This window comes from Meleagris gallopavo, chromosome 1 (assembly GCF_905368555.1).
Source record: "Meleagris gallopavo chromosome 1, MGAL_WU_HG_1.1, whole genome shotgun sequence".
In the NCBI taxonomy this organism is placed as follows: Eukaryota; Metazoa; Chordata; class Aves; order Galliformes; family Phasianidae; genus Meleagris; species Meleagris gallopavo.
Window position 1 is genome coordinate 81968157 of NC_139404.1, and position 69671 is coordinate 82037827.

General features: G+C 43.2%; 5 protein-coding genes and 1 long non-coding RNA gene across 10 annotated transcripts; 3 read left to right on the forward strand and 3 right to left on the reverse strand.

The window, feature by feature from the left end:
- Positions 1 to 10135: 10135 nt before the first annotated feature.
- LOC100538662 (protein spire homolog 1-like) lies at positions 10136 to 26761 on the reverse strand. Its single transcript, XM_085237837.1, has 16 exons — positions 26404 to 26761; positions 25878 to 25909; positions 25258 to 25422; positions 24398 to 24523; positions 24054 to 24119; positions 21303 to 21464; positions 19196 to 19264; positions 18544 to 18673; positions 18030 to 18091; positions 16695 to 16770; positions 15998 to 16149; positions 15137 to 15268; positions 13764 to 13828; positions 13080 to 13107; positions 12570 to 12712; positions 10136 to 11507 (listed from the first exon to the last, which is right to left on the reverse strand). Exons 1-16 carry the CDS (start codon positions 26648 to 26650, stop codon positions 11321 to 11323), a joined length of 1842 nt encoding a protein of 613 aa, XP_085093963.1. The 5' UTR covers positions 26651 to 26761; the 3' UTR covers positions 10136 to 11320.
- Positions 26762 to 27651: 890 nt separating this feature from the next.
- RMP64 (ribonuclease MRP subunit p64) lies at positions 27652 to 34355 on the forward strand. 4 transcript variants are annotated; one of them, XM_085237845.1, is made up of 9 exons: positions 27652 to 27917; positions 28107 to 28261; positions 29698 to 29774; positions 29886 to 30017; positions 30350 to 30439; positions 31318 to 31676; positions 32319 to 32380; positions 32729 to 32979; positions 33427 to 34355. In XM_085237845.1, exons 1-9 carry the CDS (start codon positions 27788 to 27790, stop codon positions 33803 to 33805), a joined length of 1635 nt encoding a protein of 544 aa, XP_085093971.1. In that variant the 5' UTR covers positions 27652 to 27787; the 3' UTR covers positions 33806 to 34355. The 4 variants fall into 4 exon arrangements, with proteins under 4 accessions (XP_085093971.1, XP_085093979.1, XP_085093987.1 ...); XM_085237853.1 differs by having other exon boundaries at positions 27654 to 27917; positions 30362 to 30439; XM_085237869.1 differs by having other exon boundaries at positions 27656 to 27956.
- On the reverse strand, positions 33314 to 37231 carry TAF13 (TATA-box binding protein associated factor 13). 2 transcript variants are annotated; one of them, XR_014886866.1, is made up of 5 exons: positions 37077 to 37231; positions 36884 to 36962; positions 36502 to 36599; positions 35102 to 35407; positions 33314 to 33683 (listed from the first exon to the last, which is right to left on the reverse strand). XR_014886866.1 is itself a non-coding variant. In XM_010719558.4 (4 exons), exons 1-4 carry the CDS (start codon positions 37101 to 37103, stop codon positions 35237 to 35239), a joined length of 375 nt encoding a protein of 124 aa, XP_010717860.1. In that variant the 5' UTR covers positions 37104 to 37231; the 3' UTR covers positions 34789 to 35236. The 2 variants fall into 2 exon arrangements, 1 of the variants encoding a protein (XP_010717860.1); XM_010719558.4 differs by lacking the exon at positions 33314 to 33683 and having other exon boundaries at positions 34789 to 35407.
- Positions 37105 to 39015, forward strand: LOC146545464 (uncharacterized). The gene is made up of 3 exons (XR_014886869.1): positions 37105 to 37339; positions 37824 to 37913; positions 38363 to 39015. It is a non-coding gene; the product is annotated as an uncharacterized LOC146545464 (long non-coding RNA).
- Positions 39016 to 39230: 215 nt separating this feature from the next.
- On the reverse strand, positions 39231 to 43297 carry GTPBP8 (GTP binding protein 8). The gene is made up of 7 exons (XM_003202746.4): positions 42989 to 43297; positions 42723 to 42821; positions 42197 to 42327; positions 41741 to 41840; positions 41175 to 41293; positions 40797 to 40923; positions 39231 to 40220 (listed from the first exon to the last, which is right to left on the reverse strand). Exons 1-6 carry the CDS (start codon positions 43295 to 43297, stop codon positions 40839 to 40841), a joined length of 843 nt encoding a protein of 280 aa, XP_003202794.3. The 3' UTR covers positions 39231 to 40220; positions 40797 to 40838.
- Positions 43298 to 47299: 4002 nt separating this feature from the next.
- On the forward strand, positions 47300 to 50297 carry LOC100538972 (cell surface glycoprotein CD200 receptor 1-B). Its single transcript, XM_031556140.2, has 4 exons — positions 47300 to 47574; positions 48591 to 48899; positions 49486 to 49734; positions 50083 to 50297. Exons 1-4 carry the CDS (start codon positions 47439 to 47441, stop codon positions 50295 to 50297), a joined length of 909 nt encoding a protein of 302 aa, XP_031412000.2. The 5' UTR covers positions 47300 to 47438.
- The last annotated feature ends 19374 nt before the right edge of the window (positions 50298 to 69671 follow it).

A 69671-nucleotide genomic window follows, 5' to 3' on the forward strand; every position in this document is an offset into this window, starting at 1 on the left:
GGACCTCAAAAGATCATGGAGTCCAGCCTCCATACCCTACAATAGATCACACAGGTAGACATCTAGCTGAGCCTTGAATATCTCCATAGAAGGAGATGTCACATCCTCTCTGGGCAACCTGTTCCAGTGCTCCATCACCATAAAGTAATTCTTCTGCATGTTAATACGGAACTTTTGTGTTCAAGGTTTTGGATGCTACTCTTTGTCCTATTGCAGTGCACCACTGAGAAATATCGATTTGCCTCCTACCTTTCTTTAGATATTTATAAACATTTATCAGATCCCCTCTCAGTCTTCTTTTCTTCAGGCTGGGCAGACCCAGGTTACTTAGTCTTTCCTCATACAGAAGATACTCCAGGCCCTTTATCATCTTTTTGGCCCTCTGCTGTACTTCTTCCAGGAGATCCCTGTCTTTTTTGAACTGGGGACCCCAGAACTGGACAAAGTATTCTAAATGTTGCCTCACCAGGGCAAAGTAGAGGGAGAGGATCACCTCCCTTGACCTGCTGGTCATACTCTTCTTAATGCACCCCCCCTTCTTGGCCACAAGGACACAATGCTGACTCATGGCCAACCTGTTGTTCACCAGGACCCTGAGGTGCTTCCACGCAGAGCTCCTCTCCAGCAGGTCAGCCCCTAATGCATGCAGTTATTCCTCCCCAGGTGCAAGACTCTACACTTGCTCTTGTTACACCTCATCAGGTTCCTCCCTGCTCAACTCTCCAGTCTGTCCAGGAGAAAGAGTGAATGGCAGCACAGCCTTCCAGTGTGTCAGCCAATCCTTCCAGCTTTGTATCATCAGCAAACTTGCTTCCAGGTTGTTGATGAAGATGTTGAACACGACTGGACCCAGCACCAACCCCTGGGGAACACAGCTAGGTACAGGCCTCCAACCAGACTCTGCACCACTGATGACAACCCTGTGAGCTCTGCCAGTCAGCCACTTCTCAATTCACCTCACTGTCTCCTCATCTATCCCACATTTTCTAAGTTTCATAACAAGGGTGTTGTGGGAGATAGTGTCAAACACCTTGCTGAAGTCAAGGTATACAACGTCCACTCAACATCCACTGCTCTCCCCCCATCTACCAGCCAGTGATGACATCATAGAAGGCTATTAGGTTGGTCAAGTATGATTTCCTCTTGGTGAACACATGTTGACTACTGATAACCTTCTTCTCTTCCAAATGCTTGGAGATGGCATCCAGAATATTTTATTCTATCAATATTTTGTTCAGTTGTTTCAGCACCTTTCAGAGCATCTGCCAGGCGAAACACTGTCATTAATATAACTTAGGGAGAAAACATGGGCATCAACAGCATAGGGTGGTCCACGGGTCACCAGATATAGGTTGCCCCCCATTGACAAGTACCCTGCAAACCATCAAGCCAGGAAGCAACAGCAGATTCCAACCACAGCCCAGGGTTTTATAGTAAGAGGAGATTTTCTGCAGCCAGCTTGTTCCTGGGAGAAGAAAGTAGCAAGCTCTACACCAGTTCAGAGAAAGGAAAAGGAGTACAAGAAAAGGCCAATTTGACTAGAATGCTGTTGTTGACCTCAAGAACAAGAAAGTTATGCATAGAGAGTGGAATCCAAGCTAGATTACTAAGAATTAGTATACAATTATAGCAAAAGCAAGGACAGCCAAAATCAGAAAGTCTATGTAAAAAAAAAAAAAAAAAAGAGCTGAGGAATTATAGACCAATGAATTGAATTTCACTTACAGGAAATAATTCTGGAATGAATAATAAAAAACCTATTTGTAAGAAACTGGAATGTAACAGGATGAGCAAAAACCAATATTAGCTTCACAGTCTAGTCTTGACAAACCCATCTAATTTCCTTTTAAAACAAGGAGACAGACCTCATAGGCCAGTAAGAAGAAGCAGATGTTAGTATTTTTATTTGTTAAGACTTTAGACACTAGCTTGCCTGAAATTCTCATAAACCAGCAAGGAATGTGTGGTCTATTGATTGCAGTATTGGTACCCAGATGGTTGAGAATAGGACTTTGCTCTCCAGTACAGGAACACATTGAATAGACATCCACAGGTTTCTTTCTGAGTCTGACTCCCATCAGTTAGGGCTATGGATTCTGAACTAGAAGAAAGATGATTAAATTCATCCAAAGCTGAAAGGATCTGCAAGTGCACTGAAGACAGGAACAGAACTTTTTTTTTAAAACAGCTTCATGAATTAGAGAGTCGGAAAGAAAAAAGGAAGGACACAGTAGGAATCCATGAAAGACACAATAATTGACTACAAAATATGGATATGGTACTACTGAAGCTGAGGTTTAGAGCAGATTAAAACCTGAACTGTTTGTCATCATTGCTATACTCTTGGAAAAGGCAAAAAAAAAAAAAAAAAAAAGCCTAATTAGATACAGTCTAGAAGAAAACAAGAATAATAATCAGAGATCTAGAGAATATAACCTGTGAGGAAAACCTGAAAGAACTGGTGAAGTTTAGCTTTAAGAAAATAAGACCAACAAGGAAGCACAAAATGTCTTAAGGTTGACACAAAGGGGGAAAGGTGTTGGTCAGTTCAACTGGCCTATAATGGAAGTGTTAAGAAACCATAACAGACTTAATCTGTAAGAAGAATTTAGGGTTGATGTTATGAAACTAAATAGGGGCAAATAGATGGAAGCAATGCATGAAGTATCCAGCTGTGAAGCCTCTGTGTGTGGAATGCTTGAAGAACAGGCTGGATAGCTGACAGGAATGACATAAGTGTCCGGCCTCGGGGATCTGGAGGGAGAACAGAGATTTCAGTGCCTCTTCTGAGGGAGGCTGAGGACAAGGGCTGGGAATGGTCGATCCAAAATGGAGGACCTTGCTACAAGCATTCAGTGGGTCTGGCAGGTTGGGAAGTACACCAAGAAGTTCCTCTTTGCCCTTCCTCAGCCTGCACTCTGTAAACATCCTTCCCCCTCTGCACTTTCTCCCTGCATAGTCACATCACTGCAGTAGGTGCCTCAGACCTTTTTGCACATCTGAGGAGTGGAGAGAGCCAGTCCAGACTACAGGGAGGAAAGGAGGCAAGAGCAAGCCTGAGAGCACTACAAAAGCTGGAAAGTAGGGCCTGCTGCTCCCAGTGCCATTGGTTATGATGGGGTGGGTGAAAAAGCTCTTCCTGCTGCAAAAAGAAGCTCCCTATAGTCAGAGCCACAAGTGGTGAAAGAAGCAGTGATTTATGCCCACAGGAGGTGAGAAACCAGTGGTTTGCATTCACATTTTCTCAGTAAATGCACCAATTTCCTCTGGATGAAGCAAGGGGAAAGGTGGCAAGTCTGGAACCCAAGGCAAGCATCTATGTTATGTATGCATTACAGCATTGTGCAGATCCCAGTGTGAGGTGTTTGTTTTTATTTCTTTCTCACAACAGGCATTACAGTATATGTCAAAGACAATCTGCATCTCTAGACTGATCTTTACAAGGTTCTTGCACTGGTTACAGGGCAGCAATGTAAACAGAAGATTACTGGTGACCACAAGGAGAAACAGGCAGAACAAACTAAGAGCCAGAGAACTAAAAGTTATTCTAGTCTGCAAGCACCGCTGTGTTACTTCTGTTCCAAGAAATACCTGCACTTATAAGTTCAGAATTGCACTATGGGGAACCACACTTTTAAGATTAAAACATATTATAAACCTGCATATCATCCTTGGATGGCAGATTAGAGGTTACTAAGTGTTCATATGCAAAAGTAACTTGCAGGCATATCAGTGTAATCAGATGACCACCACTTTTTTTTCTGTATTCCCATCCCAAATTCAAACTGAAATCTATACTCTGCCCTGACAACCAAGCACTTCAGGACCTCTGAATTGTGCTTTCTGTTATTTGTGATCAAAAGGAAATTGTTCCCCACTGACATGATGGTAGAGACTCAGCATTGCAGATGGTAAGTGATAGCTGAATCTCTTTGAACTGAGAGCTACAATACACTCTTGAAAGAAAACAATAAACTCAATCCCAACATTAAATGAGAAGCTAGCCCTTTAAACATTTAACATCAATAATGACCAACAGAAAATGTAGGGCAAAATATTCAGCTCACCTAAATTTAGGTTTCAATGAAGGCAAAAGTACCAGCACATCAACTAAGAATGTATGTCAGCTAAGCAACCTGGACCTACAAGCACACTGAGTTCAATCCGAATGACTTGCCTTCAATGGAAGAAAGATTAGTTTTAAGTGTTTTCCTGGCCTTCTGGGTGTTAACAGATCATTTGTTGAATGGTAGTCTCACATTTGTTGCTAATTATTTCTACTAATAATTTTCCCTTGCATTAGCAACTCATCAGAAATGCACATGAAAGCACAAGTCTTCTCTTTCCTTTCATGTTTTCATTGGCAAAAACCCACCATCTCTGAATATTTACTTTCATTTGACTGAACACTGGTGATGTGTACAGACCACGACAACCAAGAGACTTCACAACACAATATGTGCAGCAGATTATATTCCTATAGGTCAAACACTCTTCCAGCATTAACCAGCACTCCAGTTCCATAGTGGAGCAATGTAGGTACGTATGTAGGAGCTAGCTCAAATACCCTTTTTCTCCCACTTCTGCCTTGTAGGCCACATCCAGAACACATCACAGTGCTGCACCTCCCATTTCACCTTAGGCACAAGCACAGTATGCTGCATTTCTACACAAGTTGTTGGCCTTGTCTCCTGTTGGGCCCTGTCTCCCCTGCAAGGATGCTCTCTCCCTATGTACCAAGCGTTCGTGTAAACAAGAACATTCAGCCAAACTGCAATGCATCCAGGGGGAAATGACAAATGCTCTCTTTGTCGCAGAAGTGGCCCCATTGTCAGAAATCAGAAGAATCATTTCCCGGTTACAGTAGCTTTCAGATACATTGTTGATCCAACTTCAACTCCAAAATAAAGACGCTGAGAGTGATATATTGGCTATTCTCTTTCACTGACTGACCACTTGAGAGTAAGAATGCAGCTCTTGGAGGCTAAACACAAGGGCTTGAAGAGCTCGGCTGTATTTTCTTCCACTTAAAACTGGAAGAGGTGAATAGCTGGTGAAAGTGGGGAGGAGATTGATGGCTTTGGAAACTGCAAGGCCCTCTCCCTACATGGGACAGCTTTGGTACAGCCAGCCAGCTTTGAGTCTGACCTTGCCCTCTCTGACTTGACAGCAACCTCAACCCTGACCTTGGAAAGACCACCCTTTTCCTGGCAGAAGCACAGATTAGGGAACAAGGAAAAAAATCGAGTGGGGATCAGGTGAAGATAATTCTATTCCACAGGAGAGGACAGTCCGTGAGGCATGTAGAAGGTGGGTGTCCTTCTCATGCTTTAGCACTCACTCATTATCTCCAGATATGGTCTGAAACTGACTGACTCATCACAGTTGTGCTCAGTGCACCTTCTCACCTCCTCTGCTGAAAGCCCCTCTTCTCTGCACTGTGGATGTCGTGAGAGCAGCCAGACAACATCCCTGATGGAATGCTGAGCCCCTAATTCTCCAAAAGTCATAAAAAATCCCAAACAGGCTCTTTCCAGATCGAAATCTTTTATTTCAGTAGCATGAGCCCCAAATCCATCTTGTAATTCTCTGCTTCCCCCTGCAAGGAAACCAGCCCCTTTCCCAGGAGTTGCCTCCCCTCTGCTTTCCCTTTCCCATAACCAGCCATCCTTCACCCCTCTGTTTCTGTAAAACACTCAGCACACACAGCAGCTGGGGGGGGAGGGACTGAGGGGCTGGTGGAAGCCACTCAGATTTCACATTTATTTAATAGCCGTGGCTGTGCTTGTTTGATTTATCTTCACACATACGTTTGACAGATATGGTCTCATAAAAACTCCACAGAGTAAAAACACCAAAAAGGCCTGCAGCCATACTGTGTTAGCATGCAGTCTGGCTCTAGCTCTGGAGCAAAGCAGAGATCAAGCTTGCTACAGCTGGCAGCAGTACAGAAACAGAAAACTTTGGAGTCTGTAGCACCCAAAATGAAGTATGCTCAGCTGTAGCTGGACACGGGTTCCTCAGGTGGTGTTAGTGTCTGTTCAGAAAATAGAAATTCCCAATTCCCTCTTATCTCAGAATATCCCACTGTACTTTATAGAAATTGCTTCATTCAAAGAAACTTGCATTTTGGGGGGGCTAATCTCATCCTACTTACAAATCTTGTGGGATACTGCTGTGTTCAGAATATCTCACAAAAGCTTATGATACTTATTGCATTTCAAAAAAGCTTTCCCAAGCCACAGCATGGAAGAAGCTTGCTTTGCCCTTAACCTGTGAGGAACTTTGGAGCTTGCTGTATTTGAATTGTTCCAAAAATTCTTTTAAAAATTTAAGGTCTATTTAGAAAGTTTCCTTCAAACTGACATGGTTCTGATAAATACATTTTCACTGGAGTGGAGCTGACTTCGTACAATTTGTGCACAGAGACTCTATTATGTAGTTCAGGATACAGACTCTACAAAAGCACAACCTACTGTAAAATATGCATATTTCAGAGTATTTTTTGTTAAAGGGAAACACACCTGAAACTCTCATTCCGAGCATCAAGAGAAGCAAAGTAAAATAACTGTAAATGAAGTCACTGGAGTGTTACTGTTGCTCAAAGGTCGGATTCCAGGTGCATTCAGGTGGTGTTTTATTATGCATATAAATAACAGGCTCTCCCCACCAAGTCTCCAAGCTGGCAACACAGGGCTGAGTGAAAGACCCTGTGTTCCAACCTGCTACTGCAATGGCTGCTCCAGTTCTTTGTACGCTAGTCCCATGTATAAAATAACACTCTTAAGACTTACCAGTAGCAGGAATATAACACAGCCCCTGGTCTGTTAACAAAAGCAAATGTAAAGACCTAGGTATCAGCCCCATAATTATCTCAGCTGGTGAAAACCACTGAAGAAAATTAGTGGGAAAAGCTGTGACTGTTTCTCTGTGGGCAGATAAGATACCTGTGGTTCCCCCTTTCATTAGAGACGGTTTTTCCTTAGCTACAGAAACACCATATTTTCTGTTTTAAGCAAATAACTAACAATCTCGCAAGCATCCCTGCCTTCAGGACAGGTTCTTCTGCTTTCCAAGTTTTGTGCTTACCAGACAGGGATTACACGGCCTTAGTGTTTTCTCCTCCTCTTGCTCTGTTGCTGACTGATGACAAACTTCAGTCAATTTCGTACGTAGTAAGGACACACTCTCACACAGAAAGCCAGCTCCCCACTGAATACCTTCCTGCATTTGGGCAGAGATCACCTGCCCAAAAAAATCACTGGGATCATCTAGTCCAACCATCAACCCATAACCACCATGCCCATTAGACTATGTCCAACACAGCTCCTTTTAGGAAGAAACCAGCCATTACCAGAGGCAGTTCCTTTCTCATCCAGTGCCAGAACAGGGCAGAAGAATCTCCCTTTGAAAGATCTGGGTGACATGGAAGGGCATAGGGCAGGCACTGAAATGACCGCACACAAGTTCAGGTTGTCACAAGAACACGGGCTGTATCTCCCACGTACAGAGAGACAGGAAAGGAGGCTGCCCTCCCTCTGAAGGTACAGGTACTGACCGGGCATTTCCATTCCTTCCTTTTCTTTTTGGATATGTATAGAGCCACGAGCAAAGTACTGACAAGCAGTCAACGAATTCAGTTGCTGGTTGGCTGTGCTGGACTTTGGGAGCTGCGGGGTGAAAGTGATGCATGGAAATTAAGCTAATTTTAAACTGCAGGCAAGAGAAGAGACTTGCTAGCAGTTACTTAAGAGAAGCTGCTGACTGTTTGAATACCATTAAGAAGATTAATGTCAGCCCGCAGAACCACTGAAAAATTAGGGCTGAAAGGGACCTCGAAAGGTCAGACCAGTCCATCCCTCTTACCCAAGGCAGGATCACCTAGGGCTCGGGCATCTCTGACAGATGTTGCCGAACTTGATCTTAGAGCTCTCCACTCCCCAGGCAGTCTATTCTTTATTACCCCTGTCATTAGAAAGTTTTTCCTAACATCTAAATTGAGCCTTTCCTGCTGTGATTTAAGCCTTGTTGTTTTTTTTTTCTTTTTTTTTTCTCCTCCACCACAAATGAGGAGTAAAGATTGTGCTTTTATGTGCTTGTAGAGTTCAGTTCTCCCCTCCTTTGGGTTGAGTATTTCAGTTCTTTCAACCTCTCACGGCAGGTAATGGTTCCTTGGCTTCCAGCTGTTCTCCCTGCTCTACTCTGTGCTGGATCCAATTACGCCACATCTCTTCTCATTTTCCATCACCTCAACACCGTGACATAGCTGACTCGCACTCAGTGTTTGATCCATTTCCTGAAGAACTGCTCGTTAACCCAACACTTGGTCCTTGAGGAGCCGCGTTGCTGCTGCAGTGTAAGATTTTCCACTCTCCCAGCAATTGGCTGACGGCTTCTTCCAGACCCTTTTCCCAGTTTGCCCAAATAATTTTTAATTCTAATCCAGTCCAACGCCGTATCCGCTTTTGCTTCATACATAAAAATATCCCCCCCTCACCCTTTCTGACAGAAGAATAAAACTTAAGCCTAATCCAGATGAACCAGCACCCTGCGAGGCCCGCAGCGCCCACCCTCACGGTGGGGCGGGCGGCACGGCCCGAGGCTGCCCCCTGGCGAGGCGGCGGGACCCAAGGACGAGCCCGCGCCGCCGCTGGAAGGCCGGTCGTTGCTGGAAGCTCGCCACCGCCTTCAGCCTCAGAAGCCCCGTGCCTTGGGTAACAGGGCCTGAAGCGTCCCTGGGTGGCTGATGCAGCGCTAACCATACTTTCTCTCTTTAAAACCTTCCTGCCTTTGCTAGGTGTAGTAATTAGACCTCTTTCCCCATGTTGGGATGGGACTAAGAGCTGCTGTTGTGCTTTATGGGAATGCATGAAGGGACCCAATGTCCAAGCTTGGAAATGGAGTGCTTTCTGCAGCTGAGCACCAAAAGGTCCCGTGTCCAAAGGTATGTATCACTGGTACTGAACACTAACAACTAGAATCATTAACTATGAGCAGGGAAAGAAAGCTCTAGTCTATACACTGAGAGGAACCAGTAAGAGACTGGAAAACAGATGAAGTCCTGCCTTGTCCTCACAGGAATACATTCCTCCAAACCATCAAATTCCAGGGCTCCCATAAAGAATGGCTTCTGTGATGTCACCTCCATCTCCCTCAGAAACGCTGCTCTCAGTGCCCTTAAGGTTGAGTCCCAGGCCTGTTCCACCTGGGTGTCTCCCACTCTGGCTTCAGTCTCCCTGTGTGCTCCATGCTGTAGCTCCCAGGTAAAGCTAAGTCAGCATTCCCTCCAAAGGGCTGCCCTGTTCAGGGAAAGGAAGAAGTACAGAGGGGATGGGCAGTCTCCTCCTGCTGTGTTTGAAAAAAAAAAAAAAAAAAAAAAGACATTTCTAGTAAGCATGCTCCCACAAGATGTCACATTTTGTCACCGTCAAGAACAGTGGTTGAAAGCCAAAATTTGTGGAAAGGTAGAGGTCACTCCTATGCAGGGGAGATGGCCTTTACTAGCCTTTCTGGGGGCAATACAACCATGAAAGTAGAGGAGTGATAAAAACTCAGGCCTTTCTAACAGTTCAGTAGATCAAGGTTGAGCAGCAAAGGTCAGGCTAGCACGCAGCTTCAATCCCCCTCCTCCTTTGCCCATTTGCTCTGCCATGAGAGCATTTCACGACAGTCATGATCACAAGGTAGTAAAAAGGTAAGTCAGTGAAAAGAGCACATGTGACGCTGCAGCAGACATGCAAGAGACAGAACCCAACACTGCCTTTGCTCTCCTGATAAATCATCTGCATCAATGCGATGGATGCTTTTTCCCCACACTCAGGCTCTGAGAGATTCTTTGAGCTTGCAGATTAATCAAAACAGGCTGATCTCAGCTCGTTTCTTGCTCTGCCTTAACTACCTCACTCAGCAGGCATCCAAGAGTACCTCATGCCCCCAGCCCCACTCTGTGCCCATCCTTCCAGCAAGCACAGCTGTGGCTTGGCTGCCATTCCGTGCAGCCCGCAAGGAGCCCACCTGCCTGATAGGGATGTGCCTCCCAGCAGCAGCAATTAGCAGATGCAGTAGAGGACCTGGACAGGCAGGCTGCACCCCTCCTTATTGACTGAAAGAACACTTGAACTTGCTCCAAAAGGAAGCACAGGCTTCAGCCTCTCTGCATTCATTTACTCGCAGAGCTTGTCCAAACCCGCATGTAGGCAGCAGCTTGCAGACAAGCAATTTAGAGGAAACAGTCAGGCCAGCACAAGTCAGTTGGAGATATTGACCCTTCTGGCACTTTGGAGGCACACCTTGAGCTCAACTTAAACATGTCTTTCTTCCCCTCTCCAGGGGAACTGGCCCTTCTTTTCCCCTTCTCAACCACTATTTTCTTTGGTATGGCTCATGCCAGCTATAAGTCCATTGTATCCCTCAGCACTGTCTTTTCCAGACTCCGCAAACCACACCAGGTAGAATTCTGGGGAAAAAAAAAAAAAAAAAAAAATCAGAACACCTACATCCCCTTCCACACTGGCAATTCTTGGGGAGAAACATACTATCAAATATCTCATTTCTGGTTTTAACCAAATAAAAATTTCACCAATTTTTTTCCAGTGTTACACAGGTTGCCGTAGTTCCACTACTCCAAAGCAGTAAGTCAGTACAAGAAAAAAAAAATAAATAAATAAAATCAAGATTCTGTACAAAACAACTATCCTCTCTCAGGCAGTGATGGCATCAAGATAGACCAGATACTTCAGCGACCTGGAAAACTTTGCTGTCAAGGCATAGCTGGCACAAAGAAAAAAATCAGGAGCAATTCCAGGGCAAGCAGATTGAGCAGGCTGCTTTACAGCCATCACTACGATGGTACATATATCACAGGAACGAGTTCAGGTGCTTTGTAGTGAGTTATCGTGAAGGAAGAATTATTTGCAAAATGTATGGTGTTGCGATCACATAACTGAGTTCCACTTCCAAGACTCTCACAAATAGAGGTTTTAGCTTAAGAGTTCCCTATACTCATGATAGAGGACAAAGACTGCTTAGCAATGAATGCAAACAGTGCCACAGAACAACGACAACTGCAGGTGCAAAGGAGGAACGCTAGAGCCGTGATGGTGCTTCAACATTTATTTTCCCCCAAAGAAACATAAAAGGATTAAAACAATTCTAAAAATTGCAATGCTTTATAATGCTTTACAATACATAAATACTAACTGTACTTCCCGCTTAGACTAAGCAGCAGGAAAGTCTTTTACTCAGGCCTTTATGTCAGTAAAGTGCATAAAGCTGTTTAATTGAGGTACAGAACAGGTGACAGGAAAAATATAAAGCGGAGTCATTCCAGTTTAGTCCAAGACTGGGAAATTCTCCTGAGTGGGATGTTCTGCTGCTGGTTGGAAGCCACATTCAACAGATAATGCTCACATTGAGTACAGATGTCTGCAGTCAGCCAGTTTGCCATAGTTCTTGTGTGACAGCACAGAGGCTGTGCTAGGCCATGGGGCTCCAAAATAACAGGTACACTGGAGCAGGAGAGGAAAGGAAAAGAAGACAGGCAAGTAAATCAACCCAGGTATCTGTTGGAGGATACAGAATTTTTTCCACCCTTTCCCAAGATCTGATCTAACATTGCTAAATGAGTGGATAATAAGCAGATGGGTTCAATGGAGCAGTCAGCTCCACACTTGGGAAAGTTATTAGGCACCAGAACAACTTCATTCACTGAGACTTCTTTACTGACTAGTAGTATTTCAACAGAAGGGCTAGCTAACAGATATCTGTGATTGATCCAAGGTTATGACTTACAGCATATGCTGTACAATGTTTCTTTGACATCTGGAAGTATGACAGTAATGCAGTCACTCAGAACTCTTCTGCAGCATCTGCATTGTGAGCCAGACCAAGGCACTGTCAGTGCTAGCATCTGTAGTGAACACTGGCTTGATATTTGGACAAAAGCATTTGAACCAGAAACTGCTGTGACTATTTTGGCTATATTAGAGAACAGTATCAGAGAAAGTAGATACCTGTTCAGCCAATACAACTTACACAAATATAGATTTGGAAAGAGGAGAACAGCACATATGCTTCCAGTTCTAGATATTGCACTTATTCTCACAAGGTATTTTCTACTCAAACCTGTCAAAAAATCATTTGGTAATAATTCCCCTTCTTTTTTTTTTTTTTTTTTTTTGTCCCTGGAAAAGGACTGCTTGGAGGAGGACTGAGAAAACCATCCGCTGCATTACTCTTCAGTCAGTTATACCTTAGACCTTTCACATTTTTCTCTTCCAAGATAGGGTACTCTTGGATTGCAGGGAAATACCCCCAGCTGCTGAGGATATAGAACACAGTGAGAATTTGGGAAATTCTCAGACAAATGAGTCTTTCACTAAGAATGTTCTGCATCTGACTGCAATACTTTGTATGAACTGTAGATCAGTTAGACCAGTCATTCGGTGAAACTTTCAGTTGACCAGAATGAGACTACATAATGCAGCTGTATGCACAGGTAAACAAACCTGCTGACAAGTATCTGGTAACACCTTTCAAGGTAAAAGCATAATACCTCTATCCTAGCTTACCTATAACACTCCCATTGCTCTATTTCACGCAGCACCTCTGAGTTCTTCTGCTCTTGAGTAGCTGGGTCTTCTTCTCTGGAGAGTCTCAAAAGTTTTAAGAAATGAAGTGGAAGATGTACACACATTCTGAAGGGCATGGACATCTAGAATCACAACACAAGTCACCTGAGTTCTCGGGGAAACCCTTCTTCTTAGAAGGAAAGAGTGCATGGCATGTAGTTGATTTATTACTACACTTAGAAGATAAACATTAATGCAGTGAACTCCCTGACCCTCGCATAAATAGAGCACAGAGTAATCCCAACAACTTTACACAGGATCAAAGGAAGAGGAACCAGAGCTGTTTCAGCTGACATGCCTTTCTTTCCTAGTTGTTTTGCATCTTCTATTACTGCCTCTTTTCTTAGCAACAAGCTAGAGGGTAGATTTGAGGTACCAGTGGGATGAAGGAAAGCTTCCTATGACTAAGTGAAGTACAGAGAAAACGTTTGTTGTAAAGACTAGACTTGCCTTGATGCAGCAGTCACAGCAGACGACACTAAGAAAAAGAAATAATCAGCATTATGTTTGAGAAAAAGCTCAGTAAACACAGGTGCTGTAGTTAAGGATGACTTATCCAGAGTCTTAGTTTGTGATTGCAGCAAAGTCACAATCACTGGTTTAGTTACTGCTTGTATTCAATGCAGCACTTTGCTGCTGCTTCAAATAGACTTAAATGAGCCTGGGAGAGCCTGAAATTTCTCTTTTCCTCTCCTATGAAGAGAAAAACTTTGACAAATCAGTGGATAATACTGGGCCCAATTCCTTTCCCAGTCACAAGGTCTAGAGTCCACTTATCCAGTCCTGAATAGAAAGTTGTGTTGAAAAGGCTCTCCAGAACCTACTCAAGCCCTTGGCTGAAGTAAAATCCAACCTACAGAGCAAAATGAAGACAGTAATAGCTGAGAAGAATTGAGCATTATGCTTGCACAGTAAATTTGGACACTGCTAGCTACTACTAAGAATTAATATTGAGATATCACTTCAGAGGTAAGTTTTCCCATGTTCTTCAGCCTAGCTTGTGGAGTAAGGCAGAACTGAAAGGCTAAGGAACCCATTCCAATCCAAGGACTGCCACCACATGAATTCTAAGCATTCACTGCTATTCTTTTACTATTCTCTCCATCGTCATTCACTCCTTTCATACCCACTCACCTGCTGCAGAGGTAACAGCTGTAAGGCCACTTAAGAAACATCTGCTTATGGCAGCTGAAACAGATCTGTGAAATGGAAAATGTTGTGAATACCAACAGGAAATATCTTTCAACCAACAGTATCCACTGCCTGCCAAAGAGTGAGCGTATAAGCTAACCTTCTCAAGGCTTTAGATCCACACAGAATAGCAGATCCATTGAAAGAGAGCAGAGACACAGGAATTAAAAGCTAAAAAGGCAAAAGAGGCCTTATTTGTAAGTCTCTGTTTTTATGATGCAGAGGTTTGGAGCAGCTGCCAGACAACAGGAGTTTAAAAAGAGGCTCTTGAACAAACAATAGCTGTATTGTGCAATAGCGTAACAGTAGCTAGTTAAGAGAGGGAAGAAGAGAGACATTCTTTGAGGTAGACTGCAACAATCCCAAAGAGATTAAGTCAGGGCAACTTTGAATCCAATCCTGAAGCAATAAATGAGTCATAAGGAAGCTGATGAGTCTCTTGAACTTTATAAAAAGAACATTCATACACAGCTGGCAGTCAGAAGTGATATTATCTTGAGAAGCAGAGCTTGAGAAAGCTAAAAGAAAAAAAAACTTCAACAGTGAGAACACAAAGGGGGTAAGAGAGCCATTTTAGAATAAGCAGAGAGAAAGCAAATTAAAGCAACATTGGTTAAGTAAGGTGAGAAGGAAACAGGGATTCATGTGGCAGGAGTGGAACTATCAAAGCTGCGCTAGCAGAACTCTTTGGCTCTGTGTATACTGCTACTTTAGTGAGTACAAGAAGCTGACCCCAAAGCCAAGCAGCATGAAATTCCTCACATCTGTGTTGCAAAGGGCTTGCTCTAAAGACATCTGCTCTTGAAGGGCTGGTGGAAGCAGGCCCTCTAGAACAGGCTGTGAATAAGTAAGCAGAGTAGACAGGCAACAGTCCTGTGCTGTAGCATTCTCTACCTCCCTCATCTCTCCAGCCTTTACATTCATCCCTCAGCAGGATGGCTTAGGTCAGCACAACTCAAATGTTAAGAGCCTGAATTAAAAGCCTTTGCTTCTCTGTGTACCAAATTTCAATCTATATCTTTATGAATTCAGAGCTGGACAACAAGAATGGTGATCAGCTGTACTAGCATAGAAATAACAGATGAAATATTAAATGAAGGCTACGCTGTTATTTAGGGAATTTACACAGCCTAAGCTTGATTGGAAGCCATCACAGCACAAGTATTAAAAGATCCTATACAGCCTAGGGACAAACTCAGATCAGCTGCATGAACAGGAAGAACTGAGGCAGAGTACCTCAGCAGTTCAACACTGAGACATGAAACCAGGCAGCTTCTATCAAGGCAAGGACAGCACTCTACAAGAAAGAAACATACCTTTGCTCTTGGAAAGACACCATCACTACGTCCTTGGGAAAAGCCTCCCCTTTTCAGCACTATCATTGCATATCTTGTTCCAATCAGTTCAGCAATGGTAGGTGATGGCCTTGTAGTAGGAAAGTAAAAGTCCTGTCCAAAGACAGAAGTTGAGCATCAGAAAGAGCTAAATACACACACACTGTAAAAGCTATTCTCAAAACTCAGCCCCAAGAGGCTCAGCAGCATTTAAATCCAGAACTCACTTCTGCTGATGGGCTGTATATGTCGCTAGTAGAGCACACTTCAGGGAATACTGCTTTAGTTTTTGAGATTTTAGTCAAAATCTCAAGTAGTTTACAGAACCTGCACTAGGGAAGCATTTAATCCCATCTCCAGAAAACTCTACTACCCTCTACACAGCACAGATGGTTTCTTTTCCCCTTCTCACCTATGGTACAGGCTCTCTTTCTACAGCACAATGCTCTTGCCTTATCTTTCGCCAAAGACCCACAGGCCCCACACAAGTAGCAGCTATTTTTTCTTTCCTTTTCAACAAGATCACCAGTTTTTATCTAGGTGGGGAGCCTAGCCCACCTGCATCCCCCCACTATGTTGGTGCACAAAGAGGTCAGGGTTATGATAAGATTAGAAGTTTATCCAGGGGTGGGAGAAAGAGCAATGCAGATCCCTACAGGGACACTACAAGTTTTATACTGCCTCCAAATAAAAAAATAATATCCCAACGTAAGTTGAGCATACAATATGGCTTGAATAAAACCAACATAACATGCTCAATACATGTACACAAGGTTCAAGGTGCACGCTGGAATCATCATCAGATATATTAAAACAGCTTGGCAGCTGATATGCCAGACTTACAATTTTCTTGCTTTGAAGGCCAGTGTCTAAAGATTTGGACCTTCCTCTGAAAGGATGCAGCTGCTGCTGGCCAACGTTCAGGACACTGTTAGGCTGGAAGTCTCCTAGCACAGGTATGCTCATGGGAGGAAGTGTATGATCTGCAGCAAGACCTGCATAGAAAGTTTCAGACTGCAGAAAAGAAATGGGCTGGCAGATTCTAAAATGTTCCCCCCAAAAGTTGAACAGTCAAGAGCATGACACTGCCTTCTGAAGACAGCTAGGCTTGCATCTCTCCTTCTCAAACTCCATTAATTCAGATCATAAAAAGCAGAGATTACTGTAATTATGCTTGTCAGTAGGAAGTGATGAGCCTTCATTAACACCATTTAGATTAATAAAATCAAGTGTTCTACTTCAACATTCAAAAGGCTCATTAAGCTTTTACTGTGAATTCAATTATGCCTTTTGGGATATGCTATCATTGTTTTGAAGCTGCAGGAGATGTACAAGCATCAATCAACTGCAGAGGAATGGTTTTCTAAGGACACCTTCCCAGACTCATGATTTAGTGTTGGAGCTTCTTCTGTCAAGTACCTGTAAGTGATCAGAGAAGTGCAGTACAGTAAGCCCTGAGTTAAGTTTATGGCAGCCCAGTAGGCCACTGACTGTACTTTGTCACCACCTGGTTTACACACGTAGCAAAAACAGCACTGACCTGTGCTGCTGTAGGACACTACTGATGACCTGGCTGAGGCAAGCTGGGTGCTGGAAGACGGTTTTGGAGTCGTTTCCTGTAGACCAGAGGACAAGGTACTCTTAAGCTTGCTCAGACTAACTACTACTAAACAAAACCCAGGACTCGGAATCGACCAGAAACAGCACAAGGCTTAATCAGAAGTAGAAGGAGGAAGGAAAGCAATGTAGAATATTTAGAAACTTAGTGTTCCAAGAGTCAATTGCAAGTAAATTTTCCCCAAACAGGAAGCTCCAGTCAAGCCGGTTAAGTTTCAGATTCATCTGTTATCACCTCAATCAAGTTCAATGCTGATTTTAGTCCCAAATTTTCAATGGGTCAGCAACCAACTTCACTAGATTCTTTACAGCTTTCAGAATGCTTTGCCATTTTTCTTAGTTCTGGCTCACATATACCAACACTGGAAAACAGTTAGGTGCACTAATACTTAGTTCAAACCCAATGCTCTAGAGAGCATAGTTTCTAGCTTCTCTAGAAAAGCAGAACAAAGTTGCAACCTCCATAGAGAAGGTCTTTCTAGTCCACAATAATACACCAATAGTTCTCAAGCACTGAATATTCCAACAAGTAGCACATTCTTGTGCAAATATAGCTAAGATTTTCTGCTTTTATTAATTCATATCCATTTTCCTCAGTTAAGCAAATGCATTTCAGACAAATGTTTACAGAAAACAGATTCCTGTTTGTTTGCCAGAGCATCTGTGCTAGGCATAATGTGTTAGGGTTTCAGTTCTGTTCCATAGAATTTCTGACTGTGCTCAGACTGAATCCCAGAACCACACAGTCAAGATCAGGCTATGGAATTAAAGAACCCAAAGTCTGCATAGCCCAGTTTACTTAAAATTGGTGCTCCTTTAGTTGCTTCCCAGGCAGAAGAGTGGGAATTCACCAGTAAAGTTGCTTCCTGTAACTAAATCACATGAAATGCAAATGCATCTAGCATCAGTTGCCTCACTGTAAGGTGAAAGTAGGGGTTTGGCTAATATGTGCCAAAATTTCTCCTACGTGTATCAAGATTTTGAGAATACCTAGTTTTAGTGATCAGCAGACCTTAGAGTTATAGGCCACACTCATGTCATAACAAGAAGTGTTTAAACTCTTAAATCTTAAATCACACGAGTTTCTGTAGAGTCAAGGACTCCAGTGAACATAACAGTATCATGTTTGTTCACTTTTGAAGAACAAGACTGCTCACACTACGATTTGAACTCGATATTCTAAGGTACATATCTGTACAGATACAATGCCTAGAATAGACTGTTTATACATATTCAGCCCTTTCATTTAAAGCCTTACCTGAGCTCCTGATCTTGGATGCTGTGCTATTGCGTTGACGATCTGAAATGCTGCACTGGCATCTTGGGATGTTAAAAAACTATTATTCAGAGATTTCAAGGCAATGTTTGGAATTACAGACATTTCTGGGTGAGGTGAGGGGAGTGAAAGAAAGAATACATACACACAGAGTAAGATATGTTCTGGCAAGAAAGTAACACATCTTATACCCACGTAATCAGAGTTTGATATTTGCCCTGTTATTTAATATTTTAGTTTTAGGAAATTATTGAAATCCTGCTTTCTAAGTCAGTTGACAAATTCAACTCTCTATATAAAAAAAGAACAGTTTGAAACATCTTCAAGACGTAATAAACCACAAAGAATTTTCTAGAAATATTCTTATCATTTACAAACAAAGTTTGCATTCCCTCCCCCCTTACCTTATATGTTACCCATTATTTTTTATCAAGCATACAACCGAACTCTGGTGACTTCAGTTGTATGCTTGATAAGGTCACTTTGTAGCTCATACCTTTAGACCTGCTCCCACTTTCCCTTGCTGATGACGATTGAAGCTTCCGTGGTTGCTTAATTTCTGCCATGAGCTGTTTGTGTAAGGTAGGCTCTGATGGCACACACTCCTTCGGCTTCCACTCCAGCACCTGCAGGCAGAGTATAGCACTGCAAAGAGCCAGTAGCTAAAGTGGGGAGACAGTGGTGACAGAACTAAAGCTTCAGCAAGGGTACTGCCGTACAAGTGCCTCTCACTCAAGATGGCACTGAGCCCTCTACATCTGTGCTTTCCATACCTCATTTCTTGACTTTTGAGGTACTAGAGAGAAGCTTTAGATAACGTGTTTGTTAAAGAACATTTCAGCAACTTTCAGATTTGAAACAAGGCTTGATCAAGTAGTATAGGAATACTTTCAGGACCACAAAGTATTCCAGATAGAAGTAGCAACAGTGGAAATAGACTGATCATCTTTCTCTGAAAATTTGCCACCTCCCATTTTCCTAATCCCATGTGTTGGCAGCAGGTTCTGCCCAACAATTAATTACAATTTAGCCCTTATCTAAATCCAAACCAGTAGTTAAAATATTAAATTCATATTCCCAGAAACCATCCTATCAACTCTGAAGTTATCTTGCTTTGCTATCATTAGATACAGCACCAAATCACCTACAGGTTTTAGATGAGGCTTGGGAGCAGCTACAGCATTGCTGGGGGTTTTGCATTTTTGCTCGATGATCACCTGAAAAAGCAGAAATGGCACTTGAGCAATAGATTTCTCCACAGTTTGTATATCTTCCCATTCAGTGGCACAATGAATAACTCAAAAAAAAAAAATTGAGAATAAGGAATGTGGAGAAGAAATTAAAAAAAAGCTGTAGGAAAATGTAGAGCGATGAAGTTTGCTTAAAGGTTTCTTGTAGAGACAGCTTTGCCTATGGCAAGAGATAATCAGAAGCCCTGCACATCCCTTTCAGCATGCATAGGAAGCAGACAGCATTCTAGTCCTAGCAGCTCAAAATGCTCTAAGAAGCCACTGAAAAAAAAAATGTTGTAGTCATATTTTAATGTCAGGACTTGATCACAATACTTTCATCAGTGATAACTCCGCTCCAAGGAGGAGAGTTACTGATGGGTTAACAAGACCATAACAAGACCTGTAGCAGCAGGCAGCTGTATGCATAAACTAGAGTCCCAGAGTCTGGTTTACAGCCCTACATAAACTGGGAAAAATAGCAAGATAGAATTGCAGTGCAGGTACTCTGTGAGGCAGATTGTTTCTCTCATCAAGGCCTATGCTTGCTGTAGAGAGGACAGAAAAAAAAATATATATACATGTACAACTTGACTTATCTGCCTTGCCCACTTACTCTTACTTCAAGGCTATGCCATTTTCTTTCCTTGTGTATACAATTGCAGAATACATGAGAGTGCAGGTAAAATACCACTAGCTGAGCTTTAATTAATTTGCAAATTAGACCACTGTTTGCCACGGGAGCTTTAAAGTAGCTTTGCACATGGGGAAATCCTTGTTTAAGAGACTTCTCAAACAAAGGCTGAAACAGTAAGTACTCCTTTCCTTCTCGCAGTATTTTTGACAAATGCGCTTCACATTGAAGCTTGTGCTTCTCGTCAACCACAGGGAATAAAAAAAGAAAAAAGAAATCAAGAGCCAGTTCATCCTGCCACCTTCAGTTATGTTTCTGTACTACATAGTGCTTTACAGTATATAACAGTATCAATGAAATGAGTAGTTGTAATGTATTTTCTCCTTTCTATTACTACTCACGTATTTCCGAACAAATTAGTCTCCAGATAAGCGTTAAAAAGCCTTCTCTGAAGGCTGGCGCCACAATCAAAAGTGAGAGTTAGGGTTTTATGAGGGCTCAGCTGAAGATTTCAATCCCTTGCACTCTAAGAGCGCCAGCAAGGAGGGAAAAAAATGTTGATGTCTAGCATGCTAAGCAAACTTTTCACTTTTTAAAATATCGGTCTTTATTATAAGTGGAGTTGTGTCTCATCTTCTGCCAAGATGTCTGTTTGCAAAACACACCAATGCCACAAAGCCTTATGCCAGTGTTTTAGATCTGCTCATCATTCCCAGCTCAAGCTGCAGCAAGTAAACAGCATCACAAACCATCAGAGGCACTCAGTCAATTTTATATCTGTGCATCTTCACCAACATCAACATTGCTGGAAGCCTTTATCACTTGAGTCAGCACCACAGCTGCCCTGGAAGCAGTTGAACTTTTTTTTTTGTCATCCTGCCTAAGCTCCTGCAGTAGCTCGTATACACTCCTACAGGCCTCTGCCTTAGGCTGAGCAGAGCACTAACTCCATAGTGATTTTACACTTTCATACATCTCACAGCAGCTAAGGCAAGAAATCTAGTAAGAGATGCCAAGCATGGCACAACTCAAGCAGCCTGTAAAAACAAGTGTCTTGAGTACAAAAGCATGAGCAGGCAAGAGTTTCTTTAATGGAATTGTTTTGTGCAAGGCAGCTTAATTGCACCGGAGAAGGAACTGACTGACCCCTGGAGGGGAAACAAGCCTACTATCCAGCTTCATAAAGGTTTGGCTGCACCAAATTAGAAAGTTACTGGAAATGAAGTGTTTGGTTGGGTAAACATAGCAATCAAATATTGAGCTGAGAGGGAGCTCTAAATACTTTTGGACTGGATGTACCTTTGAGAAAGATCTGAGGAGTGCCTTTCAGTCAAAACAAATATCGTTTAGAAACCAGATGGTTTCAAAATTGTCCCGGCTGTAGTCACTCACCTTCCGAAGTTTGTACCTCTTGTGCCGAATATCATCTAGAAGTAATTCATAAGGGGAGTAGGTACATTCTTTCAGAGGAGCAGGACGCTGTGGTCGCTCGGTGGCCTTCCGTAGCTTTACACCATTCTGCAGTTCACAGATGACACTGGGCCACAGGGATGTCTAGGAGAATGCAGTGAGAAACAAGTCAACAACTGGCTAGAACTCATGGAAGAGCACTCTCTCCCTCTCTGTTAATGGGACAAACTGAGTAACTGAAGTCTTGCAGAAACAAAGTGTGTTCTCAACAGTTCCCCTTAACCCACTTGAAGATTAGGGCATAGTACCAGGTTTATCCCTGATTTTTGTCATCAACTTTATGAACGTACTTCATCAAAACACAGTTTTTGTTACTAGGTATTTAAGACCCATCTTCTTGAAGTAATTCCTGCAAGCATTCCATGTACCAGGAGAGTTTTTGTTTTGGTTTCCCCCTCTTCTTTCCTGTCTTCATATTATTGCATTCTAGGAAACACTGAGAGTGAAATCTCAAGTCTTATAATTAAAATCCTCTGAACTTTTGGAAATCAAGAGTTGAAGAGCCCACAAACTCGAGGAAGACAAAGAGAAAGCAATCTCTAACAGCAACTTATGTTAGTGGTTACAGCCTGGAGACATAAGCTGATAACTCATATCTTCTCATCCTGTTCCTGTATTAATACCTGTTTCCACAGGATGCTCAGGCGTGTAGGATAGCACAACAAAAGTTAAAGATAGGAAAAAAAAAAACACACAAAACATAATCCACTCAATAGCCTGTTTAGACAACATTGTAACGGAAAAGCAAAGTCAACAGCTTATTTAGTTCCCAAAGGCAAATTGAATATGAAAATGATTGTATTATTAGCAGTAAAGAAGGAAGCAACATTTTAGAAAACTGCCTCAGAACAGAACTTCTGATTTAAATTCATATCCATCTTCCTTTTACAGGATGAAGTGCGTTCTCTCAAATTATGCCTTCAGATATCTTGGTATAATAGCAGAAAAATTTTACGTAAACTGTGACTGATAGGCTGCCTTCAAGGAGAAAGACATTTAATTGGATTGTTTTAGCTGGGTTTTGCAACAGTGGTATCTCACTTCCAAAAAAAAAGAGCAGTGAAATGGTAGCCATATCTCCTTGACTATCATAATTTATTGTGTAGGAGAACACACACATATACAAAAATCTCTTAAAGTCCTACCAAAGAAAGAGCTAAGCAAACAGATTGGTGTTTGTCTCCTATTCAATACTAAACACTTTCCATTCTGTTCAACATCTTAAGTGGTAAGATAGCTGTTCCCAAAAGATCTTGGTGCTTAGATTTCAAGCAGAAGATTGTCTGGTGACACATGAATCAGCTCTGCTGAGACCAAACAACCCTGCATGATATCAGGTTGCTGTATGTGTTTCAGAAAGCCCATTTCATAGCAGTCAAGATAGAAAAGTGTGGTCAAGATAGAAAAGACAGCATTAACTGCTTGGCACTACTTAAGGCATCAGCTCCAATCTGGAATCCCAGTGAAGTCGGCACCCTGGTTATTTTAAACTCAAGAGTTTGTCAGAGTGATGCAGTGAACTGGTGCTTAGGGACTTGGAAACTAAAGGCAAAGGATTTGCAACAGACATCCTGCTTTTGGAATTCATGTCTCCTGAAGGAGCAGAGGCCAAATACACTGGCCTCCAGGCCACATGTCAAAGCCCATGTATTTATTCATGTATTCCCTGCAGAAAAGTGCTACAGCAGTTGATGAGTTTGTGGTTTAAGATAGCTTGCCAGCTTATTTTAATAGATCACAAATTTGAGAATATGCCCAAACACACATTTCACAAACATTTTCATACGAATAGTTTGAGCACGCTTCAAAGCAAGTGCTATTTAGACAAAAAGAGCAAGTCCACAAGTCTCTTGGGGCTTGCCGTTTGTCTCCACAGACTCCAGACTACAGAGCATTTGTTTATGCTGGGCAGAGCTCCAGCCAGAAGAGCTATTTGTTTCTGACTGAGCCCTGACTGTGTAGGGCCTTGGAAGAGAGTAGAATAAGTTGCTTTCTCTGCCCCAAACACATTCCAAGATCTACAGAAAGACAGAATGGAAGGACAAGTAACACAAAAAACAGAAGGTAGGAGCTACATCTCCAGCCCTGCCCTCCTTCATGCCTTTGTCGAGCTGCTGGAGCTCCACAACCATAAGGATGGATGGAGTTACTTTCATGCCCTCCAGCCCTGAACTAGCAGACTCCACGTGATTAAAGTGATCTAGTCCACCAGTCCACTCTGACCATCAACAGGAAGTCTTCTGGGAGTTGTCAATCCAACTATAGAAAGAAACAGATTCCTTTTGACAGGTATCAAATCCTGCCAAGAGATGGAGTGTGGGACTAATTTCAGGAAGAAACAGCATGAGTAACTACTTGTGGACACTTATTCCAAAGAGTGCCTCCAATTTCACTTTTAGAAGTGGTTTAAGTTGAACCACAAAGAGGCTCTTTGTGCAGAAAAAGCATCCACATGAGGTAAACACATGAAATAGCTTAACTTCAAGTTCACATCCCAGCTTGTTTTGCAGACAAGTCTTTAACTGCTTAAGTTCTTAAACAATGTAACAAGTGTAACTGATGTTCAAGCTCTATTTTTTTTTTTTTTAAACAAAGGAGTCACTAGGAAGCCTCAGAGAGCAAGGGTAGACAAACAAGCCCAACCTCCTCTAACGAAGGAATTAAATCCCTTACCCACTGTTTTTCCTTCTTCTGCATGTGAGTTTCCAGCAAATCTTCCTCATCCATTTTTTTTAGACTCTAAAAGGGAGCACAAGAGGTCATCACATTGAGCTGTCCAGTGCTTTCCCATTTATACAGTATAAATTATTAATGATGACTTGAAAAGCTTAGAGGCCCCAACACCCAAACATTCACAATTTACAATAAAATGCTAGCGTGATGCAGAGAAATGTTTCATATTATGAAAACAGACCATCAGCTAGGTTACTCCATTTCTAATGCAATGGGAAGATTATAACTAGATCAAATTTATGGAGGTAGAAGGCATAGTAGATAAGGGGTGATGCCAAATATACCTCTTTGGAGGTCTGGATGATGGACACAAGCTTCTGAAGTTCAATAAATTCAGTAAAAAGACTCTTGCAGGTCATTTTGTAATGACTAGTAGCCTCAGAAGGCATGGACAGGTGATGCTCACAGGCCTGAAAGAAGCGGAACTGTTTACAAGAAATCTTGAAATAAAAACACATGAAGGTTGAAGAAAGCAACATTCTTTTTTTCCCCCTCAATCTGTGGTTAAAAATCATTTTTCTCATTGGTCCTTTGTATCTTTTTGTTTATTTTATTGTAGACGCAGAGGAGCAAAGAAGCAAAACGCCAAATCTTATATTTACAATAACTTCATTAGGTGTGTGATTTATATATCCTGATCTCCACAAGCTGTGCTTTGAAATAAGTACCTGGAAGGGAAAGCTTCCAAACCACAACAAAACACAGCAGGTGGAGTCACTTGTCATCTTGTTTTCCCCCTTGGCACCCCACCCTGCTTAGACCAGGGCTCAGGCAGTTTCTTGTTTTCTTAAATTATGGCTGAGAGAGTTTGAGCTGCGACATTCAAATTATTATGGACAAGTGACTTATTTCAATATCTGTAGTCTTCTAGGTATTGAATACTACTGTTGGAGACGACACACTGAAGAACCCTGTAGACATAGCTGTGAGAGCCATGTTCAGACTTCCTCCTTAGTTTCTTTTCCATAGACATTTGAGCACACCTTAGATGTTTTAAGCCTTCCACCTCTGACAGAAAAGCCACACCTTCCCCCCATCCAACAAACTGCCCAGCTACTCCCCAGAAACAGTCTGTCATCCTGGTTAACAGCATGATTAGCCATCAGCTTCTCTAAAGCAGCTTATGTTTTAAGAAGAAGAAAACCTTGATAACATCCTGCAGGGTGACTGTTGGCTTCATTCCCTCATCATCCAGTTTCAACATGAGGCAGAGCAGTTTATCCAGCGGATCACTCAGTTCTCGCTCAACTTGGCTGTCAATTCCCCAGTCCAAGGCTTCATAGATCACCACTCCCAGGTACTCCAGCAGCTGCAGACAGAAGCCAAGGAAGCAGTACAACACCACAGCCTTCACTTCCCTATTGCTGCTGCCCCACAGGGCTGAGCACATCTCTCAGGATGAGAAGGACTCAAAAAGCAACTGACTGCTCTTCAAGTAGCCTGGAACACTCCCCAGTGAGCTATGTTAAGCTTTTAAATGGCTTATCTAGCAACTCTAAATGATGTTACCAGGACAAAAAGCCTATGCACTATTCCACAGTAGCAGCACTGGTGCACGCTGTTTGTTTCCCAGTCCCATAGTCTTACTGGAGCTCACTCCTAACATCTTATTTCATTTTTCAGATTACAGGGGACAGTCACACACATAGTACCCAGTAAATGTAAATAAAGTTTTAGGCAGCTAGATGCCTGCGTCTCCCATACTAGCTTTCTACATGGCAGGATTACATCTGCTCATATACAAAAGCGAAGACACAGGCTTACCTTGTCCTCTGACTGCTGAATGCTGCCAGCATCTGAAAGGGAAACAAGAGGAGATAGGGCAGAATGATAACTGCACAGGCATTGATCAACAGTTTTTAGATAAACAGGTTTGTTTTTCAAGAATCCTGCCAAGCAATGCAAGATATCCTTTATTTACTGTGACTATTAGCCCCAATTTAAGTACCGCTGGTTAGTTTCTTTTCTTTGTTAGTACATATCTAATCACAAGGAAGGCAATGGATCTTCGTCTTCATTCTTTACTACCCACTCTTGTCCCTGCAGAATCAGCCTAGCAATGAACTCCACAGTCAGAAAAATTTTATCAGAAAAATTGGCAGGCTTATCTGCATTACATCTTATGTATACACCTTCAGAATAAAGTATAGACAGAAGAGCAGCCTACACCGTGAGAACAACCTGTGCATACAAAGAAGGGGAAAAATAAAAAGTTTTCGTCTGCTTTGTCCCTAAATTTCAACCAATTACAGAAACAACCCCTGGCATCCACAGCTACTTATGCTCTTACCAGACTTATGATACACCCGGAAGGAAACAGTGCCATCAGCATGAATAAAGATGCTCCCAGGACCTTTTACGAATACAGAATGGAGTGATGGGTACAGCCCTTGGGCTAATTCTTTCATTCTGCAGCAGCACTGAAAGCAAATAGCCCAGGCTTGCTCTTCGCTTATAGGGTGCCCAAAGCACATCAGAATCTCAGCTAGAGAGACCTTTGCAGCCCTCTGCTCACAGCATGGAGACTCCATGTTCATTTTTACAACTCTTTACTAGACTAGGAAGCTTAACAGCCTTGTTCCCAGGATAAGAGAAGGCTCAGGGAGCAGCCTTTTATCAGTTCTGACTCAAGGTTTGTTCCCTCATACACTCTGCTCCACACAGGTGTGAACGCTAATGCCAATTTTACTCTAGCTTTTTAAAGGGACATCACTTAAATTTGCATTTGCACAAACCTCTTTGAAGGAAAAACAGGAAGCATTTAACAAATTGGATTATAAAATAATGAGATGGGGCAAAATTTGTACTCAGTTTAATGTAGTTGTCTACAGCAATGCTAGTAGGTGAGTGAACGTTTATCTTTGACTGAAGTGTGAGGAAATAACGATAGGACAAGGGGGAATGGTTTTAAACTGAGACAGGGGAGGTTTAGGTTAGATATTAGGAGGAAGTTTTTCACACAGAGGGTGGTGACACACTGGAACAGGTTGCCCAAGGAGGCTGTGGATGCCCCATCCCAGGCTGGATGTGGCTCTGGGCAGCCTGGTCTGGTGACTGGCGACCCTGCACATAGCAGGGGGGTTGAAACGACATGATCATTGTGGTCCTTTTCAATCCAGGCCATTCTATGATTCTACAAAATGTCTTGAGGTGCGGCCTCATCAGTGTTGCATACAAAGAGGCCATCACCTCCCTGCTGCTGCTGGCTGCACAACTCCTGATACACGCCAGGAGTGCAGCTGGCCTTGGCCATCTGGGCACACTGCTGGCTGACATTCAGCTGGTTGTCAGCTAACACCTCCAAATCCTTTTCTGCAGCACAGCGTTCCAACCACTCTCCCCCAAGCCTTCAGCCTTTAGTTTGGCACTGGGAAGTGGACCAGGGACTTGGGCTGGGACCAGGCACCCGAGCGCACACTCGGTCCCTCTTCCCCGCCACAAATGCCGACTGCTGCTCACGTGAAACACACGTGTTTTGTGTTGTGGGATCTGGGCATCGCGTGATGACAGGGGACAGCCACAGGACTTGAGTCACCGGCTGACGGGCTGCCGCCGCAGCGCATCGCGAGGCCCATCAGCTGCGGCACCCACCTCTCCGAGCAGCCCAAACAGCAACGCTCGATACGCGCGAGGAACGCCGGGGGTGACCGAGTCCAGACCGCACCCCCGCCTGCATGTCCCGCCCCGCGCAGCACCGCCCCGCACAGGGAAAGATGGCGGCGCCCGAGGCGGCGTGGAACCGCGTGGACGTGCCGTGGCCCGCTAGCAGCAGCGCGGTGGCCGTGACCGCCCAGCACCCCGCAGGTCCCCGGCTCGGCTGCCGGGCCGCGCGGCCGGGATAGGGTGGGGAGGAGCGGAGGCACCGGAGCCGGAGAGGCCGCAGGGAGGGTCGGGAGGGGGGAAGGCGACCCTGGGCGTGCGGAGTCTGGTGCGGGGAGCGCGCGTGGTGAACGGCGGTGCGTGCGGGGATCGCTGAGTGCCTCCTGTTCGCAGTGAGCTGCCTGCCGGCCCTGCGGCGGCGCTGCGTTGGCACCCTGAAGCGGCTGTCCGGGCCGGGCCTGGCCGCCGAGGGACGCGTGTTGAGGGCCCTGCTCTACGTCTTTCACAGCAGGCTGCTGCGGCACCGGTCCTACCTGGCTATGCAGCAGGTGAGCGGCGGGCAGCTTGCCTTGAACACCTCTAGGAATGGGGCATCCACAACCTCCCTGGGCAGCCTGTTCCAGCACCTCACCACTCTCTCTGTAAAGAACTTCCCCCTGACATCCAACCTAAATCTTCCCTCCCTCAACTTCAAACCAAAAACTGCTGTTATCTACCCTTTCAAAGACTTGATTCCCCTCCTGTTTGTAGGCTGCCTTTAGGTACTGAAATGCTGTGATTAGGTCGTACCGCAGCCTTCTTTTCTCCAGGCTGAACAAGCCTGTCTTCATAGGGGAGGTGCTCCAGCACCCTGATCATTGTGGCTCTCCTCTGGACCCTCTCCAACAGCTCCCTGTTTTTCTTGTACGGTGGGCTCCAGACCTGGACGCAGTACTGCAAATGAGGCCTCACAAGGGCAGAGTAGAGAGGGACAATCACCTCCCAGTCCCTGCTGGCCACCCCTCTTCTGATGCAGCCCAGGATACCATTTGCTTTCCAAGCTGCAAGAGCACACTGCTGGCTCGTGTTAAGCTTTTCATCTGTCAGGACCCCCAGGTCCTTCTCTGCAGGGCTGCTCTCAAGGTCTGCTCCTTGATGCCTGGGATTCCTCCAGCCCAAGTGCAAAACCAGGGATGGTTTGTGCACGCCATGCACTGGTCCCGGAATAGACCTGGGACTCATGCTCATGCAAAGCAGAGCTTTATTTCAGCTGGTGTGTCTTGGAGCCTTGTGCTATTTGATTCAGTTGGGAGGGGGGAGGTTTGCGTGTGGAAGAACAACTGCAGGCTGCTCTGTTGGGCACTGCCTCTCCTAAAGCAGAAGCTGAACTCTTTAGCAGTTCTGTAGTAAAGGGATTGCCATAGTCTTCAAATAACTATGCTGAAATACAACAGCAATCGTTCTTACCTTCTTGATTCATTTGTTCTGTATTGTTTTTGAAAGAGTAGTTAAATCCCAAACACGTTCCATACATCCATTGCTAATATTTGAGAAACCTCTGTACTTTATCCCCATATCATCATCATGCTGCATTATCACAGAGACATAGAATATCATGGGTTGTAAGGGACCCATAAGGATCATTGAGTCCAACTCCTGGCTCCATGCAGGACCACCCAAAAATCAGACCGTATGCCTCAGAGCATTGTCTAAATGCTCTTGAACTCCATTTATATGCTGCAGGAGAAACCATGCAGTGCCAATGAACAGTGACCTGCTCTTAATTCCCTGTTCACATTAAGGTGATAAAGGGGTCTCTTCTGCACAGTGCAGATATGGGAACATGACTGCATCACACAAACCTGCAATTTGCTATTAAACTGATAAGGGGAAGGTGTCACTTAAAATACTGACTGCTCTTAGACAGGGGCATTTGCATCTCTCAGAACACCAGCTGAAGGACTTTCCTTTTTTTTCTTCTTTTTTTTCCTCTTTTTTTTCCTAGGTGGAACAATGCTTGAAGCGCCTGTGGAAAATGAACTTGGTGGGCTGCATTGAAACCCTGGCAGAACTGATTCCCAGGTAAGTATTGCATACATGTCCCTGTATGCAATACTACCCATAGATCAGCCTACAGAACTGAAGGAGGAGATGCTAGATCACAGACGTCTACTCGCCCTTGTCTTGTCACAGGAAAAATAAAGCCGAGGCCCAAGCAGAGTGCTTAGTTCCCAGCCAGCCTATGCTGGAAACGGTGGCCGTGAAGGTGCTGGGAGGCTGTAAGCTCATACTGCGTCTGCTAGACTGTTGCTGTAAAGCATTTCTGTATCCTTTTTTCACTATATAAACATTCTTACAGTTCACTGGCAGCACTTCATGAGGCCAAAGTAAGGTCTGCTATAGGCTCTGTGTTGCTGGTGGACTCCACTGTGCAATTCATTTGTGCAGCTTAAAGATTTTTTGATAGCCAGACATCTTATTTTCAAGTTATTAGGTAGGAACCTCAGGCTGTTGGCTGGCTGCTGTTCCAGCCTTGAGCATCCCAAAATTTGGATACGTATCTCCAAAATTATTCAGGATATTGCCTTGTGAATTGCCTGTAATTGGTGTGCTCAGCAAGTTTCATTACATACTGTTTATTCTTTAACCTTAACTAGTGTAATCTTCAGCTTGTCTGTTAAACATCTCTGTTCAGAAGAATTCATACTTTTGAACACCGTGGCTTCAGGCTTGTTGAGCCGGCTATGGTTTGTATATTTCAGAGTCCTTTGCTGTCTTTTTGACATGCCTGTCAGGGAGAAAGCTTGTGATTAGAACATTGCTGCTGAGTGAGCTTTATTCAGCTAGGAGGAGAGAGGAAAAATATTATAAATCTTATAAATCAGAGATCCCTCCATCCTTTTGGACTCGATTCTAGCACCTGAAGAGTTGTGTGAGTGGAGAGTGCTGTTTTGGAAGGCTTTGTTCTTTGTTCATCGTAAGCTTTATGGAGTACTAATAAAAACACAGCATTGCTGCTAGCCTGCCAGACACTGACATCTGGAACTCTGCAGCAAGCAGTACATCTGCCTCATGCTGACATGGAAAGGCTGTGATAAAGTTGCTCCTAATAATTTTCCAGGAAAATCATTGTTCTGGTCAGAGCAGCACTAAGAAAGTATCTACTGCTTGTAACTGAGGAAGTAACAGGACTGTGCACAAGAACTCACTAAAATTGTTTTTCACATAAGAAGTCTCTTTTTCCCCAGCAAACACAGAGCATCAGTGCTTATTAGTGTACTGCTTATTAGGAAGACCTCTTGTGAAATGATTTGTGCATGATGTGAGAGCCTGCACTCTACAAAGCTGTAGGACCAGTCACATCAGTCCTGTGCTGTGATCATGAATGTGCCTGAAAGATGGAAGGTGTTTTGGCAGGAGAGGCTCAGCCTAGTATTAAAGGAAAATGTGATGGAATGTAAAGAGAAGTGCCTCTATTGAAGGGAGAACAAAGGGAAAGGGCAGTTTGAAATGTTTCGTTTTTTTTTAAATCAGCTCTTCCCCTTGAATTCAAGGCAATTGTTCCGTGAGTATAAGCACAAGTTCTTGCTAAGGGAGAGTCTACACCTTTGTCTTCTCCCTTCAGGATTCAATACAGGTGTGTACTGCAGAGCCTCATCTCTCTGTATGACGTGCTATCAACATCACTTCATCTCGTGTCTGAGACCCAGCAGATGCCTTACATCAAGGGATTTACCTTTCCTTCTGCTATCAGTAGCTTTCTTGGAGTTAACCTTTCTTCTGAGGTGAAGAAACAAAAAGCTAAAATGCTTACAGCAAAAAGACCTACCAGCTGGCTGAAGAAGCTCTTCCCAACCACGTCAGAGGCAGTGTCAAAGGTTGGGAAAAAGAGAGGTTTTGTGACCTCCGCGAGTGCTGTGAAAAACCACAGCATCCCTGCAGATGACATTGGAGAACCCGTTCTGGCAACCAGAGACAGCAGAGGTAAAGCCTTTTGCCACAGCACCTACTGGTTTCTGAGATCTGAGACTGGCTACGGCTTTGTCCAACAGAGCCAAACACTTCCTGCTACCCATGGAGTGTGGTTCTGGTACAAACTCCCCTCTCTTGTCCTTGGAAGAGGAGGAGAATGCTGCATGCACCCTTGATTTTATAAAGCTGTAGATAATGTCAGTACTGGGAAAGAAGGGGAATTGTTTTTAAACAACACAGCAAAGAGAGAAGCAGGTAATGAATGCTGTATGCGTGTCCTGTATTTTCTTGCTTCTGTATACATGGGGCCCAAGTACAGTGAGGGATGCAAAGTGCACACAAGAGTATGTAACATTATAATATAGAGGGCATGTAGCCCAGAACTAGCAGTCCTCTCTTGCAGTCAGGCATCTGGATATATGCATGAAGCTTTTATACATGCAAGCTCACCCTTACAGCCATCTGTAAATCTGCATCTTCTTCATCCCTTGCTAGTTGCCACACAAGATGATGAAATGCTTGGAAGTGCTGAGTATAGGCATGAGTCTGCTGAGACAGTGGGAGAGCTGAGAGCTCAGCAGGGCAAAGCATTACAGTGTCTTTGTGCAAAGTCCTAAAACTCTTTGCTTAATGGGAACTCTTCTCTTTCTGTAGGGAACCACCTGTGGTTTGATGTGAAGAGTTTGCTTAGACCATCCAGACCTCCAATACAAGGGGTTTGTATGCCACCATTTTACACAAGTTTGCTTTTCTTTGTTTTTGTTATTTTATTTATTATCTCTATCTCTAAAGAGCCTAGCATTTGAAATGTGATACCTAAATGATGGAAAATGTCCCCTTCCCTTGCTTTATGTTATTTGTCAAACAGGTCATTCTGTTATGAAAGCATTTGTTGGTATGTCAAGTGAAGTGACCAAAGAGGAAGTCAGTAGACAGGAATATAAATGCCCATTGTGCGTCTCTCCTTAAGAAATGCAAAACACAGTGCTTTGCTCCTCTCCAGCAGAGGATCAGGCACCTCATGTTTTTAGAAACCCAACTGTTTTTGTTATTCTTTGTTTCAGGGTAGATGCATGACATCAAAACCTTTTAAAGAAGCATCAGTGTCACTTTCCTCTTCTGTGGCAAAATTGCAGCATGCTGGGCCTCTCGTACAGATGTTTCAAACAGCTGCATCTTTTGGTGAGCTGTCGGAGGCACTCAGAAAAGCTATTCTGTGGTGCAAAGGCAACAAACTCAAATCAGCAGCTTATTTTCTGCGCAGCAAGTTGTTGAAAAGCAATCGGCTGCACCACGTGGAGTCACAAGGATGCAGGTATTTTTCCTGAGTCTGGGGGTTCTGGATCTGACTTTTTACAGTTTAACTCCACACGTTTTGCTACAATGCAAAGAAATACTGTTGTCTAACCTATTTTTTTTGAGCTTGAGCATGATCACACCTTCAGGTCACTAGAACTGCTGATATGAATAATCTGTTTAGCTTTACTTGTGAGAGGATTTAAAAAGTTAATAAGTGCATGAATACGTCATAAAGAGGGGGGACGAAAATGCAGCTTAGATTGTGTGTGTGTATAATGGTGCTAGATGATGTAAAGGGCATCAGATTTCTTCAGAATGCTATGGCTACCACTGTACAAGATGCTGTTGCATTTCCAGGGTATGACAAATAAAATGGTAGAGGATGCTCATATCTACATCTCTGAAAACACCAGAATAGTAACAGCTATTAAAGTTCTCTTTTGTACATCTTCCTTCTCTTAAGCTTGCAGAAGAAACTGTGCTGTGTCAAAACAACGCTCTGTAAATACCTCCTGTGTGGCTCACAGAACATGCGCTGGCCAAGGCAGTACCATGGGGCATGGTTCTTTCAGAGGAAGGCGAAATTCTCCAAGTGCTCAAAGAGAATTCTGAAGACTGTTCAGCAAAAACATTCTGAGCTTTTTGGGGACCATGTGAGCAGTGTTTCACCCATCGTGAGACCTTCAAGTTGGCAAGGATGTCCCATCATTCATACAGCTTCTGTGAAACAAAGTACAGCAGAGACTCCTCAACAGCTGCCGTTAAAAGAAAGCCCCAAGTCTGTGCACAAAGATTCTGAGAATGTGGATATTGATTCTATTTTTGCAGCAATGGGTGTCTGATTCTGGACTGGGAAGAAGAAACATGTCTTGTTTTTCTAAGTAGAACTCGGAATGCCTCTAAGTGTCTTGGTACCTCATACACCAACTTCTGCTAACAAAGGAATAACTATCTTATTTTTGTAAAAGTTTTTTTTTTTTTCTTTTCTTTTTTATGGAACAGCATTCAAAACAGATGAGTAATCTTTATCCCTTTACCTGGCCTTGTCCAAGGACTGCAGCTTTGAGTTATTTCCTACTTGGTGCCTTTTCTCTATTGCTGGGACCACCTGTTATTTGTGCTGTGCATTCGACAGCACTAAATTACCACCCAAGGCAGAAGGCTGCAGCTGATCACTTGCTGCTGCTCAGGCCTAAAGATCTGCCCCTTCTCCACAAAGTGTTATACTCCTCTCTTGCAGTTTGTACAGACAACAGCGTTGACTTTCAGTGTTTTCACTGTTCTACACTTGTTATCCTTGTCCTGAAAAGAAGTTAATCAAATCCTGCTGCTTCAGAAATAGGGCAAAGCACAGCCAGAGTCTGCAAGAGTAAACCTACCTGTGAACAAGTCCTCCTGTGTCCTGAAGTCTTTTCAGTGTGCAATTTTTGCCTGCTTGGCAAAGCAAAGTGTAGCAATTCCAGCACATATTTATTGCTTGCTCTAGCATCATTTCACATGCTTAGTGCTTTCCATCGGGCTCTTATTTGTAATTACTTGGTGATCCCGATCTTGGGGTTATTTGTTTGAAAAACTTCTTTGAATGAAGTCAAATCAGCTTTATAGCGGAGTATCTGCCCAACAGGGGCAAGGAAGGGGTCTAAGAGCAAGTAAACCTGGAACAGGTTAATTTCAGTTCTCTAAACGTACGGTAGAAAACAGCAGAGCTGTGTCTACTAGGACAGAAACAGCGCTTCAGAGCCCATGAGATGCTAGAAGAGCCTGCACTTTTTTATGTGCCCTGTGTTAACTGATCAATATAAGTTCAGTCTCTGAAGAGTGGGCACAGATTTGAGTTGCTTTATTCAAGGATTATATACAGAGCAGAATTTTTAATAGTTTGGGCTTGAAAACTTTGTTTGTCCGGTTAACCAAGATCTAGTTTCCAGGTTTCTTGTCAACAGAATACCTAGCAATAACCAAAGTAAAGAAGAACTTGTCATGGGCCTGCTAGATGCCCAATTCACAGTCCTACTGCAAACAGACTTCTCACCTTTAAAGAATCCTTAGAGCTCATTTCTCAAATTCACAGAACAGTATAAAAAGACGTTAGGAATAACACGTGCAATCAGGAAACACCTGGCTGCTTGAATGCCTACCACAAGAGGCTGAGAGGCAGGGCAGATATCCCAGCAGCAATGATCTCCATCTCAAATAAACTCCTGAAAGCAACACATGTGACATTTCTTCTTACAGGAGCCCACAGCACGCCCCCGTGGAGCCTGTATGCAGCATCAAGATCCATAGTTTGCTTCATCAAAGGCCTTTCTGGCACGTTTCAGTTCTTCATTCATAGTCAGAAGGTCTTTAACTCTGGCAAACTTCCGGGGATCCTTGCGGATTAGGAAGACGATGTCCTCAACCTGTACACGGCCCTGCCGTCCAATTGACATGGCCTTGTGTGTCTGCAAGAGAGAAAAATCAGTGTTCCTCTGCCCCTTTTAGTTTTTTTCAGATCTCAATCCCACTGTATTTCCTGTCATTTTTAATAGTCTATAAGCAGCAAGTGCAGGATCTGGGCATTGCCATCCAAGTTCCAGAAGAACTTACAAGTGCAGTACCTCATATGCATTGGGTACCATTTTACACACACTACAGGAATGCCTTTGGAACTGAAGCCAGACTGGAGAGGAGACACCTGATCTGCAGAGTGTTTGAGGATCAACAGCATCAAGCAGAGTCTGCATGCAGTGTGCAGTACCTGCATCAGACGACACTCTGGTGTTCTGCTGAGGGTAGGCAAGGCTAACTTCTCATGAGAAGGGATCCACAAACACTACCACTTATTTTCTGTTCTTTTTTATCACAAGTGTTCACATGTGTCTGGATCAGCTTTAGGGCCCAGATGTCTGCATTTATTTTATGGCATGGGATTGCATTCCCATCGGTGTAAAGGCACTGAGAGAACACAAGAAGCATACAACCTTTCAAAACTGAACCATTTGCTAGCAGAACACATAGTGATGCCACAGGACACCTCAAAGTCAGCTGTGGATTTTTTCCCCTAGCTGCTACTTAAAGGCTCCAAACGCTGCCCTAAATCCATGTGAAATAAAATGCATTAATTTTGTCTTAATATTCAAAGAGCAACATCTGAGTTTAGATTTCTTCCTAGCAGCACTTGAGTTTTTGCCTGGGATAACACTATCATTGAAGCAGAGGGAACCAAAGCAGGCTCCCTAGACCAGATTGCACAGGTAGGAGTCCGGGTGGGTCCTGAATATCTCCAGAGAAGGAGACTCCACAATCCCTCTGGGCAGCCTGTTCCAGTGCTCCGTCACCCTCACTATGAAGAAGTTCTGCACACATTTGTGCAGAAGCTCCTATAGTCTAGTTTGTGGCCATTTCCCTTTGTCCTATTGCCACACACCATTGAAATGCCTTGTCTCTTTACCTCCTGCACCTTAGATATTTATAGACATTGATCAGATCCTCCCTCAGTCTTCTTTTCCAAAGCTGAACAGACCTGCCTTCAGTACACCAGCTAAGGCTAACTTACCATTTCCGTGATAAATTCTATCACCAGGTCCTCAAGAATGTCCACAGATTCTGTGTAAGGGTTCTGGTCATCCCCGAATCCGTACATCATGCATCTTACTGCAGGAAGACACATAGCGTGAGGCCTCCGTCTGCTCAGCACATCAGCAACGCTCCCATCCTGAGCTCCCGCCCAGCCACCGCAGCAGGACGGTACCCACCCCCGGCAGGCAGGAATGCAAGGGAACACGTAGGCAGAAGCCAACAAAATCCCAGGAGCGCGCACAGAACGGGATGTCAGACAGCAGCACGCTGGGCCGGCCCCGCACCGAACGCTTTACCGGCCGCGGGGCAGCTGGCACGGCGGGTAACGCACCGCCCCGGCTGCCCCCGCCTGGACTCACGTTCTTTAGAGAAGAGCCTCTTCCTCTTGCCTTGCCCGCCGTCCAGTCCGCCGCCGGCTTCCTCGGAGTCCTCCTCAAACTGGAGGGACAAAGCGGAGGAAGGAGGCCGTTAGACGGTGAGCCCCCTCCCGCCCTAGGGGTAGACGCGTGGCCGCTCACCCCACGCAAACAACCCGCAACCCCCGCCGCTCACCGGCGCATCCTCCTCCTCGTCAGCCATGGCCGCCACAGCCCGCCACCGCTTCCGGCCGGGGCGGAAGACCTTCCGGTTGCTCCGCCACGCCTCCCGCGGGGGCTGCCATCTTGTTGTGCCTAACCATTCTCCTGGAGCGCCTTCTTCTTCTGCCCTGACCAGTTCTTGCACTTGGAGGATGCTCTCATTGAAGACCTGCCAGCTTTCCTGAGCGTCTTTGCCCTTCAGAAACACTTTCCATGGGATCCTGCAGAGTTTTCTCAGTATGCTTATGTCATAGATTCTATGTCCAGGATCTGCTATGCTCCTTACTCTCAAGATCCTTGCTGAATGGTCTGTAGCACTCGTATCACAGTGCTACTCTTACTGGCCTCTTCCCTTGTCCCAAAGCTTGCAAAGGCGGCACACTTATCCCTGTAGGGAGTGATTAGGAGACTGCCAATAGAGCATCTGCCTCTGGTTAGCAGTTGATTTGTGACTTTCAGGTCACAAGCTGACAGTTCCTGTGCACTTGTAGTATCATAATGAGTATAAATCTAGGGATTCTGCAGATAAGAAAAGCAGTGGATATGCTAAATCAAATCTCACAATCAGTTTCAGTCTCTGACTTTCATTTTAGGAAAAGTAGTACTGGAATGTCAGTGGAGCTTTCTTGCTGGTAGCAAGGCATTGAAAGAGCGCAGACCACTTTGTGACAAGGTTTTATGGAAAAAGGATCTTAAATAAATGCTCCAAATTCCTTTTCAGCATGTCACTGACTTGGGCAAGAAGACACAAGCCTTTGCTGATGCCTAGGTCTGTCCAGGAAAGGCTGAAGATGAAACTTGACAATATAAGGTAAGTGCTGCAGTTACAGTACCTAGTTCCATGCCCTGCCAGGAAGAGGCTCTGCAGAGATCCACTGCTGTTTCATCTTGACTTAGTTTTTCAGTATGATTTTGGGTAAATTCCTCCTCCTATATACATGGATCATGGCAGATCACTTGAATTTCAGCACTAAACTGTGTGAGTTCTTGTGGAGAATGGAGGATGTCACTTTAAAACATCTTTAGGACTTTTCCTAAATGAGGGAATATTTTGTGGAACGTTACCACTGTTTTATTAAGCAATATGACATATACAAAGTGGCTTTAGGTTTCCTGTTTGCTAGGCTGTGTCAGATACCTTTCAGGCAACTTGTTGTGCTTAACAGAACAGTTACAGTTTAGGAAAGAGTAATGGCTGCTGGTTTGCATCATGGGGAATGATACCTTGGTAACTTAAGCTATTCAGAAGATTTTTCTTAGGAAGCTGAAGAAGAGGAAGAAGAAGGTGCAGCTGAGGTGAAGACACTGGAGAAACAAAACCAGTGGACAGCAGAGTCAAGAAAATGGAACACTGAAGGATCTCAAGAAGTAAATTCAAAGGAAGTGAATACATTGCTTTCAGGTGTCTGAGATTAAACAGCCTTCCCCGAGGCACTCTGTGGCTGCTGCCAGCTGGAGATACCACTTGCCTGAGGGGTGAGGGTGGCAGTCCAGCAGCACTGTGTTCATCACAGGAACCACTGGGGAACAGCATCAGCACAAATAGCCACATGGTGCACAAATGACACAGTGGATTCTTAGAATACAAAAACATGAATTATCATCTAAATAGTTGATGGCTGCTCAATAATTACTTTACTGAGAACAACATTTTTCTATGCTTATGTAAGATTTGAGTAGCTATATCTGAAGTAGTTAAAGTATTTAACAAATGCTTGAACACTGTTAAATTAGTATTAAAATGGAACAGTGCATACAGGCTTAACATTTTGGCTAGTTCAGTAAGAGACATAGTAGTTAGCAAACCCAATATTAAAAATCACTCGTGTATGTAAGGAAAGGACACTTCTTTTGGTGTTGATACAGCTCGCTGTAAAATGATGAGATGGCAATAAAACAGATGTTACATGGAATCGTTTCAGGATATCTCCTTCAGTTTGGTGCCAGGCCCACCACAAATCAGCGAGTGAACGAAAGAGAGAACTTGTGTCCACAGCCTCAGAAAATGCAATTCTTCTTTCAGCAACACAGCACACTCCTAAGAACTTGGCAAGAAAGTCTGCTTGCCAGTGTGTCACACCTGTTTAGCCAGAGCATGCACTAAAATGCTTGAACATATAAGTCCTGCTTAATTTAACTTGATTTTATTTACTGTCATACCTGTCACAGAGGCATCGATTCTTGCACACAACAAACTGAGGCCTTGAAGATTACAGCTTTGACTACACTGATGCCTTCGAAAGACACTGGTTTTAAGATACTAACACACACTTATTCCTGAAATGTTGACTTGCACGTATTCCATCTCTCTAAATCCTACTGTATTTATTTCTAGAATCAAACACCCACAGGCCAGTTTGCTTTGGAGTATTTTGGGATTAGAAACAAAACAGTAGAGTATTACAGGCTTGATCTCTGCTTACATGTAGAAACTGCAGATCCACATCTCTCTACTGTATTCCTCACCTTGCCACTTCCTACACATCTGCTGGAAACAAACTTTGCTTCAAGTCTAATCTGAGAGTTACAAGAAATTCCTTAATGTAGCAAACAGCAGAAATACCACCGTCAAGCCTCAGAGTGGTTTATAAAAGAATTACCTTTTCTTGAGATTTAAACACTTAATGTAAGTTAACCTGAACAACTGCATACGCAGAATTGGCAGTCTTAAGACAGGACAAGACATAGCCACTTACTAGCTTTAGTCTAAATTCCTGTGTACAACTACTGCTATTTAATGGCAGTTCTTTTTGTAGATTCTGTACAAGCTCCGGTTTCCCCCACATTGTGCTTTTAGGTACAGCGGCTGTGGGACCTCAGTGTTGTGCTTCAACTCCCAGCACAGGACAGATGCAGGTAATGGACCCATCTCTGATAACTCAGGCAGCTGCAGAACTTCAAGTGGGATTTAAAACAGAACGTTTAAAACAGATGCAGCACTGAATGATGATAAGGTGCAGGAGGAGAGAGTTCCACTAGATGTTGTTCATTTATCACCACTGTTTCAAGCCAACGGCCAACCAGAAGGCAGATCCCATAAAGTAGGTTTCCTTTTCCGCATCCACCAGGAACAAGGACAACTGGATGTACACAAGCAAGCCATACTATCGTGCTGAACCTATAGAATGCACAATGCAGAGGAGTTACAAAGGTGCAAAAATACAAGAAGTTTCCAAAAAGCCTTTTGCAAACAAAGCATTGACTGTTTTCACTCTGGATAGCCTTAGACAGGCAGGGTGCCCATGTGCTAGTTTAAACTTCTAGGTGTCATTCAGCTCAACAAGGCAAGTTTAGTTCACTTAACACACTGCTGTGTTTTTTTCATTTCTAAACTAAATGCTTTTTTATTAATGAGATTACTATCTGTAGTATTCTAAATACAGCAGAGCTCAGGTAGGCAGCAGTGACTTTTTGAATGTTTACCTGAAGGGAGATGGAGTACTTTATTAAAACCTGGCTTCTCTCTGGAGGTTCTCTGATTATTTGTTTTTCCTCCCTTGACACGAATACATAGGTTTTGTGTAGTACCCAGGATTCATTCACAGTGCAAATGTCCTGAATTAATGAGTTTATTAAACAAAAAGCTTACCTTTAAAAACATTACTTTAGCCAAAAATTTATACAAGCTTATCCAAAAATAATTTTGGTGCTTCAGGTTCTTACGACAAAAAATCCAGACCTCTAGTTTTGGTACCTTTTGTTCCAGATGAGCTGAGCAGATCAGGAGCCAGACTTTTCAGCTGGCCTCTACAGTAGGCAGGTTTCCAGTAACATGGGCTACAAAACACCTTAGCAAGTGGACTCCTGAAAACTCCACAGAACTGTGGAAACAAAGGGATGTTCAGTGCCTGATGATGCATATCTTGGAGCAAGACAAGCAAATTCAACCACTGGCTGCATCAAATTAAATTTATCCCCACGGTGCAATACAACATTAATAGAGTAAGCACTTCTAATGTAATCAATTATAGATTGCTACTGCAATCTATGCTACAGTTCCAGACAAAGGTAGCTTGGTTTCAGTGCAAATCATCATCCACAAGGAACAGCAGCAAGAAAAAAAAACCATTACCTGACTAGGAATAGCTGAGGAAAGCATCCCTGAGTTTTCTCCTTTACAAACTTCTGGATCCCCAGAACATTCTTTAACAACAGTCCCTTGGAAGCTCGGTCAATTTTTGTTAACACCATCTGTATGGATCCAGAAAGAGAAGACAGAGAGGAAAAGAAGATGATTTTGCTGCTAGCCTGGAACATCAGGAAGAGTTCCTGGGGCATTTTGCAAAGCAGGCTGAAAATTCTGGGTCACAGCTAATTGGGAGAAGTGGTATAATACAGTTTACCAGAACACTACCACAGCCTGCATAGGCTATAGACCTTTTCATGTTCCTTGAGCTGAGCACTGAAAAAAATGCCAATAAATAAATTTAAAAAATCCCTAGATGCCCCCAAACAAACCTTGGATCTATTTTATTATCAATATAGAAGGCAGAGTTGATGGTATTACTAGTCAGGTAGGACAGCTTGCAAAAACTCAGTTAGGAGGTACATTCCTTTATAGTTATATGCTAAAGGTAATCTAACATAAGTCAAGTTTTCATACTGCTTCCACCTTATCAAGAACAAAGTATTACTCACCACATAAGGAATCCCAAACTCCTCCAGCATCTCTACTGCAATAAGATCTGTGCTCTGGATTCCTACCACAGCATCGACTAATAGAAAAGTCCTCTTCAAGCTGCCAGAAATACAGGCAACAATAGTCAGCACCATTGTCAGCACATTATCCTGCTGTGCTACTGCCAAAGTCATAAGCAAGAACAAGAAATGCAAGATTTGGAGAAAGAAAAGCCATGCATGGCAGCTGAGAGTTCAGCATGGAGCAGCACCTTCATCTCTTCTACTGTTTCAATCTGTCTAAGCATGAGTGAGTGACTGAATGAGGGTCACCACAGAGGTTTCCAGGGAACAACTTCAGACTCGTCAACACGACCACTGAAAGCTGCTACCTCTGTGGCATTTTATCATCTGATTACATGAATCTGCAAATTAGGCATTCATCTCTCATTGCTGCATTGCGGTAAAGTTCCTTACTTGTGCCGCTCCTGCAGATAAGCCTCCACCATATCCACAAAGTCTTTTGGGGCATTGTAGCCATACCCTGGCATATCCACCAAAGTGAAGTACTTCCCTACGTTGAAGAAATTCATCTTCTTTGTGTGGCCCTAGGGAGAGGATTTAGAAAAAAAGAAGAAAGAGATGCTAAGATGGGCAGCTAGGAGATATCCTAGAAGTGGTCTCTGTTCCATACCCTGTACATAAGCTATCATCTCCTCCTCTTTTCACAATCCTCTATAGTTCTATCTTTAAAACAATCAGCTAATAAAACCTTCACAGGTATCTCGGTTCTTTTCCAAAGGGAACCACTCCACGTGCCAGGTGTGTTACGCACTAAGGCTGAGGAGCTATGCCGATTGCTTCCCACCTTTCTCTTGGCAAAAGCCAGGCCAGCACTGGTCTGCTCTCTTTCTACTCGAGCCTTTGCCTCTTCCTCAGCCACACCGCCTGGGTAACCAGCAGCTTTTAGCCTAGAGGAACACAAGTTATAAACGGCACTTACTGGAGTTTTTGACACTCTGACCTCCACTTCTGGAGCCAGCGAGAACAAGGCCCGGATCAACGACGACTTGCCCACGTTGCTCCGGCCGACGAAGCACACCTGCGCTAGAGAAGAGCGAGCACTTCCACACCGATCTTCCGCATGGGGCGGGCAGCACCCACCGCCGCTTTTGCAGCCGCACGGGACACAGCGGGGACAAAGCCACAGCGCTGAGGTCGCCAAGCCCATCCCACCCGGCCTCCCCGCTGTCCCGGCCGCGTCCTGACCTCGGGCAGCGCGGGCGTCGGGGCGTGCTCCATGCGCACGGCGGAGCTCACGTAGTCGATGGCGTGACCGCGGCCGGACGTGAAGAGCACCTCGGCGCGCTGCAGCGCGGGCAGCCCGGGCTGGAAGAGATTGAAGGCCGCTTCCTCTGCGCCAGGAGCCAGGTTGCGCGCCAGCCGCTGCAGGGGAAACATGACGCCGTCGCGGCGGCTCCGCTCCAGCTTCAACACCTGCGAAAGGCCGGCCAGCGGCAGAGGAGAGCGGCCATGCGGACCCCCCGTCCGTCTCCCCGCCGCCCGCAGCAACAGCATAGCGGCAGCACTGCCCGGAAGGCGGCGGGCGGGGCGGGGCGGGGCGGGGCGGGGCGGGCTCGACGCTGCCCAGAGTTTAACCCGTCGGTGTCCGAGCTTTAGGCTTGCCTGGGTCGCCCTGAGTGAAGGAGAGTTGTCTTCGGTTGCTCCCAAAGTAATGCCTCCGAAACAATTCATGGAAACTACAACGGATACAATACATACAGTAGATATGTAGAGATATATGTATTCCTGTTGTCCCCAATGATGCAAACAAATCATAGACTAACAGAGTGAAAAAGCTGAGGCTGCTGACCAGGCTGGCCGTGTGTGGATATGAAGGAACAGCCTTTAGGTGGTCATAGAATCGCTATGGGTTGGAAAAGACCTTCAAGATCATCAAGTCCAACCACAACCTAACCATACTACCCTAACTCTAACAACCCTCCGCTAAATCATGTCCCTGAGCACCACATCCAAACGGTTTTTAAGCACATCCAGGGATGGGGACTCAACCACCTCCCTGGGGAGCCTATTCCAGTGGAACAGCCTCTGTGGGCTGCCGTTGACAGCTGCTTTTTGTAGTAGGCATACAGGCAGCAGTCCAACACTGCCCTTCTTAGCATTTGGGAGTTTCTGTGGCTATGGTATCCAGAGGCTGCATGTGATATAATCCAGTGATGCTCAGGGCTCCGTGGGTCACAGTTCTGAGGTTCCCATTGTAAGAGCTCGTTCCTGTTCCTTGAAGATCTACAATGTTGCATACAGAATTCTCTAGTGATCTGGACAGAAAACATGTCAGATGGAGATCCAAGCGAAACGTGTATTTGGAAATGTATAAATCCAGTAATACTGAAAAGCAACAAAGGCCATTTCTGAAAGTAAAATGAAGTGGGCTTTTGGAACGAACCATCCTTTCATTCAGTTAGAGCAGGCATGTCCCACCCACAGCCCACAGCCCGCACACGGCCCGGCACAGCTCTCCCCTCAGCCATTCCCTGCCCCACACCATGATGGTGGCAGCTCTTCCCGCCGAGAGGCCCAGCCCCTCAGCACCAACAGGACATCGGTGCGCTGTGGCCCCATCTGGGCTGGGACCAGGACATGGGGCACAGTGCGGTGCCAGCTCGAGTGGTGGCCAATGGGGTTATGCAGTGTGTTACACTGGGCGAGCACAGTCCTCTGAACAGCTGTGCTTCTGTTTCGATACAGGGATTTGAGAATGCGTTTCAGGATTGCTAAAAAAATCATCAAATTTTTAGTTTATTTGCAATTCCATTTTCAGTCAACATGATACAATACCAGTGAATTTTCAAATGGAATGTATAGAGTTGCAACTAAAAATCTGATCATGTCCCACCACCAAACTTCTATTTACCCTTCTCTTCACAGTCACACCTTTTTCATGTCATCGCTGTTTGGTCGTATGTACATTTATGAACAATTATTTTGAAGGATGAAGCACAGGAGGAGTAAAATTTCATCAAAAATCCCTATTAAACACATGGAGAGCTCACTGAGAGTTGCAACCACTGCCATCAAATCAGTCCAATGTGCTGGTTTCACAAAAACAAGGTCATATATCCCACTAGTTTAATGCTTCTGCTGCTCTCTTTTCTGATATGTTCTAATAAAGAACATTAAAAAATGAAAGAAGTTTTGTTACTTACATTCATTATATTATATATATTTTATGATGGGCTCTCCAGAAGTAATGACTCTTATTTTATTATGTTGGCCAACAACACCAGAGGCGGATGTTGATGGTATGGCAGTAGAGGTGGAACCTTCCTGCCAGTATTTCCTTGTGTTTCGTTGCCGTGCGACAGATGGCAGCAGAGGGGCAGTCTGACAGAACGGCGTCTGGCATGGGAGTGTGGATGAAGCAAAGCTGTGTCACTGAGTTACTTCATGCAGAAAAAATGGCACCCACTGGCATTCATTGATGCTTGCTGAACATTTGTGGAGATCAAACCGTGGATGTGAGCACAGTGAGGCAGTGGGTGGTGTGTTTCAGTGGTGATGACAGCGGGGCACCTCCGCTGGTGCAGGTTTTGACAAGCATGGTATGCAGGGCAGACTCCTGTTCATTGCTTGCAAAAATACATAGCTAATGTGGTGACTATTTTGAAAACTAGTGTTTTGTGGCTGAGAATTTGCTCAATCAAATAGTGTTATTGTGCTCTTTGTATCTGTTGTAGTTTCCATGGGTATAATTAGGAGCCATTAATTTGGGAGCAACCAACGTAAATGTAGCCTGAAACAGTTCCCCTTCATTCCGTGCGGCCCAGGCGATCCAAAAGGTCGGACTCTCATTAATAGGAGGAGTTCCCAAGTCGTTGCTGTTGCTCGCTATGCCCACGAGATGGAGGTGAGGGTGCGGGCAGTGTGTGCACGTGCAAACGCCCTTACACGGACTGCGCTGCGTTCCCCGGGACTCGAGGAGGCGTTTGCCGTCTGGTGCCCGGAGGTGAGCCAGCCGCCGAGCAACTGCTCTGCAGTGCGCTTTGGAGCACCGGTAGCTAAAAACAGCCCTTGGTACATCACTAACTGGGGAGGAAGTGGGAAGGATAAGGCACAAAGGAAGCAGGGCACCTTGCAGTCATTCACTATACTCTGCTACCACGAGAAAATCAGTCTCCCAAAACACAGAAGTCTGAGCTGAGGCGGAGGAAACAGTCTGAGGCTAAAGGATGCTTAGAACCAGCTCCGAGGATGTGCTGGAGACAGATGTAAAACAGCCCAGTCAGAAGCTCTGCTGCGCAGAGCAACTAGTTGCGATACACCAATGATGCTCTTACCACCATATTACCATGCTGTGTGGCTCCAGTGCTAAAGGATGACAGAGGCTGACCTTCCAAAACTTGAGAAACAGCAGCCAGCCCCACCACTGGACCGCATCCATATTGCACCTGTGTGGCCTTTTCCTTCATCACAGTCATGCAGTAACTTGCAGTGCTGTGAGCAGCTTCTAACTCAAACTGAAAAAAACAAGACATTCGTTAGGAGAATGTGAACCTCAGTGCTTCCAGTTTTCACAGCTCAGGCCATGTTTTCTGCCTCTATGCTTTAGTGCTAAGCTCTGTTGCTCAAGAGGAGGTGGCTGAAGCTCCCATGCGAGAGGGATATCTGTGTCAGAATGTTAAATATGTTCTTTTCATTTTGGGCTCAAGTCTAAACACAGTAAATGCTTGTTGCACATGACCTCCAAACCACACAGCAGAGGCTGAACTAACCAAGGTAGCTGAAATTGCTTGTCAAATATTTTGGAAATAAAACTGCATCAATGCATCAATGGCGGAGATGAAAATTTCAGTGTATCACTACTGTTGGCTGTTCTAAATATAGGAACTGTGAACACATGAAGCCCAACTTTCCTCTTACCCACATTCACCTTTGAGTCATCAATGGCTGCTGTGCCCCTTCTCAGCTAACTGTTACCTGCAATGTAGAGGGGGGACGGTGATGAGATATCTGCCTTCTTGCCAATGGTTCCCTCATCTGTGGATGCTTTGTGTCTGTTTGACCAGAGGAATAAAGCCCTTTCAGGCAGGCACATTTCAGCACAGCCATGGACATCCATAAAACTCCATTCATTGCATTAATTTCCAGAGATGTACATCTTATAACTAGGAAGGTACCTTTGCAGGTATGACAGCAGGGTTAATCATGTGGGCAGCCTCTACCTACCCACCCTCCCTGCCAGGAGGGGAGCAAGGACTGGCAATACATTTTAGAGAAAAGGTCTTAGGCTGTTCGGTACAAGGGGAAAACAGAGTAGGCTGGAAGGAAATGGATTTTAAGAGGGTTTTATTTGGCTTTTTAATATGCTGAGCATCCTTTAAGCAGCAGGATAAGAATAACCTTCCCCCCATTCTTGATGATAAAATCCCCATTATTGGATCAGAGCCAGACATAAAAGTCACTCTGCTTGTACTTTGTGCAACCTCTGCTACAGATTTTATCTTCTCTTAGTAACATTATGCAAGAGTCCAGAAAGCAGAAAGCAAATACCAATACCATTTCCTCTATGTTGACAATTTACTGCACAGGAAGAAGCTTCTTGATATGAATAAACCATCAGGCTGTAGCTACAGTCAGGGGTCTGTATGAGAACAGGAAGAGCAGTGGCTCTAAGTCTGCGGATCCTTAGCAGGGGAAGATGGGGATCTCACAGCAAGCTGGATGGTGCAAGAAGCCTGCATCACCCATGAACATGAGAGCTGCCTTGGAAGTGGTCAGGAGCACCACATGGACTATTGTTCTGCTCACCAGCATGGCAGTCACAGGAGCTACAGGTAGTTCTGATGGTATTTACAGATCAAGTGTGTATTAAGGGCTGAGGAGGAAGGAGCAGAGCATCACAACGATCTTTTTCTCAATTCTCCTTCAAATGGGGAAAAAAAAAAAAAAAAAAAAAACAACCAAAAAAACTAAAGGAAAGGATCTTAGAAATTGCCGAAGGGAATTTCTCATGGAAACCAGTAACGTGCAAGAGTTTAAGATTTACTGTGAAGGTACTTTCTCCTTCATAAATTCAGTTGAACACTTAAAAAAGCTAAGCTCCAAAAATGTGGGATCAGAAAATATAGCAATAAGCTTTCTCCTCCTTACCACACATTATCTATGCAAATTCATGTTGTTGGTTTTTTTTGTCTTTGTTTTTGTATGTTGTTTTTGTTGGGAAGAGGGGAGGACAGAGGGTTGTGGGACAGTGATCTTGAGTCTGTCAAAGGTTTTCTCCATCTGTCAGAAAACTGGCATGGTTTTTTCTCTGCTAAATGTTGTATTTACTCTTCTGCTTTATCATTTTTCATTTGACAGTGCTATAATCAGGGAAATTGGTTCAGATAAGTTTCTGAGTGGCAGGAGAGAATTTGACTCTTGTGCTTGACCTGATTAGGGGGGCTGCTCATATCTACCACAAAACAGGAGTCAATGTCTTTGTTCATTCTTCTCCTGTACTGGGCAATGATGCCGAGGGAAGAAAACTGCAAAAGAACTTCCCACGCCAATGGGCTCTGCCAGCCCATAAGTCATAAGTCATGTTACTTATCCATTGGTTTAGGGAAAGGGCTGTGCAGAGGACAGGAGTAAAACCAAGTACCAACTTTAGCAAACACAGCCATGAATTTGGCAATTGGTTTCTGTCTAAAACGAGACACGCAGCTCTTGGGCGGGCTCTTACAGGACCTCACTTCAGAATGTAATGGTGCTGACATTTCCCCTCGAAGCACAGAAGAGAACTCCAAGGCCATACGTGGCATCCTTGGGCACCTCTTCATACCTCCTTCTCTTTCCTTGTCTCCTCCAGGAATTTACAGAGTGTCAGCACGCCTGGGTCACAGCGCTGTGATGACCTGCCCTAACAAAACAAATATAACTATGGTAACATGGAAAATAAGCCCCAAGATTGGAGGCCAGTGCACCTTGGCAAACTTGATTGATGAGAACAAGTCAGAAAGAACCAACTGCAGTGACAGAATAAACTGGAAATCCAGACCAGACTGGGATCAAGCACTTGAGATACAGCAAGTACGAATGGCTGATGAGGGAAATTACACCTGCGAAGTGGTAAATGCGGATGGGAATTTCCATGGCCTGTATCACCTGACTGTGCTAGGTAAGGGTCTACCTCCTCATTTCACTGTTGTCCAGAGGACCATGTCCAGGCCTGGGCAAACAAAGCTCCTCTCCTTGTGCATGGGAGGAAGTGTGAGGTAAGAAGAGGAGCTTTCTCACGGCAATAAAGGGTCGTGCATTACATTTAGAGTAACTGTTTCTTCCCTTTTCTTATTTGCCAAGACTTCTGTTGCTGCTTTCTCCCCTGTAGTTATAAGTGATGAGTGTGAAGCAATTTAGAATACTCTTAAGAAGGATTCTGAATGAGTACACTGTTATCCTGCAGTGACTCAGTAAGACCTATTTGGGACGAGTCTAATTCAGCCCTGTATTCTGGAGAATTCCCTACCTCCGTGTCCAGGGATACCTCCTCTCAGGCTGTAGTAGTTCACTTGAATGTAGGAGAATTGTCCAGAATGAAAAATGATACACCATCGTTTTCTCCCATGGCTTTGGAACACGTTGCTGTGATGAGATGGCACTTCCACGTCTCCTCTCCTCATTATGCTCCCTTTGGGTAGTCGATAAAACGTCCTATCCCACTACAGCAACCCACATGCATCTCTCCCCTTCCTGGTACTTTGCAGTTTTCCCAAGAATGGCTCTGTACTGCGATGACCATGGGAACCCTGTGTGCGAGGCAGAGACAGTGAAGCCAGCTGCTGGGATCTCGTGGGTCCCAGAGAGCAACTCCACACCCAGAGCAGACAGTAACGATAACGGGACAGTGACAGTTCTCAGCAGGTTTGCAGCACGTAGCACCAATGGGAGGAATCCTACCTGCATTGTGTCCCACGCTACTCTGAACGAGACCAAGTCCATAGACTGCTCCCCATGTAAGCTTCCCTTTGTGTGCTAAGTTTCCTGTTTAGCCCTCTGTTCCTGCACTAAGACATCACTGACACTGGCATGACTGCAGCAGAAACCATGCAGCTGAGCTGAAGTTTCCAATGAGGAATTTCTTGGGCTGGGGAAGGATAAACAAATGTGCTGTCAGAATTGAAAAGCGCTCTCTGAAATTCTAGGCAAGAAGATAAACAAGGTACTCTTCCTTTCTGAAAATGAGGCTGAAATTAGTCTTATTCAGAAGCATACAGCAAATAATATTTTGTAGAAGGCATGCATGTCAGAGGCATGCAGTAAATGGTTTGTGAGGTGTACTTAAAATAACTGCTTCTCTTTAGACTGCACTGTACGGTTTCTTCACTGCGTCATCAGCCTTGCTTGTGTGCTGGCCTCCTTTTTCCTTTTGGCTGTTCTTCACCTCTGCATATTCTGTGATGCCAGGTATGTGCAGGATGTGATGCACATAACACCCCTCTGGTCACACCTAGAGTTTACGAGGGCTTCTGGTGCTATTTCACATCAGGTGCAGTCATGTCAGAACTGTCACAAGTGAGCCAGTTCAGCACATGTTCATGCAGGTTTATCAGAGATCTGTAACATCACGGCTGCTCTTAGAATTCATTCATTGGTGCTAGAGACCCACCTCCTGCTGCTATAATTCTTCCAGTAGCAAAAATACAAAAGGAATGGTCAGTTCAGTTCCACTGATCAGATAGAAAAAACAGGATTTCCAGGCTATGAAGATATCTTCCAGAGGTTGGGTACACACTTTTGGACAATCTTGTCTTTCTCAAACAAAGGTAAGGAAGGCAGGGGCAATGCAGAAATGCAGGAAGTATTGCGCAAGGTCAGAATCAGTCTGTAACTGTATTTTCATTGAGGTTACAAATGTATATATTCACAGATATAAAGCCTCATGTTTCTGAAATTCTCACCAAAAGAAATAAATAGGAGGAATTTTGTTCTTGCATTCCTAGAGGCCAAAACTGCATTCCTCAAAAAATCGTAGTCCTCACATTTACAGTACTGATGTCTTGTTTTCCAGAAAGATTAGGAACCCATGAAAGCCAAGGCATATCCCATGTGCATAGCTGTGCAGGGCTATTTTTAACTCAGCACCTGAGCAGAGATTAAAGAAACTCCCTATATGCCTCAGTCAGCAATGTGAGATGCCACAGTGAATCATAGTGTCAAAGCATTCAGGCAGATGAAGCAAACATCCATGAAGAAGCCAAAGTAACTGTGCAAAATATGACATGCAGGGCAGATCCTGCCTGACCTTTGTCAGCTTTCTCTTTTATCCTCTCTCTAAAGCAACTATAGACATCATCACCCATGCAAGTATCCTTTTTTTTTTTTTTTTTTTTTAAATAAGCACAATAAGAAAGTAATTCATGTTATATAGAAGGAAGTCACTCAACTTTAAGTACATGACATCGTAGTATTCAAGTATCCTATTTTATTGGCTCAGAAGAAATTTTCTTGCATACTAACAATAGGAACTTTCTCAAGATGGTTATGCAGGACTGAAGCTAGATTTATTATTTTCACTGGAAGAATTCTGTATTTCAATATGAGAATGACCACATACTGAGCCATCTACTGGAGTACTGTATAGAGCAGTCGCTAGTGAAGACTGAGGCCAAAAATGCTGTTGAGTACTTCTGCCTTTTCCTTGTCTGTTGTTACCAGCCTGCCTATATTGTCCGCTAAAGGGGGTACACCCTCCAGGACTTTTCCAGTTGATGTACCTATGGAAGCCCTTCTTACCCTTCTTTGTGCCCCTTAACAAATCCACTTTCAGTTGGGTCTTGGCCTTCCTGACCTCATCCCTACACAGCCCGGCAGCATCCCTATTATCACTGTCCATTTTCTTCTTGCTCTCCAGTTTGACCAGCAATTTCTGGTTCAGCCATGCTGGTTTCTTGCCTTCCTTTCCTGACTTCCTACACCTGGGGATGGAGAGCTCTTGTGCCCTCAGGAAAGCTTCCTTAAAGATCTGTCAGCTCTGCTCCATTCCTTTGTCCTTGAGAGCAGATTCCCAGAGGATTTTGTTGACTAACTGCTTGATGAGCTGGAAGTTGGCCTTCCTAAAATTAAGCTTCCTGATTTTACTCTTTGTTTATCTGATATCCCTCAAGAGTGTGAACTCCATCACTGCATAGTCACTACAGCCCCAGCAGCCTCCAATCCTGATGTCACCAATCAGTTCACTTTCATTGGTGAGCAACAGGTCCAGCATTGCAGCTCCTCTGGTGGGGCTGTCCCTGGCCTTCCCTGGGTGTCAGGCATGCCAAGTACATCTAGACAGATAAAAATAGGTATAAGCCATTTCAAGACACATAACTGCTTGCTCATAAATCCTAATAACTTAGAAGATGTATTGTTTTCTCCTTGAATAGCAAACTAGCTTGGCCTCCATTTCTTAGCTGAGATCAGTAGTTTTATTTACCACTGCCTTTCTTCTCCTCACCTTTTTCTGGTGCAGCTGATAAAGTCCTGTAAATCACTTCCTAGGCTGTTTCTGGCCATGACACTTGATGAACGCAGCTGATGAATGCATTCCATGCTCACAGACACAGCCCCATTGTGCCCATCTGCTGTCACATTTGGCTGTTTGGTCACAGGAAGGCTTGAACTTCGAACAACTGACACACAATTCACATGAACTTGGAGACAAGAGAAGAATAAACACACTGCATTGCTAACCAAATTACTGCTAATTCACTGTGGTAACCTAACTGCCTTATCAAAAGCCAGCAGAAAACCACACTGACTTTGATATTTGTAATTATCCTGGTAAGTTTCCACAGTGTGCATCAACTGACTGCATGCAAGTAGTATTCAGCTAAACTGCTTCTCTGCAGCATCTGAACAAGCTCTGAGCATGTGTATAGGCAAACCCACATACAGACACACAGCTGCTCCACCAGTGGTTGTATTTTACCGTAAGAAAACCTGCAGAGCTGCAAGTCTGCTTGACTCTTACTAAGTAAATTACAAAAAATACACAGTTAAGACTTCTCTTTCTTCTTTCTCTTCATCAACTGCAGGACAAGTCAACATTTCAGAGTTGCCAACAAAGTTATCCCCTAGGTTAGCAGTATACCACCAGTGTCAGCAGAATGCAAGATGTGAATCTGAGACTTGCTGTATTGTTTGGGGCTAGCATATGGTATTTGACTTTTGCCAGAAAGAAAAATAATAGCATTCTTTGCTGCAGTTTCCATTCCTCCTTCAGAGATGAAAGAGATCAAACTCTTACAGTAGAATCCACGGGATTATATGATCAATCTTGCCACTATTCCTTGGTCTATTTATTCTCAAAACCATCACAAATCCTTCTGCAGGTCTGAGGATAAAGCCACCCAAGCTTTCTACATTGTGAGTTTCAGTCCCGTCTCCTGGGCAGCTACTGGAACAACCTGGAATGTTTTGTCCTTTATCTCACCAGATGCCAAATCTTCTCTTTGTCACATTCACTACATAATGAGCTTCGGAAAGAAATGATTGCTTACCTTTTTTGATTGTTGTTGGTTTTTAATATACCAGTTTTAAATTATTGTTCTTCTTACATGTAAAAAAAAGAGGAAACAGTTCTAGCAAATTCAGAGACCACGGTAACTTTTTTCATTGCACCTCTATCCCTAAGTAAGAAGCAACTACTCTAAATATCAGTCCTTCTGCAGCACAGACTCACTACTGAGACCGCAAACTGACCACAGACCCTTTTTTTTTTGTTGCTTGGTAAGCCTGTCCCAAAATATTATATATAGTGTTCTCACATCCTGTTCACTTGCAAGAACTCTCAGTGAGCTCTCCAGCATCACCATCTGTAGCTCTTCCATACTGCTAGTACTAAATTCCTAGTACAATTCTGCTTTTTTTCCTACTAATCCTGTTTCAGCATGGTTAATGGAACACTGGGAGATTGAAATATATTTTCAGTTCCCCAGAGTATTTCTGAAGCTTGGTATGAGGATACAAACCCACGCCCGTCTTGCTGACAAGCTCTCACACCACCTGTAGAGTAGCCTGCTTTTCTTCTGTGTGCTATGACTCATGCAACCTGTCTGATCTACACCAAGATTGCCATAAGGGAGGAAGTATTACAGCAGTGGTGAGGAACAGTCAGGGACGGGTCAGGGCAAGTGAAACAGAGGCTGCTTGGTTCTCTCAAATGCTGATGGTGCTCCAGTGTGAAAGTGATGCTGTGTTCTTCCAGTTGGAGGCAATTTCTGTTTATAGGGGCAATGAAACTGCAGAGCAGACTGTGAGGGAAGGCATGACTACATTAAAGGAGCTCTTCTTGTGTCTAAAGATGAATGAACAACAGACATTTCTACTTAACTCTGCTAGTGAGAGGCTCCTCTATCTGGAACAGCTGCTTTCTCCAAAAGTAGTTTTAAAAGCCCTGTTGTTAATGTTCCATCTTTGGACATGTTCAGGCATTGGCAAAAGACCACATTGTAAAGAAAAGATATCAGCTGATATTATTTTGAGAGAGGAATAAGCTGGGATCATGCCTTGACACTGATAACACCTTGTCATTACTAGAGGAAGAACGTTTCCTCCCGTCCCCTACCATCTAATGCAAAATATATATTCACCCAGTTGCGTGCAAAGAAGGGACATGCAGAAGCCACAGTCACTGTTATCTATTTCCACATGCTTTCCCATACTGTCAGCACATGAGGCTTGGTGCTGTGAAAAGAGATCTCCAGCAAGGATCAAGGCTGACTACCTTCATGAGTATGTAGCTATTAATGCTGGAGGTCAGGAGAACATGCAGCCATTTGCCTTTGCTGTCAGATTCAAGCCTAGGTAGCACATCCACATCAGACAGCAGATTGAATGGAAAAAGAAGAAAGAATGGAACACAAGAAAATTCACTGCAGGAACTACAGAAAAATGAGACCAGGCAGGAGTTTGCTCCCCAGATTTCCTTTCCATGATGCTGGACAGCAAACTGGCAGCAGAGAAAGCGTCAGCTCCACTGCTGGGCTGGGTTGAGGGAAGGAAACAGAGAAGGATGTGAGCCTCTGGTGGTGGGTTTTTTTTCTGTTTATTTTGTTGTTCTTGTTTGTTTTTTAGAGGTGAAAGATGTGTGGGAAGGAAGTGGCAGTGATCAGCTTAGGAAATGTTTAGCTTTTCTTAGGAAAACAGCTAACCCCAGTCAAGAGGTTCCAAACAACACACCGACAAGTACTGGTTACTTTTATGGGGCTTTTTGGTGATTGGTATATTTTGATATTTTCCCTGGGTCTTGAAGGCAATCTTCAAAACAGTTCAGATAGATTTTAAGGGAGAACACTGTGATGGCAAGCTCACAGCTGAACCTACTCAAAGAAACGTATAAAACTGTGCATCTTCCTGACACACAAAGCTGAGAATGGGAGTCTGGTTTGAAGCAGATGGCAGGCAGATTCAAGTAGCTGCTCAGCCCATCAAAGCACAGGGCAATGCACAGCCACCAAGAGACCTTTACAAGGCATACCAGAACTAGATATCACCCAGAAGGACACTTTCTGGGTTAGGACAGTGAATACATTGACACAATAGGACAACACTTGTCACCATGATTGCCAAATGTCAAACCAAACAAAAGAAAATCCTAAGACCACCAAAATCCACACATTTAATAGTTAAATGGTTTCCATGTTTGGAGGAGAATAGCTGTGTGTGTGGTGTGGTTTTCACAGCTATGCTTATACATCTATCACGATGCCCTGTCCTCACACAAAAACTTGGCACCAAATAAAACAGATATTCATGGACTGCAAATCCATCCAGGGTTCAAACAAAATCAAACACAGCAACAATAACAAAAAACAAACAAACAAACAAAAAAGAAACCCAAAAAACCAACAACAACAACAAAAAAAAACCAAAACCCCAAACAAAAATAAACAAACAAACAAACAAAAAAAACAAAAATAAACACAGTACTGAAGAGACCAGAGAGGAATTCTGCACCAAGGGCAGAGCTGAGAATATATTTATGGTGGATGTTGAATTCATGAATATTTCAATTTGTTTCAGCCCCAAAGCCTCAGAATTAAATATTTAAATTTAACATGTAGAAGTCTACATCTTGACTGAAGTCTAACAGTACCAAAAAAAAAGATGCACAGGAAATCCTCATAATGAATCAAGTGCTGTTTTGGATCAGTGAAAACTCTCCTTCCATCCTAAAAGTTAAATGCTACTATTTGCTCAACACATAAGTTGGTGATGAATGAGCTGATAGTGTATTTTAGAACTGTGACCTTGGTTGTACACACAACAAGCAGATCAGAAAGAATGTTAGCATGTCTGTATTCTCACGCACCAAGATATGAAAAAAAAAACAGATAAAATATCTGAAGGTACAGCATGAAATGTATTCACATGGGAATGTATGAAAAATGGCATTTTCAATCTACATTTGAAAAAGAGCAATAACAATTTGAGGAAGAAACTTTGGAGGCAAACACCACAGCTGGGGCTTAGAGTTGCCTGCACATAATTCTGTGCTTTCACCCAAAAGGTTTGGAGGAGAGGAGACAGGTTCTCCCTTGATTCCCTCACATTTGCATAGATGCTCAATTATTTTGCATGCCTGCTCATGTCACAGCAGCGAGGTATTGTATTCATTTGACACCTGACCTTGTGCTGGTGAAATCAGTCCTGGGTGAGTTATGCTCTGTGTTTGCAGTCACTTGCAATACTCCTCTGAAGAATGGAACAGCCTCCTATACTTGAAGCACCTGAAATTGTCACATAACTCCAGAATCTAGGAGCTTATTTTAATTGGATCTTTATTTTTCTCTTCTTCAAATCCAGGTATTTCCTCACTTTCACCTGCAGCAGTAAAAGAAACAACGGCTTATATAAGAGAAAAGTAATTTTCTCCTATTCCTACATATTTTAATTGCAATTTTTAATTGGAATAATTTTTTTCTGAAAGAAAAATATGGATTTTACCACAGATTTTACTAGAGTAGGGATAGTAAACATTTTCCTTTATGACAGAGGACACCAAACCTGTCCTCTTCAGAGAGATTCAGTAGGAATCTCCCACTATGAAATCCGGGCTGTAGGAGAATATTAGTACGCAGCAAGTGTTTGCCTTTGGGTAGAGCTATGAGAAAATATATGTGTACCTGCTATCCTGATGGAATCTGTTTGTCTATACCTTCCAGACATTAATGGACAGTATACTTTTCATGCAGAAGACTGCTTTAAAACCCAGTATTTCTGCCTGGGTGGCTTTCACAGATTATACATTTGTTAAGAGTAGCTAGTTTATAGACAAAAAGTTTTTGACAGAGCTAAGGAATGAAAGTTGGAGTGAGGTGAAGACAAGCATCTTTTTATTCATAAATGGATCTTTACAATTTCTCAAGTTTTTCTAACAAGCCACAGTTCATTGGGCAGAATGTATTTGTTCTCATTCACTCTAGCAGTAAGTTTCCGAGTTCTGAGTTCAGCTGAGACAAGCTGAAAGCAGTTATCAGGGGAAGAAGAGTTATATATCCCATAACTATTGGTCTTTACAAAAGTTTGCTGAATTTAGCATCAGAAAATCTCTTGTTAAGTTTGTACAACTGAAGACTAAACATAGACATGAATTTCTGTGTAGAATATTTGTGCACAGTTACTTCAGTCAATGAACCATTTAATCCAACAAAGCAGGAAAAACTTGCAAATAAACCATAGACATCAGAAAGGACTTCAGTTCAAATGTCTCTTTTAGGTTTGCTGCTTTGATTCATGAATTCCACAAATGCCACAGAGAAGCTGCAGCGATCATTCTCCACCAGTGCTTCACAGCTTTACATTAAAGCAGCAACCTCACTGCACGCTTGTGAGTGACCAGGCAGAGCATGAGAGAAAAAAAGAAGTCAGCACCTTTTTTATCAATTCCCTTTTATGTACCAAGCCACAGGTTTCACTCTCCTTAGCACCAGCAAAGCTGAGCATTACACTCAGGATACCACACGGCCACAAGCAAACCAGTGGGTCTCCGCAGTCTGCAGATAATCCATTCCTGAATTCCCTTGGAGGAGATTAAAAAGACTAGAACCCAGAATGGCAGACATCACTCCAAGTTCCAGCACAGTGTCAAGCTTATGTGTCAAGCAAGTGAAAAACAACCATACTGAGCTATCACCAGCACTTCTAACACAGCTGGTCCCCCTGCAGTTTCTTTTCTCCTACATACCCAGCTTGTCTCAGCTGCAGTCCATGCAAGCATCTGCCCAGCCAAAGTTGGTCAAAATAATGAAACAACCCTTTGTTGGTTGTTTCTGGACAGCCTTTCCCTCTGGTCTGTATACGTGTCACATGGTCATTACGTGCAGACTGTAAAACAATGCACGTAAGCTATGCACTGCTTGTCAGGCCTTTCCTTACATCTTCTGATGGCTTAATTTTCAAGCCAGTACATTTTTAACATGATTGTCTTTCTTTTTTTTTTTCCCTTTTCTTCTATTTGCTTTACTTCTCAATGTAATGTATACTAATGGTACAAAGTGAGCAAGAAGTAGGAAGAGCTTTTAGTGAGAAAACCAACCATTACTTCTAAATTTCCATTACCAAAAGCAGAGATAAGTAAGTTTCAAGTCTTCCTCTGCCACACATGCTTAGTTGCAAGACAGCAAACCTGTGACCACAGGTTCTTTGTATTTTACTCACTGTATCTGTCCATCTGAGGATTATGAAAAATCCTCCCACATCATCTCAGTATGTGAGCTCCCCGGTGACCTCAGTTCTACCTACCCTAGGTTAGCAACACCTTGCTCCAGAAGCATCACTTAATCTTCTGTGTGTGTTCTCTTCTATGTGTGTTACCCACACCATAACCCTTTGAATATGTATGTGCTTATAGTCAGGAAGTTACAAGCAATTACCTGCTCAGCAGCAAACAGGAAGTCTGAAATCTGGAACAAAGCTGATCTGAACTTGTGCTACAGACACAGTGGCCCTTGAATCCGTAATTCCTTTCTTCCACGTGATATGACAATGAAATGGTTTAGCAACCTTTGGCAAATTCTCATTTTGGAAAAGGATTAAATAAAAAGGAGAGGCAAAATAGAGCCTAAGTTATTTATCTAAAAATGAAATGCTTGTAATATATAAGTAATTTACTTTGACCAAACTATACTGCTGTGTTTCTTGTTTGCTTTTGTTCTCGTTTTTAGTTTTTGTGAGTGATCTCTATGTAAGTACTGTGCAGAAGTACGGGTGGGTGCCTGTAAGCAGGAGTGGTAAGATCAGCTCTTAAGAGTATTTTTCAGATCCATAAAAGAATGTTTCCTACAATTTATTATATTGATAAATTTTACAATTTTGAGCTGAGATTATCTGTGGTAGATGTCTGCCTCATGTCAATATTTTATTTTTTCCTTTAATTTTTCATTTAGATCAGTAACTCCCAAGAACATTTTGCTAATACCAGAAAGTGTGGGCAGCCTTTTATTTGAAAAGCTGTAGCAGAGACATATTTTACATCAAGGGATTGATATGTGGCAGCACTTGCTTTTCTGACAGTGCTGTGCTGTGTTGAGTCCCACCAATGCTTGGTCACTCACTCTCTTGTTAGCAGTCTACCTGGAGAACAGCTGTGAGTCAGATTTGATACTGATGCAGTCATTAATTTTGACCCTTCGTTAAAAGAGACTTCTGCACTGCCATATACATATTTTCTTTTTGAAGAAAAGTTACTTAAACCAACTGAAAGGTACCACCAAGACATACAGGTTTATATGTGTGGGCAGCAGAGTTTCTACACAGTCTATGCCATACAGAGCAGAAGTGTGGTGTAATTTACCCAGCAGAGCAAAAACCCTTTTTTCCTTCTGCAGTGAAAAATGAGAAACAGCGCAAGAAGTATTTCACGTGAGTAAACTGAAGGTGCTATTAGTTCTTTGTGGTGACATAACTGAAAGCCACACAAGCAAAACATGTATTTTAAATTAACATGAAGATCAAGTTCACAGAGTGAAAGTGATCCTACTGCAGTTGAAAGGTACTGGTTATTATAGAGCCGTCCTTGCAGCACAGCAACCTGAGCTCACATCCACTCATGCAGAGTATGCACACGTGGTACTGCTCATGCGCTGGTGGAGCTGTTCTCTGTTCACAAAAAGAATTGACACTTCAAGACCTACTTTCCCCTCTCTGACAAAAGTTACTAACAGAGTGCTGAAAGCAAAGGGCATGCTGCTTATTTTATGATACCATTCTTCAGTGTTCTCAGACATGAGACTGTGGGCTTTGCCTTGATTTTAGATATTATCAGAGAAATATATTTCGTTTTTAGATGAATACTTAGCAGCTTCCTCTGAGTACTAGTCATATTTACATTTTAACCACAAACCTTATTTATGTTTATTTCATGTGAATTAATTTTCTCTGAACTGAGGAGCGAGGCAAACTTTAAGAAATGCATGGCAGAATTCTCCCTGAGAGATCCAGAGATTGCCTTCAGTTTTTCCCTACCAAAAATGTCCAGTAAACAAGCTTTGAGACTTAAGCATTAACAGAAAGTTTTACTTAGGACACAGCAAGCACTCAACTACAGACTTATTCATCATTACTACTGTAACTACTGTAACTCATTACAACTTGCCAGCTTGTCCTAGGGCATTATGCAGAAGTCCACTCACCTTAATTTGCATGACATCCTCACAGAGTCTGCTGACCAAAGCCTAGGTAGTTTAGAAGTTATCTTTAATCTGGTGTCTAACAAGTGACCCTCCATCACTGAGATAAGCAGGTGCTTTTGTCAGTACTTTAGAGATGGGGAGCGACGAATAGAAGCATAAGGTACTATGCAAAGCTTGGGAATAATTGACAATTGATAGAAGTGACACTAGTAACAAAAAACTCCCCACAAAATGGAGTTTTCTCCAGCAGAACTTCTCACTTAAGTAAGGATCTAGTGGACAAGTAAGGCTGATATATGCTAGCTGCTCCCTCAGGCCCTGTGTTTATTCCTTGTCATGCTGGATGGATGGCATACACTAGGACAGACTGGCACTAGAATAGAATTGGTACCAATTCCTAGCATACAAGGAGCATCTCCCTCATTCTTCAATTTCTCTTCAAGGAGAACTCTCTGTATGTGGTTCAGAACTACGCTCCCATTAATGGCCAAACACCTCTTATCTGGAAGAAGGCATCAACAGTGCAAATGTAGAAAGACTTATTTTGTCAGCACTTTGCAGAAGGCTTGGGGAGGGGCTGGTAAGACAGGAGCATTTTCAGTGCTCAATGAAGGGTATGTTTCTGCCACCAGCTCAGAAAAAGAATGCTCTCTTTGAGATGAAACAAGATAAGGAAAGACTCCTATCCCATCAGAGCTCTGCTGCAGGGGTTATCAGCCACAGATCAGCCCTGTGTGGAAAGGCTGAGCAAAGAAAGTTCAGGAGGTCCAGCTCTGCAAAAAGGCATGGATTGGAAGCTGTCCAACTTCAGCAACCTGACTGCAGCTGTGAAATGAATCTAGAGTAAAGCAGAGGCATAGCCAAGCTAGAGATCAAGCAGAAAGCAACGGCCTTGACTTGGTTTTAAATGGGAGCTCCTGTCCCATTTGTGAGTAGAGGCTCAGCTGAGGCCAGGCAGGGCTCCTGATACCTGTTAGCGCTCCCTGAATCCAACCACTGCAAAGGGCAAACTAACTGTGCAGGGATGAGCTTCATTAAGTCTGCTTAGAAGTCTGGTTCATGTGTTGCATCTAGATTTACACAGTGCAGTCACTCTTAGGAACTGTAATGTAGGCATATCTACAGAAATGGGAGAGAGCAGATGGTGTGAGTCCTGCATTACTGTGGAAGCCACAAAATGGATTATTTCTTATAGGACTGTAAAACAGGCTGCATGTCACTCACAGCTACCACTGAGCAAGAGTATCTTGTTCTGGAAGGCAATGCTTACAATGAACACAATACTATAGTTTGCTTGCATGCAAACTTCACTCATCAGCAAAATTGATTCTTGCATGTATTGATTTGTTCTTCCCTAGGATAATAATGAGCCTGGAAAGAGCCCTACACAAATCTGTGAATAAATTAAAAATCTACAACTTCTAATCTGCTCAACAGTGCAAAAATATCTACTAGTTGAAGTAATTTTGGATATGGGGGGCTGTCCAGTGCCAAATCCTCAGTCTGAAGTTGCAAATGTTCACAATATAGCTGGTATAATGGCAAAATAAGTAGGGCTTGCTTACTCTTCACTTAATACCACCTGTCTTCCCATCAAAAGGCTGGCTGGACCTATGTTTATTGTTACTGCGTGTGGTATTTCCACTCATGTACATGCACTTTTTCCTATTAAGCTTAACACTTGTGCACCGGAAGGTTATCTTACATTGCATCAAACACAGTTTATTAATTTCATGTGTTGCCAGGTGATGTCATCAAAATGCAATATGTGATAAAACTGGGCAAGCACAAGCAACTCTCTAAACCAGTGAGTCTCAGGTCTTGCAAGTGGGTAGCCCATTTCACTAGGAAAAATATTCAGTTATGAAACTCCTTTATATACTGCATCGCAGTAATAACTGCCTCAGAGATGGATTTGAAAACCACGTGGATTTGCAGTGCACGTGTACGGGAGTATTTCTGTAAGAGGAAGAAAAAAGCATGAGAAGAACCTGAATGAGAAAGGTTGAGAGCCCATGCATGAATAGCAGTGCAGGATTATATTCATGTGAGGTACTGGTAAGGCCTTTGATGTTGTCCCCTGTCCACTTTCTGTGATGTACCAGATGTATCAGCAACTTAGTTGAGGAGTGTCACTGTCTATTTATCATGCATTTTACTCCAGATAAATACCTTTGGTTCTTTTCAGGATCGTAGACTGAAAAGAGTAAGAAATTACAAATAGAGGTGAAAATAGTGTTAGAATTGCTCATATTTGCTGTCGTGTGGGCTACAAACAACCTCAGCAAACTAATCCCTTCCTCCATGGAATGGGGAAAACACACAGCCCATTCATATGCACTGCACTGGGAGGCAACTTTGAAGTCAGCTGAATATTGACTTCGAGAACAGTGAGTCAAATTGCAGCTGTCAAGCACATCCAAAATAACACAAATACCTCCTTATAGCAAACTCAGTTTTGCTTATTTCATGTTCTGTGCCATGGCAGGAAGCAGTAATTCTCATGATGCTAATTGACTTTTCTGATTTAATGAGGAAATTTCCTTAAAAAGTTTTTTCTCGTTTGTCTTGCTCTTAGTTCTCAGATGAAGAATGAGGAGAAAAAGATGAATCTTTACAGCAGTCTAAATGCAGCAGTTACATTTTAATTAAATGTTTTCATTTAAATATTTTAAAATAAAGCAACGATGACCAGTCATTATGCTATACCTAATTCAAGTAATTACATTAGATAAAAGTCACATAGTACTGCAGTCTTTCTCCTCAAGCTTTACAGGAAGTAGAACTTCAAAAATACTTTTAAAAATACAAACCCCGCTCCCCTGAACAAATTAATCTTTCACTTTGTGGTGAATAACATATTTCTTTCCATCCTAAAACACGTTTCTGAAGAGGGAAGTGTTATCTGCTTTGGCTGCAAGGCAGGGATGATTGACCAACTCATGTTCTCTTTTTTTTAACCTACTGAAGTTACCCACAGGTTAAATGTACATCATCAAAACAATACAGTCTTACAGACTGGACAGTGAGGAAAAACTGATAAGTATTATCTGACACTATGTTTTGAAACATCTGGAAAAGAAATAAAGCAATACCTCAGTTTGCTGTGCATTCTAGATTAACTTGTAGGATGGAAATGAGAAAAACGGACAGTTTTCTTCTTTAGAGAAAAGGTAACACTTCTCTCTTTCTGCCAGAGTAGCTGAAAAAGTTAGGTGGACTGCAGGTAAATTCAATGGGAGAACCATACAAGACAAGAAAAGTCACTTCTGGTCTGCCAGTGTTTCTGGTGAAACAGTATCTTATGACATGTTTATCAGCACAAGACATCAGCCAGGGAGAAAAGTAGGCTGGTGGATTTGCATAAAAATTATTCCCCCAGATTGTATGGATGACCCACATTATTAGGCAAAAAGTGCATTCTGAATGTGGCTAGCAATGCAGGAAACCTTATTTGTATTTGGTGATTTGGATCACAGCAATGTATAACAAAATGATTTTTTGGGAAGAAAACTGCTGTACTCCTGCTGCATGTTTACTGACAGAAATGACATTCATTAGTAAATTTTCTACTTATCAAAAAAACCAGATGCTCTTTACAGAGCTCCAGTTATAAAATGCCATCATAATCAAAGGGCTCAAGGTTTTGAAAACCATTCCCAAGCAGAAAACTTAATACCTTCTTTTGGCTCATCAAAACTAGAGTTGCATTTCCTGGATTTTAATGCTGTTTCATTCTACATCATGATTTCAGCATTTTCTTCCCAAATAGCTGCTACAGCAGTTTCTAAAGAAAGAACAGAGCAGTGTGAGACAACATGTCATTTTTACTGCCCAAGTCATCATTTCTGAGCTTCTAACTCACTGCCTTATTCACATTGCGCTGGAGAGATGCCAATTTCACATCATCACTTTTATTCATCAATATGTACATTAGAACTTCTGAGCTGATTAAAACATAAAAACAAACTTACTGCAGCTACCAGAATGATACTATCTTGCTCTTTTTTTTCTTTTTTTTTCATCTGAAATGTTGTCGGTAGTACTAAATTCCCATATGAAATGATATGTAGAGCTCCACCCCATCTTCTGTGCCAGATAGGCCTTGTTGATACAGGTGCAACAAGCAGGGCTGATTCCTATCCATATATCAGCACCAAAAAAAGACGAACTGTTTAGATTAGGAAGTCTACTCACCTGAGAGAAGACAATTTGTTCTCAACTTCCAACACATGCACCTGGAACACAACATCAGCATATAATATCAGTATATAATGCATGTAGACTGGGGAATTGGGCCTTTCTGCTGACACAAGCTGTTTTTACAGTCCATTGGCAAAAACTGAAGGTCACAGAATCTGCCAGTGGCAAAGTTGGAAGAGATATCTATACCTCCAGCTTGTCTTTATCCCTACAAATCAATCCTTTTCCCTTTCTCAAAAAGTGGCAAGAACAGCACCATGAAATTAGGAAAATTCCATTCTGTACATTAAAAACATTAGCAGGAAATTTATTCAATAAATAAATAAACTGGGCTTTCTGAGGTTATAATAGAGATTTATTTAGACTTTGCTACATCTTGATAAAACTAATTATAACTGATTTTGCACCTAAAATGACTATCATAGATTAGATTTAGCTAACAAATAGCCCACGTAGCTGCTCACTTACTCCCCTCACCCTGAGTGGGACAGGGGAGGAAAACAGAAGAACAGGATTGAGAAATCTCATGAGTCAAGAAAGAAACAAGAAGATTCCTTATGAATTAGTGTCATGGGCAAAACAGACTCGACTTGGGAAAATTATTGTCAATTAATAAAAACATGTGGCTAGTAGGAAACAGGAAGAAAATATTAAAAGAACAACATTTCTCCCCACTTTCCTATCCTCAACTTCATTGCTGACCCCTCAGCCTCCCTAGAGGCAGAGGAGGGATGTAGATTGCAGTCAGTAAACAGCAATGTCTCTCTCTGTATTTTGGACACACCTGATCTTCTGTAGCCTTGAGAAAATTATGAATTTCTTTTTTTAATATAGTCTCCTTTTCCCATGTATAACTCTCTGGTTTTGTTTTGTTTTGCTTTTCTGGAAAAATAAGGAATAGCACAGAGTATCCTAAAGCTGAGAACACATAACTTCTCTTAATCATCTGCAGATTAGTTTCATCACTGCTACATCATTTACTACCGTGTTTAAGTCTGATCCTGGGAGGAGAGCATAGATATGTATAAAGGGTGTTTCAAATGCCATGGGAAACCTCCTCTTTATCTAAAAAAGTGAGATACTGCCAGTACTCATTCTCTGTGGCCAGAAAACCCAGGCTTCAGTAATGCACTTTTCTAAGAAGGCAGCTAGTTTTTAATCTGAAGACACTGAGGCATGGGAATCATTACTTCCTCCAGTAGTTTGTTCCAACAAGTGAGTCATACTCACTTTAAAAAAATAAAAAAACCAACAACCATGTCTGATTTACGGTTTGAATTTGACTGGATGTAACTTGGTGGGTGTTGCTTCTTTTTCACTCAGTTAAAACGTCCTTTACCACCTGCACTTTTCCTTTGTATATGTTTCCCGCATATTTGCATGTTGACATCAGATTAAATTTAATCTCCTGTGTTTCCACTTACATGGTTCTTTCTATGCTATTGTAGTTATCTCACCAAAGGATTAGAGCTTCCAGAAAAGCATTTTTTGCTACAATTGAGGAAATGAATGCATACAAGTCAGGACAACCTGATCATTTATTTCACAGAGGTTTCTTCATACCTTGAGACAAAATTCCAATGAAACTAATGAATTTGACAATATACAGCTTGTAAAATTTGGCCTTTTTAGGATGAGATTTATTAATGAATATTCTTGGTCACTTCAATAGCAGTGATCAGAAAGAAAGATAAAAAGGCTTCATCTTTTCTCCCCTGAAGTTCCACTTAACCCTGCCAAAAGTTTTAAAACAAAGATGATTTTAGACAGATATCTGACAGGTTTTTGTTTTACAAAAAATTGACTAATTTCAACCTTCAGAGAATGACTACTGACGAATGTCATGATGGATCTCAGTGGAATTTTCACCGTTTAAAAATGATTTTGAGCTCTGAGTTTACTATGAATTTATCTGTGCTAAGTTGAACTTCACATGGGAGAGAGGCTATCCTAATAAACCAGAAGAACTGAGAGAAGTTTCTTCTCCAATGTACAAAGATACCATGCTGAAAATAACTGTTCTGAATGGCGAAGTTGAGATTTTGCTAATTCTGTGTGGCAGGATAACTGAATTTGGGAAGCTTTTTTTGATTCAAAAGCATGAGTTTAGCACACATATTTAAACAATATTGTAACCATCCTGCACATGAAAAGTCCATTTGACTAAAACTGTCTATAGACAGCAACAATATAGACTTCAGTAAGGCCTTTCACATAATCCCCCATAACATCCTTCTCATTAGAAAGATATGGATTTGGTGGGTGGACTATTTGATGGACAAGAATTGACTGTGAGATCATACCCAGAACGTGGTGGTCAATGGCTCAATATCCAGCTGGAGATCAGTGATGAGTGGTATCCCTCGGGGGTCAGTACTGGAACTGCTGCTCTTCAATACCTTAATCAATGACATCAGCACTGGGATCCAGTGCACCCTGAGCAAGTTTGCAGATGGCACCAAGCTGAGTGGTGCAGTTTACATACCTGAGAGGCAGGATGCCATCCAGAGGGACCTAGACAGGCTTGAGCAGCGAGCCCAGGTGAAACTCATGAGGTTCAACAAAGCAAAGTGCAAGGTCTTGCACCTGGGTCATGGCAACCCCCACTATCAGTATATCCCCCGCAGACTGGAAGATGTAAGGATGGAGCACAGCCCTGCCAGAAAGGACCTAGGAGTACTGTTAGATGGCAAGCTGGGCGTGAGCCAGCAGTGTGCCCTCACAGCAAAGAAAGCCAACTGTATCCTGAGCTACATCCAAAGCAGCATGGCCAGCAGATCAAGAGAAGTGATCCTGCCTCTCTACTCTGTGCTGGTGAGGCCTCACCTGAAGTACTGCATCCAGATGTGGAGTCCTCAGAACAGAACAGACGTGGACCTGACAGAGCATGTCCAGAGGAGGGCCACAAAAATGATCCAAGGGGTGGAACACCTCCCATATGAGGACAGGCTGATAGAGCTGGGGCTGAAATGAGAAGGCTCTCGGGGGATCGGAGAGTGGCCTTTCAGTATCAAAAATGGAAGCTATATGAAAAAAGGGAACAGACTCTTCAGCAGGGTCTGTGGTGATAGGACAAGGTGAAATGGTTTCAAACTAAAAGAGGAGAGATTTAGACTGGATATAAGGAAGAATTTTTAGAATAAAGGTGGTGAGGCACTGAAACAGGTTGCCCAGAGAGGCGGTGGATGCCCCATCCCTGGAGACATTCGAGGCCAGGCTGGATGGGGCTCTGAGCAACCCAATGTAGCAGTAGGTGTCCCTGTTCACTGCAGGGGAGTTGAATTAGATGACCTTAAGTGGTCCCTGCCACCTCAAACAATTTTATAGTTCTAAAATTGTATGAAAATACATACCCATACATACAGTGCTCACTTCTGCATGCCTTGACTGCATTGTGGAAAGACTAGCTTTCTAAAGGTACAGGAGATGTTCAGATCCAGCACTGCTTTCAGTTCTTTATCTTTTTCCAATTGCAGAGTGAAATACATTATGCATCGGAGTTCCTAGTAAACTGTAGTCTATAATTTCAAAGTGGCCTTAAAAATACTCATACATTAGCCACATGCCATCACAATCAGATACCTCAGACTTGAATCAAATGCTTCTCTTAGCTTCCTTTTTTCTTTCACCTTGTAGTCATAATTTTCATTTACTTTCCTCCACAGTTGTACATATAACTGAAGTGCAAGACTGAAAAACAATCTCATCTCTCTTACAAGGACTACAACTTCAAACTAACATGCCAGAATCTACCAGGCCATGGCATTTGACTCTCTCCACAGTCCTGATCTGTGTTTTTCTTGCTTTAGCCTCCAACACTAGCCTTTCTGCAGCAGGAGGAAGGTAACAGAATAGCTTCCAGCTTTCAGTTTTCCTATGTTAAGAAATTAAGAACCTAAATATTGTTGGTGCTTAGTGTACGTGGATTTCTAAATTCCAAAACAGATTTTAATAATACAGTTTGTAAATTAAAAAGCAGTGGAAGAAGAAGTCCAGAAATTGCCTCTCAAGTTTTTCTTCCCTAAGGAAATGAAAACACCAGGTTTCATTCTCCTCAAGTCCACACCTTTAACCAAAACCTCCCACTATCACAATTACAGGACTGTATTATTTATATATTTGTGACTTTGTCCACCAGAGGATTACACAGAGACTGAGATCCTGTTTGCATGCATGATTTCTTTAAATAGTCAGCTATCTGGTGTCGGTAGCCTTATCTGCCTGAGGTTAGGACTGTTGTCGTGGAACTCACCACATTTCCCGGTAATACAGGTGTCTGTTGCCATCCCTCCAGATGGAAACCAAGGTGCACACAATGTGAATCTCAGTTGTTGCATCACACCGCAATGACCACCACAGCGGTGTCTTTCCCACCTGTCTCATTCCTCAAAAAGCCCTTGGTTCTAAAGGGGACTCTTATTTTGGCAAAGGGTTGTGGGGCAGACGAGCAGACTTGCACCAAAGTATCTTCAGGTGAGAGGCAATCTCACAAGCCTGAATGAAGTCCTCTGATCTAGATGGAGAAGAATAGAGTGAAAAATGCTCAGCATTTTAAGGAATCAGAGAAGTGAAACATCTTCCTGTTGAGAAAGCAGAGCCTTAACAGTAACTTATTTCAGTACAACCTCTTGCAAGGTTTTCCTCCTGACTAAAGAAAAGAAGGGCTGACTCCAGCTTTGGATCTCCAACACAGAGGGGAGCTAGGGCTCATCTGCAAGTTCCTGCTCACCAAACATCTGCCTCATTTAATCCGGTCCTCTGAGTCACTTCCTCCCCAGTTTTCAGTCATCCGCCCTCAGTGCACTTCTCCAACTAACCCAGTCTTCTTTGCACAATCTGGAGTAGGGTTCAAGGCAAGTCTTGCTGGTGGGTAGGCTATAATATAACCAAAGTGTATCACAGGGTAAAACTCCTAGATATCTTTGCTTAAGCAGGACTTTTTTGCTAGTGAGAATCACATGTTTTTAGGAATCTTAATGCTGAAAAATAGCCACAACATTCCACATCAACAGAATTGTGTTAGTGATACCAGAACTAGCTCCAAGTAAGCTGACATGCCATTGTGCTGAGCA

Coding starts and splice junctions, on each gene's coding strand:
- LOC100538972 (XM_031556140.2), top strand. CDS start 47,439: ATGGGGATCTCACAGCAAGCTGGATGGTGCAAGAAGCCTGCATCACCC. Junction 47,575..48,590: donor GGCAGTCACAGGAGCTACAG/GTAGTTCTGATG, acceptor TGTCTCCTCCAG/GAATTTACAGAGTGTCAGCA. Junction 49,735..50,082: donor GTCCATAGACTGCTCCCCAT/GTAAGCTTCCCT, acceptor GCTTCTCTTTAG/ACTGCACTGTACGGTTTCTT.
- LOC100538662 (XM_085237837.1), bottom strand. CDS start 26,650: ATGAACATGGAGTCTCCATGCTGTGAGCAGAGGGCTGCAAAGGTCTCT. Junction 16,771..18,029: donor ATCCAAGATCAGGAGCTCAG/GTAAGGCTTTAA, acceptor TCTGGTCTACAG/GAAACGACTCCAAAACCGTC. Junction 13,829..15,136: donor GTGTCTTTCCAAGAGCAAAG/GTATGTTTCTTT, acceptor TCCATTTCACAG/ATCTGTTTCAGCTGCCATAA.
- RMP64 (XM_085237845.1), top strand. CDS start 27,788: ATGTCCCGCCCCGCGCAGCACCGCCCCGCACAGGGAAAGATGGCGGCG. Junction 32,381..32,728: donor CCAGACCTCCAATACAAGGG/GTTTGTATGCCA, acceptor TCTTTGTTTCAG/GGTAGATGCATGACATCAAA. Junction 32,980..33,426: donor GTGGAGTCACAAGGATGCAG/GTATTTTTCCTG, acceptor CCTTCTCTTAAG/CTTGCAGAAGAAACTGTGCT.
- GTPBP8 (XM_003202746.4), bottom strand. CDS start 43,297: ATGCTGTTGCTGCGGGCGGCGGGGAGACGGACGGGGGGTCCGCATGGC. Junction 41,841..42,196: donor TATCTGCAGGAGCGGCACAA/GTAAGGAACTTT, acceptor TATTTCTGGCAG/CTTGAAGAGGACTTTTCTAT. Junction 41,294..41,740: donor AGTTTGGGATTCCTTATGTG/GTGAGTAATACT, acceptor GGATCCATACAG/ATGGTGTTAACAAAAATTGA.
- TAF13 (XM_010719558.4), bottom strand. CDS start 37,103: ATGGCTGACGAGGAGGAGGATGCGCCG. Junction 36,963..37,076: donor ACGAGGAGGAGGATGCGCCG/GTGAGCGGCGGG, acceptor TTGTCCCTCCAG/TTTGAGGAGGACTCCGAGGA. Junction 36,600..36,883: donor GAGGCTCTTCTCTAAAGAAC/GTGAGTCCAGGC, acceptor GTCTTCCTGCAG/TAAGATGCATGATGTACGGA.